At 35.1% G+C, this 71,012-nt stretch overlaps 7 protein-coding genes and 1 long non-coding RNA gene across 12 annotated transcripts; 4 read left to right on the top strand and 4 right to left on the bottom strand.

Annotated features, from left to right (window-relative positions):
• Positions 1 to 21,081: 21,081 nt before the first annotated feature.
• On the bottom strand, positions 21,082 to 21,608 carry LOC133815416 (uncharacterized). Its single transcript, XR_009884824.1, has 2 exons — positions 21,538 to 21,608; positions 21,082 to 21,424 (listed from the first exon to the last, which is right to left on the bottom strand). It is a non-coding gene; the product is annotated as an uncharacterized LOC133815416 (long non-coding RNA).
• Positions 21,609 to 38,689: 17,081 nt separating this feature from the next.
• Positions 38,690 to 41,252, top strand: LOC133786063 (protein FAR1-RELATED SEQUENCE 5-like). The gene is made up of 3 exons (XM_062225281.1): positions 38,690 to 38,844; positions 39,530 to 39,951; positions 40,861 to 41,252. Coding segments are annotated over exons 1-3 (627 nt in total). The 5' UTR covers positions 38,690 to 38,843; the 3' UTR covers positions 41,065 to 41,252.
• Positions 41,253 to 41,379: 127 nt separating this feature from the next.
• On the bottom strand, positions 41,380 to 43,590 carry LOC133786054 (protein FAR1-RELATED SEQUENCE 5-like). The gene is made up of 3 exons (XM_062225271.1): positions 43,444 to 43,590; positions 42,540 to 42,964; positions 41,380 to 41,822 (listed from the first exon to the last, which is right to left on the bottom strand). The coding sequence occupies exons 1-3, from the start codon at positions 43,445 to 43,447 to the stop codon at positions 41,619 to 41,621; spliced, it is 633 nt and encodes a 210-aa protein (XP_062081255.1). The 5' UTR covers positions 43,448 to 43,590; the 3' UTR covers positions 41,380 to 41,618.
• Positions 43,591 to 44,399: 809 nt separating this feature from the next.
• LOC133786036 (protein FAR1-RELATED SEQUENCE 5-like) lies at positions 44,400 to 46,707 on the top strand. 3 transcript variants are annotated; one of them, XM_062225251.1, is made up of 3 exons: positions 44,400 to 44,791; positions 45,465 to 46,065; positions 46,332 to 46,707. In XM_062225251.1, the coding sequence occupies exons 2-3, from the start codon at positions 45,505 to 45,507 to the stop codon at positions 46,533 to 46,535; spliced, it is 765 nt and encodes a 254-aa protein (XP_062081235.1). In that variant the 5' UTR covers positions 44,400 to 44,791; positions 45,465 to 45,504; the 3' UTR covers positions 46,536 to 46,707. The 3 variants fall into 3 exon arrangements, with proteins under 3 accessions (XP_062081235.1, XP_062081247.1, XP_062081241.1); XM_062225263.1 differs by having other exon boundaries at positions 45,429 to 46,065; XM_062225257.1 differs by having other exon boundaries at positions 45,426 to 46,065.
• A 184-nt stretch (positions 46,708 to 46,891) lies between these two features.
• Positions 46,892 to 49,206, bottom strand: LOC133786018 (uncharacterized CRM domain-containing protein At3g25440, chloroplastic). 3 transcript variants are annotated; one of them, XM_062225232.1, is made up of 4 exons: positions 48,990 to 49,206; positions 48,312 to 48,636; positions 47,804 to 48,211; positions 46,892 to 47,491 (listed from the first exon to the last, which is right to left on the bottom strand). In XM_062225232.1, exons 1-4 carry the CDS (start codon positions 49,154 to 49,156, stop codon positions 46,964 to 46,966), a joined length of 1,428 nt encoding a protein of 475 aa, XP_062081216.1. In that variant the 5' UTR covers positions 49,157 to 49,206; the 3' UTR covers positions 46,892 to 46,963. The 3 variants fall into 3 exon arrangements, with proteins under 3 accessions (XP_062081216.1, XP_062081227.1, XP_062081222.1); XM_062225243.1 differs by having other exon boundaries at positions 48,312 to 48,665; positions 48,990 to 49,204; XM_062225238.1 differs by having other exon boundaries at positions 48,312 to 48,614; positions 48,990 to 49,204.
• A 2,561-nt stretch (positions 49,207 to 51,767) lies between these two features.
• On the bottom strand, positions 51,768 to 53,185 carry LOC133786010 (calmodulin-like protein 3). The gene has a single exon (XM_062225223.1). It carries the CDS (start codon positions 52,675 to 52,677, stop codon positions 52,225 to 52,227), a length of 453 nt encoding a protein of 150 aa, XP_062081207.1. The 5' UTR covers positions 52,678 to 53,185; the 3' UTR covers positions 51,768 to 52,224.
• Positions 53,186 to 54,359: 1,174 nt separating this feature from the next.
• Positions 54,360 to 58,153, top strand: LOC133786001 (poly(A)-specific ribonuclease PARN-like). The gene is made up of 8 exons (XM_062225216.1): positions 54,360 to 55,281; positions 55,587 to 55,717; positions 55,899 to 56,087; positions 56,182 to 56,294; positions 56,422 to 56,538; positions 56,630 to 56,744; positions 56,857 to 57,072; positions 57,231 to 58,153. Exons 1-8 carry the CDS (start codon positions 54,977 to 54,979, stop codon positions 57,884 to 57,886), a joined length of 1,842 nt encoding a protein of 613 aa, XP_062081200.1. The 5' UTR covers positions 54,360 to 54,976; the 3' UTR covers positions 57,887 to 58,153.
• A 4,640-nt stretch (positions 58,154 to 62,793) lies between these two features.
• Positions 62,794 to 67,268, top strand: LOC133785994 (uncharacterized). Its single transcript, XM_062225207.1, has 9 exons — positions 62,794 to 63,259; positions 63,428 to 63,577; positions 64,840 to 65,054; positions 65,168 to 65,238; positions 65,358 to 65,520; positions 65,869 to 66,058; positions 66,252 to 66,410; positions 66,500 to 66,588; positions 66,871 to 67,268. The coding sequence occupies exons 1-9, from the start codon at positions 62,809 to 62,811 to the stop codon at positions 66,964 to 66,966; spliced, it is 1,584 nt and encodes a 527-aa protein (XP_062081191.1). The 5' UTR covers positions 62,794 to 62,808; the 3' UTR covers positions 66,967 to 67,268.
• Positions 67,269 to 71,012: the final 3,744 nt, after the last annotated feature.

Here is a 71,012-nt window from a genome sequence, read left to right as displayed (position 1 = left end):
AAAAAAAAAAAAAAAGTTTCAGCCTTATTTTCCTGTAGCCTCTCTTTTTCTCCTAAAAAATTTCATTTTCTTTCTCTCTCCCTCTCTTCCTCTTTCTTTCTTTCTCTTTTTCCTATTTGTGTGCTACTATGTCCGACGACAAACGACCACTTTTCGGCCGCCACATATAGCCACGCGTCAGACCGTTGGATTCAGAAGCCTCCAAACTATCGACCACGCGGGAATTTTGATGGCATTCGCTGCTTAAACACCTCAATCGGTCGATTTAAATTCGGCCACTGCACGACTTCAAAGTTGCGATTCGGCCACCTCGGGAATCCTTTTGCCGATTCGTCACCACCATCGTGTTCCTCATGTTGTGGGCTTCAAAACCCAATAAATTGTTCCTACATCTACCATAGTTGGGTGGTGAGCCCACCACGAGCCATCGTGATCCACCGTAGATCGACGGTCAAAACTTAGTTTCGAGGTTTCGAAGTTCGTTTTGAGCTTCATAAATCATCATTTAACTTGTTTTGAAACCCCGATCATTGTGGTATAATTTCTTTGACCTACATGTTGTGATTGATTAGAGTAATTGTTATTAAGTATACTTGTAGAATATATTTATATATTCTTGATATATTGAATATTTTTCTATAATTATATTGGCTGTCTGAGATTATAAGTATTTCTGATACAGGTTTTGATTTTGGGATTGTCCATTTTATAGCTGTAACGCCCTAATTTCTCATAGATTACCGAGAACACAGTGTTAGATCATAATTCATAAATATTGCTCCTTTATTGAATAAAAACTTGAAAATAAATACATGGATCCATGGTTTTACAAAAATAAAATAATTGTCTTTGACATAAAAATGAGCAACATTTAAGTAAAACTTTCAAATAATATGCTTTTAAAAAATAGGCCCACTTGATCTTCCTCGACTATATGGTCCCCACGAGTACATCACGAAGCTCTTAGGTCCCCACTCGCCACCGGCCTTTCTATCATCAATTTCCTGAAATAACAACATCATAAGAGGTGAGCTTCTAAGCCCAGTAAGGAAAATACAAAAAAAAAAAAAAAAAGTTAGTCATATAATCAAACATAACATAAATTCACAAGAATCATACAAACACAAACCTCTAGGTCATATCATAGCTTAAGTCATAATTCTACATCATAAGCTAAGTCATAAATCATAAATCATACTCTAAGTCATACGTCATAGATCATAAGTTATAAGTCATAATCATAATTATGGGTCATAGGTCATAAATCATAATCATAACTATAGGTCATAATAACAAGTAAAATATAATAAAAAGATAAGTATTTATACAGGGGTGGCAATTAAGCCCCGGACATCACTTAGGTCTGTCATAAAGTTTTGGCAATCGAGCCTACCGGGCATAAGTCCGTCATACATCATTGGACACCTTAGGTCCAGACACACTTACCCCTTTATTGTACCTGAAATGTTAGGTCATACACACATAAACTATATCATAAACTACATAAACTAGATCATAATACCAAACTACCTAATTTTCCTTACCAAAAACCAGAATATTGGAACAAGAGCGGGATTGAAACTCCTAAAACCAAACATAAAGAAACCATAAGTTTCTAAAGAAAATAAGATGAAGAGAAGATCTAGACCATTGAGATAAGAACTTACTGAAAACCTTATGTTTCAAAGAAATTGAACACCTAACCAAAAGTCACTATCACAAGTTAGGATTTGAAGAAAAATGAAAGAATAATAGAAACTATAGTGAACTAAACCTGAAGATAATTAATACCTTGGATAGCTTAGAACCTCGATCTATACCTCGAACACTGAAATCACACAAAAACTTACTTCCCAAGTGTTTATAAAAGCTTTCGATTTGAAAGCTTTAACCCCATAGCCCTAGTGTTTCTCTCTAGAACAATCTTAGGAGCTTTGAGGCTCTGAATTGTGCTTGAAGATGAATGAAATGGCTGAGTGAAGGGTCCTATTTATAGAGTTCAAGGAGTGAAACTAACTCCCATTTCAATGAATAAATAAATGATTAAAAATGAATAAATTTGAATTATCTGCTCAACAGATGCCCATAACTCGGTCAAAAACGATCAGGATCGAGTCAAGGTTGTTGAGGGTTGTTTCTAGTTTAGAATTTTACGAACAACTCAAATATGGCCACTGGAGCTGATATATCGCCTAGGGTAGGCGATATATCGCCCCTACCATGATCACGAGGGTCTGTGGTTTCGTTCGTGCGAAGTTGACATGTTTTTCGTATCAATTATAGGCGATATATCGGCCCTTATAACTGCGATATATCGGCATACGCTGATATTTTAAACACATTTTTGCACACTTGAATTTGTTTAAACCATTTTGACTAAGTAAAACGTAATCCTAACAGATAATGGAAGGTTCTAGAGCTTCCAGATCTTTTTTTTTAATTATACTACTCATCAAAAATACTTAAATCCTTAATAAACATGCTTGTGACAAGTGTCACATCCTTATTTAATCTATCTAAACCATAGGTTATACTAAATAATATTCGTAGGACCAGCTATATTAATCAAACCTTATGATAAAATTAATATTTCTAAATCATAGGTTAAACTTCTAAAATCCATAATTATTTCTACGAGTTTTCAACTAAATCCCGGCTTTGACCAATATACACTAAAACTAAAATTCTACAGGACGCTACAATGGACGTTGTGCTGTCCAATTTTCTAGAAAATATTAGACATTAAATAAATTATAAAAAGACATATTTAATTGATTTTCTATTAATATGGAAATTATTATGAATAGTTATGTACGCCCTGAATATCCGCACGTACTTTGTCGAGCTAAAAAATGGTCGTAATCGATCTGCCACGTGTCCACCGTTCATCTGGAGCTGTTTGTTACGGTCCCCTAAACAAATAGCTCGAGCTGATGGATCATTTAGTTGCTCATCACTTGGAGCCATTGTGTCGACATTGTAGAAGCCACGAGCTAGCGCCACATTAAGCTCATGGTGCATCAAAGGCCTGACATACCCCTGGATCTTTATAAAGTCAACCACGTAATATAAACATGCATATACCAGACATCACGTGTATATTTTATTCCTGAATTCCCAGATACGCAATAGAAACGTGCGTGATCAGGCATCCCACACCTGATTTGGGCCATGCGGCCCATTACCCATCTTTACCTATTGATTAGACCACACTTCACTGTAAGGTTTAGATATTAATCATCGGTGTCGCGTAAATGACATGATGGATGAAGAGATCACGGGATGACCCCAATACCTACTCAGAGATCAATCTCCTATAAATACCAAGGCCCTGGATGATGCAAGGGGTTGGATTCTTCTTGTAATAAAAATACTCTGTAAGAAATGGTGAAGATAGATCAATAATATTGACTTGTGGACTAGGGGGATTTTAACCTCCAAACCACGTAAAAAAGGAGTGACCATCTTTCTCTACAATTAGTTTCCACATTCTCGATTATTATCATTTTCTGATTACGGTTTATCATCCAACACTAATCCATCCTATTTATTCATATAATTCATAGTTAGTGAAAAACCGCGTCAACAAGTTAATTTTTATTATTTTGTTTGGTAAATCAAGAATATAATTTTTATATGTAAAGTGTGATTGTGGTTAAACTATTATTTAACACTTATTATGGTGTATTAATATTTGAATACTAAGATATAAAAAAAAATATTCATACAGTTATTGATATTTGTAAGAACATTGAATTTTGTAGAAATTATATTTATTTTATTAATGTGATCGATTTTATGGCTGATTAATAGTAATATAATATTTATATTTATATTATTATCATTATATCGATAATTACAACTTTATGTTAAAAATATGATTTCTTTTATAAAATGATTATTCGAATATATACATCCACACACATATTGTTATTCATGTATTTTGTTATTAATATTATCAGTATGTTTAAAAGTCTTTTAATATTGAAATAAGTTTATTTATAGACGAAAATTATTATTATTATTATTATTATTATTATTAATGTATCATAAATGTACATTATATTATGAGCAAGGTTTAAAGCAGTGTTTCGTAAAGAGGATTGTGATGCATGAAGAGTATTAGCATTATGATGATAATAAATATTATTATCATTTATGTGGTTTCTGGTATTGTTTATATACACCATCAGTAATGTATATTTACGATTTTGATAGAATTTAATAAATGAAGTACTTTGAATAAGATATGTATGGATTGGATTGATTGACTCTTGGTGAGCAGTTTTAAAATAAGCTAAGGACCTAAGGTAAGTAAATTTCACATTTTGTACTTAAATGTGATATGCATGACTACATTGATTGTGTATGTCAGTTGTGTTAAGTATGAGATGAAGATGCATATGATGAGTATGTGATGAATTGTTATATGAGTTATGTGTGGTATGTATATCATAATGGATTATATAACATATAATAGATGAATTTCATGATATGTGAAAGTTGTCTTAGTTGGTTAAGTTTGATCTGAGTTATGTGCAACTATGTGTTCTCATGTTGATGAATATGTGGATTACCTTCTATGTTCATTATTTTGTTACATATTATCATATAGGAAGCCTTTAAGTTATTAGGCTGGAAACCTTAGACCTGAGCCATAGCTCTACGTTAAGGGATAACAACGCCACCAACCCAAAACTTCATGTATTATGACTAAAGATGTTTTGAGTTATATGAGATGCGATACAATGCCTTGATTGAATACCATCAAATATGAATCATGAACATGAACATTGGCATTTCAGCGTACGCATGTATGCATGTCATGTACAGTTATGTGATAAATTATTATGTGAAATAAGACCATGCATAAGAATATGAGAAAAGTTATGAAATGCCTTATGTAAAGTTAAACATTTTAATAACACAAGACTTAAGCAAAATGATAATAAGATGTTTAAAAATGGTGTCACTGTATTGATGAAGCAATTAAGTAAGTTCAATAAAGAAGACAGAGGTCTATAAGGCTTATAGTGGCTGCTCACTAGTGTGGGCTAGGTCAGAGTTGACCATTCAGATATGTTTGCCATGTTCCCGCCTTTCTCCTCCATTTATATGTGTAATAAGTATGGCAGCTATGGAAACAATGAAATGAGTAATATGATGAGCTCAGTTGCGTTGATGGCTAGCCGGAGGAGAACTCATAGGATTTCATATTATATATGTAACAAGCCTTGCAGGCAATGGCTAAATTGAATAGTGTGCACATAAGGTAATGGGCCCATAACAATGTGAAAGTAAAAAGAGAAAAATCATAAAAGTAAAGTTTGAAAGTGCTAAATCAATAAATGAAATGCATAAGTATTAAAAGTAAGCATATGAGTATATGTGCACTTCAAACTCACGACATTCATGTGTATGTGTATGCATGAGATTTACTTACTAAATGTTAGCTCATTATGTTATTTTCCAATATTTTTCCAGGTGTGGCTTTAGATGTTGAGTAACTTGTGGAGCACGGACTCAGTAGCAATGCAATAGTGGTTTAGGGTTTTTCATATTGCTACATTTAAACTTAAAGTATTCATACGTGTAATAATTTCTATTAATAAGTTTATATAAAAGTTTTAAATTTTTCTGTATTTCTTAGTATCATTTTATTTATTTCTTTTGGTCAAGTGTGTAACATGCTCGTAAACCTTGGAATTACGAGTATGTGGCAGACGTACCTTACCTTAGGGTCGTCACACATGGACTAGGCAGATTTTAACTGCTGAACCACATAAAAATCGTGTCTATTATTGTTTGATTCCTCTGGTATTTTGTTTAATTGCTCTACATTTCTAAGTTGACGAAAAATGACGTCAACAGTTTGGTGCTTTCATTGAGAGCCATTAAACAAGACGTGAGCCTGTTTAATCAGATAACCTCCTGAATCATCAATGGCTGCTCCAAGCAACCCCAGTACTGGTGTGCGACCATTGCCCCAGATACCCGAGGAACAGACCCCTTGTACCGAGGAATATCCCTAACGACCTGGAAAGCAGCCTATGGTGGATTCGGACCTTGGGGAGAGGAGTGATTCATCCAACTCTCGGAGGCCGCCTGCGCTCAGGCCTGACAAGGATTTGTATTACAATCCTGAGAGATATGTTCCTATCGTGGAACTTGAAAATTGTCAATTGCGCAAACAATTGGCAGAGGCGACAAAACGCAATGAAGAATTAGCCAGACAGGCAGCTAACACCCAGGCACCTCCCCGGAGGCCTAGAGGACGCCCCCATGGGAGCACGGCCAACAGAAGGGCGGAACAAGCATCACAGCCAAGGCCCCGGAGAAGTACCCGGGCTGAGGCCACTACTAACCTTACTACAGACTTGCCTACAGGAATGGGTAATAACTGAGCCGCTCTAGTGGCTCGGAACCCGAATCCTAATATTGCGAGAAACAACCCAGAGCCTGTCCGGGCAAACTCTAGGCCATCTAGGCCCGCCAATGGGAGATATCCACCGTCACCCATAAGGAACCCACCATCACCAATAAGGCACCCCTCGTTAGTCCAAGAGGTCCCATGAATTGCACCACGGAGGCCATTTCGCAGCGACAGTCGAGATGGAAACCGATAGGCTAGACCTGGATAGGGGAACGAAAGAGAGGCTACCCGAGGTCGCAGGGCTCCTCAGCCATCGGGAAGCCAAATGTCAAGATCACAAACTGCTGGAACAAGAAGGCCAGCAGGGTACCCACCTTGTGATCACCAAGCCACACATCCAGAGAGGGCTACAAGTTACATAAATGAAATCTCAGACTACACTCAGTCTGTAAGTGTTTATAACACCGAGCCAAGGCATACAGGGAATCGAGGGAATCACCCTGATTTGTGGGATCATCTAAACCATAATCAAGGGCAAGATAATCCCCCGAACCCTGATCTGTGCGACCATCTGAACGGCCGTAAACAGCCAGCATATAACCTTATACCAAGACAGGGAGCCAGAGTTTTTATTAACGATAACCAGCCCCCTCAGGTCCAGGCTCGGCCCCCAGTTGACTTAGTCCAAGAAAGGATTGACCAGTTAGAAATAACATTTAGACTCCTGCAAGATGAGAGTAACAAGAATAAAGCTGAAGAGTCCGATGAAGAACTCGAGCCATTTTCCCTGCATATCTCCAGCACTCCATTTCCCCAGGGATTCAGAATACCCCATATCCCGCCATTTGATGGAAACTCAAACCCATATAGTCATCTAAGTACCTTCAACACCATCATGCAAGCCAACAATGTTGGCTACGAGCTCAGATGTATGTTGTTCCCAGCCACACTTACAGGACCAACAAAAAATTGGTTTGAGAAGTTTAGAAGACATTCAATCTCTTCCTAGGATCAATTTTCTAGAGACTTTAAGAAGCAGTTTAAGCCTATGATTGGCATCAGGCCTGAGGCCTCGGCCTTAATCAATGTCCGATAACAACAAAATGAGTCATTAAAGAGTTACCTCACGAGGTTTAACCTAGATTTATCCCGAGCTCGGGATGTCGATGATAGCGGTCACTTGATGGCCATTAGAGCGGGTATTCTGCCATGAAGTCCCCTTCGGGATGATTTACAAAGGAAACCTATTAGGTCGCAAACCGAGTTCAATCGAAGGGCCAAGAGGTTTGTCAATGTAGAAGAGGCGAGGTTAGCACTGAACATGACCTCTCAGCCCATAACTACAACGACAAATGTGAACTCTGCCTCGACCTCGGCGGCCCCATCAACTTCAAAACCCCCCGGGATAACCCTCCTAAAAGAAAGAAGAATGAATGGAATAACCCCGAGGCTGATGGAGGTAAAAAGAAGAAAGGGGATAAATACTTCTCCATATACAAGGTGTATACCAAGCTCGATGATTCTCGGGAGAATATATACCTGTCCAATGAAAACCAGCTCCCGTTTAGACGACCTGATCCCATGAGGAATCAAAAGGCAAAAAGGGACTCAAATAAATAATGTAGATTCCATTGAGATATCGGACACACAACCGATGAATGTCGACAATTGAAAGACGAGATCGAAGGTTTGATCTCAAGGGGATATTTCGAATAGTACGTCAGAAACCAAAATCCCAATCAAGCATCAACAAATTAGAGGGCAGCAGCCACGCAGCCTGCCCAACACAATAACTCCCGAGCTTGGGAGGACGGGAGCTGATTAGAGGGCCTCAGCCGCGCAGCGTGCCAGTTTGCAAGAGCTGGCTGTGGAATCTGTCCCTGGTCATTCTCTTGACCCTGGTTATTGTTATTCTGGCCTTGATCACTCTGGCCAGCTGAAGTATATGTCTGTCTTGGATTCATTCTTATCACGTATACCTTGTTGAAACAATAGTCAATACAGCCAGTCAGGTAGTGATAACTAAACCTCTTGCCGCCTTATGGTCCAAGAACAAGCAGATGATTATCATATTCCACAGTCATGCAAATATACAAATGGATACATGATTATAGCATTTAGCATTTAACATGTATCAGATAATAATTCACAATGAACAATACTAATGAGTATGTTCCATCAATTTCAATACTATTTAGCACACAATTGCTAAAGATGCACTATTCAGGGCACATGTTTAACATGGTGTCTCATGTATACAGGTAAAGCATTTATAATATATTTAAGCAGTTAAACATATAACCACATAAATAGTTACCAAACCATGAGTTGAGCTTGACTTTAGTGATGAGTGTACATGCCCAGCCAGTCTATAGGAACCCTAACCTTGGCACGCTCTAATACCAAGTTGTAATGCCCTGGTTACCCCAAGATCGTTACGGTGAACGATGAACCGTGAATTTAACTCGCTACCTGAGTTCTTTGGTTAAAAACGTGCTTCTAGGTGTTATTAATAGGTTAAGGTGGAAAACCAATAAAAAAGAAAGGATATATTTTATTTAAAACATAAAACTATTCATGGGCCCATCAAAACGTTTACAAGTTATTTACATCTCAAAATGGTCATTATAGTTTCAAATTTACAAACCCGCCGACCTAAGCGGCAAAAATAGGGTAAACCCCTTAGTTCCCCTGAGAACTCCTTGGCCGTGGTGGTCAAGCGACCGCATATGTACACATCACCACCTAAGCTCTCCACTCAAGGTTGGGTGAACTTTTCCTTCCCTTTACTTGCACCACATAGCACCCATGAGCCAAAGCCCAGCAAGAAAACACAATAATGCAGGCATATAATATCAAATGATGATCATGATAATCATACAGAGCTTATAGCTCTAAACAGATGAGTGAATATCACTTTGTGTGTACAATAACCATGAACGAGCTTATAGCTCTTAATCAAATTAGTGGTTTAACACTTAAGGTTCTGGTAAACCATAATGAGTGACTGACGAGCAAGTCACTAGCTTAAACAGATGAGTGATTGCTGCGTAAGTCACTAGCTTAAACGGATGAGTGACTGCTGTGTAAGTCACTTGCTTAGACAGATGAGTGACTGATGGGTAAGTCACACGGGGCTCGGCACCCACAGCCATGTGACTAAATAGTCATTGTGGCTCTAAATAACTAGCCTTTGGCTAGACAAGTGCATATAGTATTCATCAAACTTGAGGTCGGTCCAGCATTAACGCTCTTCTAAGTCATTTAATGCAGATGTCGATTAGATCTAATCTTTATTGGCTTGCATTGAACATGCTAACGCCGTTCCCGACTTATGAGTCAACACTATGTGACCAGTGCCCAGTACCACTGCCGAACTTGACTAATGAGTCACAACTTCACAGTTGATACTGACACCTTTGCCAATTCTGACTATTCAGTCAGTACCACGCACAAGTGAGCAAGATTTGCTAAGCATTCAATAGTCAATCCATGTCCACATTTAAACATTCAACATGCCTCATGAATAACCATGCATGTCACACATGGGGTGCAGTTTTCTTACCTCTGATTCGAGCGAGAATTAGTATAAGAACAACCCTTGAGAACGATCAACCTTTAAGTTCCTTAGCGGTCACCTAGTCATAACCAAATATGGGATACCATCAATAAAATGAATAACAAAGGTTCCCGAACCAAGATCTAGCCTGCGGTACATCGAATCGCACTAATCCGGGTAGTAGGAACGATCCCAAGGCCTAAAACTGAGTTCCCATGATCAAAACACCCAAATGGCCTCAAATCCCTTCATGAGCCACGACCCTAGAAGCTTGAGCCGCAGCCCCCAGCCTCACCAGGAGCAAGCGCCGCGGCCCCCAGCACACCCAAAACCTCACCTCTTGCTTCTTCGAGCTTGGGCCGCGGCCCCCACCTGGGAACCTACCATAACCTCGTTTTTCTTCATTTTAAACCTTCCAAAAACATACCTAAACACTTCCAAATCCAAAAATCAGAGTTCCCAAACATCCCAATGATCCAAAATCATCAAATCCCGAGGCTCAAATGAACCAAAAACTTATCGATACACGAAATCCAATTCAAAGCTTAGAAACTCTAAAAACTCAAAACTTAAAACTTAGATTACCTTTGATTGGGTTGTTTCTTGTTAAATCCTTCGGTCAAGAAGCTTCTAATCTTTCCTAGGATCGCTATGCCTCGATCCTCGCTTGATTCCGACTCCTAGAACTCAAGATCTCTTTGAAATTGCCACGAACGTCACAAAGGTTAACGGGAGAGAGAGAAAGTGTTTTTAAACGTATAGTTTCTATCTGAAAAACTACTTCAGGCTTAAGTAACCTCAAATAAAACCTAATGCTCGGGGTCCCAAAAACTCCCCTGGGGACATAATAGTCAAAACTCCCAGAATTTCCTCCTGATCTCAATAACTCCCAATTTATCATCAAATAATCACTTTCATTATCCAATATCCCAATAATTGACCTCGTAATGACAAAACCGCTAATTTGTAAAATAAGACCGTCTCATGCCGAATAGCTCGAATATATCCTCATAATAATGGGTTCTCATCCATAAATGACAATATGCACCAAAATACACAAATATGCCCTCAACAGGCCAAATTACCAAAATGTTCTAATAATAAAATGTGGACCCACATGCATGCATTTAACATCATATTATAATATAATTCACATAAACATGCATATAACAGTTTAATGGCATAATAAATCAATTATGGCCATCCTGACCTACTAATCTAGCCATTAAACCGCATTAGGGATTTCGGGGCATTACACCTGTCACGGGAGAGATTTTGTATATATACCTCGCTACAATCGAGCACGCCATTAGTGCGGTGCTTGTCCGAGAAGAGAAAAAAGTACAAAATCCTGTGTACTATGTCAGCAAAAGTCATCTCGAAAGCTCCAACCCTACTTCCAAGCACATCCTATTCATGTGCTAATTGACCAACCACTATGACAAGTTTTGTCCAAACCAGAGGCATCCGGAAGATTTTTAAAGTGGGTTGTCGAACTTAGAAAATTCGAGATCACATACCACCCGAGAATGACCATCAAGGGACAAGCCCTGGTGGATTTCATTGTCGAGTGTACTGGAATGTCAAATGATGAAGTTGTAAACCCAGTCCACGAGCTGTGGAAACTTTATGTCGACGGATCCTCCAACGAAAACGGATCGGGGGCAGGCATTATATTGATTACCCCAACAGGAAATCGATTCCACTTAGCCTTAGGTTCAACTTCGAGGCATCGAATAACGAGGTTTAATACGAAACATTACTAGCAGAACTTCGAATAGCCAAAGAACTCAAAGCAAAGGCTATACACTGCTACAGTGACTCACAGCTGGTGATCAACCAAATTTTGGGGGAATATCAGGCTCGGGACATAAGAATGGTCGCGTACCTAGAAAAAGCAAAAACTGTGCTCGGACAGTTCAAATTCTACGCTATAGAGCAAGTCCCCGGAGAGCAAAATTCAAATGCAGATGCCTTGGCCAGGCTCGCTACAACGAGCGAGGCTGATACATTGAACGTGGTCCCGGTAGAGTTTCTATCGACCCCGAGTATTAGCGAGCCTGACGAAGAGGACGTATGCATGATCGATTCACAACCTACCTAGATGACCCCAATAATAGATTACCTCGAAACCGGAAGTCTCCTAGCAGAATGAAACGAAGCTTGAAAACTGATGTATTAGATCCCGAGGTACACTATTGTGGAAGGAAGGTTGTATCGTAGAAGGTATTCAATGCCATTACTCTGATGTGTAACTCCACCCGAGGCGAAGAAAATTTTGGAAGAAATTCATGAAGGATTTTGTGGAGATCACACCGGGGGGCATAGTCTATCCAAAAAGGTGATAAGACATGGGTGTTTCTGGCCCACAATCAAGGAAGATGCGTTCGAGTATGTCAAACGATGTGATAAATGCCAGCGGTTTGCTTCAATTTCGCGAACTCCACCTACCGAGCTTACCATGTTTACCTCCCCATGGCCATTTGCAGTGTGGGGAATCGACCTTATAGGCTCGTTGCCAACTAGCAAATGTGGAGTAAGGTACGTTGTGGTCGCGGTCGATTATTTCACGAAATGGACCGAGCCTGAACCCCTGGCCACTATTACCTCGAATTTTTTTTTAGACTTTGTGGTAAAAAATATCATCTGCCGATATGGCATGCCCAGAAAGATAGTGTCAGAAAACGGTACCCAGTTCAACAATGACCTGTTTACCTATTTCTGCGAAAAAAATGGGATAATAAAAAACTTCTCTTCCGTCGCCCATCTCCAGTCAAATGGTCAGGTCGAAGCAGTTAACAAGACCCTAAAAAGCTCCATAAAGAAAAGGTTAGAAGAGGCTAAGGGAAGGTGGCCTGAGGAGTTACCTCAGGTCTTGTGGGCTTATTGAACCACAGCTCGAACTTCAAAAGGGCATACTCCCTTCTCCTTAGCATATGGGTGCGAGGGCATGTTGCCTATTGAAGTCGAAATACCTACAATACAAAGCCATGCGTACAATCAGGCCTCGAACCAATCCTAGCTCGAAGAAAGTCTAGACCTCATTGAAGAGAGACGAGATAAAGCTCAATTGAAAAATGATGCATACCAGCAACAAGATACTAGGTATTTCAATAATTGGGTTCGAGATAAAAAAAATTCAGATTGGGAGACCTGGTCCTACGACGTGTGTTTCTGGCTACACGAGACCCGTCTGCTGGGGTACTTAGACCTAACTGGGAAGGACCTTACCAGATCGAGTCTATCATCCGCCCTGTGGTGTACAAATTGGCGAGATTGAACGGAGAGTTGGTTCCACGAGCTTGGAATTGTGAACATCTACGACCTTATTATCAATAGGAAGGGTGTTTTGTTGTAACCAAGCTTGTTTATTTTTTAGACTCTTGTTAATAAAATGTTAAATTTTGCTCAAAAGTTGTTTTCTTTATTAAATGTTGTATTTTTTGCAAACTCTCTAAGTTCAATAACCTATGGTCGCACTCATATGATATTAAGGGGGCATCAGTGGTATACAATCATACCATAAGTTTGAAAAAACAAATAACATAGAATAAAAATGTCTGGATCATTAACCCGACATGAAAGTTTTAAGTATACACGTAAACTAATAAAAATGTCTGGATCATTAACCCGACATAGAAGTTATAAGTGTATACGCGAGCTAAGATGGTTTGGAGATAACTAGGCTAAAAGTTATAAGTATGTGGATTAATAACCAAACACACGAGCTAAGACGGTCTGGACATAACCAGGCTAAAATTATAAGTGTATGGATTAATAGCCAAACACGCGAGCTAAGATTGTCTGGACATAACCAGATTATAAAAATTATAAGTGTATGGATTACAAACCAGACACGAGCTAAATAAGTTTGGAATAAACCAGCTAAAACTAATCGACATAAAGTTGGTGTAAATAAACCCAATGCGAATTAAGTCGATTCCGAGGTTGGAAAATTTTGCAAAAATAAGTTTTGACCTTACAACCTCGAGAACCTACTCAAGGATGAGAAAAAATGACTAGAAAAGCAAGATATAACTAAACTACTAAGATTACATGCCATATAAATACTTTCGAGTACATGGTAAAAGTAAGGTTCGACCTTGACAATAACGAGGTCGAACATGGATATATGGAGTAAACCGTGCATGAATGCATTGAAACTCGAGCTTAAATCCAACAAATGTGTTTGTACGAATAAACAAACATAAAAGCAAGCCTTTAGTATAACATGCTTGAAATATTTCGACCTAGAAATGTAAAGTAAAAATATTAAAGCAAAATCTGAATGTAAAGTCGAATGCATGAAGGTTTTCGAGCAAGAAAATCGTGTGTATAAAGATTAAAATTATTGTCTAAATAATAATGAAATAGCTCTAAAGCGAGCTATGTATTGTCTTTTCCCCAAGGGCATATATATAAAATGAGTTACAAAAAAATAATGGGACACAACCATGATTCCACACTTATGGAGTCGGCACCTTCTCCCCAGTCGTTCCTGATGCTCCCACGGTCTCTTCGGCCTCGAGCCTGGCGTCTTCCTCATTAAGGCGAGTCTGCCATCTATCAACGAACTCGGCCTCCAAGGTGTCTGTTGGACCCAAAACGGGTATGTTTAAAAATACCCAAAATGGGTATGTTTAAAAATTTATAAATCGCAAGCGCACGAATCGTTCATATAGAATAGTGATCGTGTAAGCAAGGATGTCGAACCCAAATGAGTTGTCTAAAATCGAAAAGAGAAAACTATTTTAAATCAAAAGTAATAAATTCTAACCTAGTTCCAAAGATTGATGAGTTTTAATATTATGAACATAAAATAAAAGATTGTAAAATAAAGCTATTTAAGAGAATGAAAATAAACCAATAATGATTTGACAATAAGTGTTAAAAGAAAGATTATTAAGATACTAGAATCCACAAAATGTAAGTTTAATAATATTTATTAGTATATTGATTCCCAAGTTTTAGTGATAGTTAAAATAATTCAAACTATCATTTTCCAAAAAGATTTATAATTTTAAGCACAATTTACTTATAAAAAGATAGGATTTTTCTTCACTTTTCGAAATTATAATTTCAAAGCATTTAGTGTAAATCAATCTAATGAAATAACAAATAAATCAATGAACATTATTTATAAGGCAAAACATAATATTTTTGTTCTAAGCATGGATGTGTACAATTTAATGACACATCTTACACAAAGAATATTATGTTTATGCACTAATGAAGAACAAAGTGTAAATATGTTCTAACAATCTAAAATACAAGATATTTAAGATGAAAGAAATATATGAAGAAGAAAAATCCATAAACTTTGTTGCATTACAAGGGAAATCAACATACAAAATAAATATTACCTAGTTACAAGTTGCTTCATCATGATCTTAATAATCTTATGAAAAAGATTAGAAGCACATAACTAGAGTAGAACTTACAAAATAAATGACATACATACTTGCAAAATGCTCTTGAAAAATCCAAATGGTAGAGAGAAAATGGGAGAAAAAAGATGGTAACCAAAAATTAAGCACCCAAAAATGGTCTTCAAAGTCCATATTTATAGCCAAAGTGAGATTATTAAAATAATCAATTTAAATTAATTAAATTGATTAGATTAATTAAATAAAATAAATATGGTATGTAGAGGTAAATTATAGGGTGTAATGATGATGTTGTGGTGAAAATGTGTAGACAAAAGGGTAAAAAGTTGGCATTTTTTGTCATAGGGGACAAGTGGTACACTTGAGTAATTTGTGGGCTCAAGAAGGGAAATGGCAGCAATGTGGTGGCTGGGCAGGAGGCTATTCAGCCTTGGGCCTGGTAATTGGGCCGAAATGATGGAAGTGGTGCTGATGAGTTTTGGGCTTGAAGGGGTTCGGCTGGGCTTGGAAGAGCTTGCTGTGCACTGGCGCATGTGAAGGCTGAATGAAACATTTTGATGCACCTAAGGGATCAAGAGGCATGGTTGTGCTGGCAAGGAGGATGGCAGGCGTGGATGGCTGAGTGTTGGCATTGTTGGTGGTGTGAGCTTATTGTGAGCCTGAGGCAGGCGTGGGTCTGAGTGACAGCTGGGCTAGGACTTGAAAAATGCCCAACTTCCTTGCTAATCTCTTCAAAAATGCCATTTTTTTTTCTTTCTTTTCCTTCTTTTTCAAGCATACAACATAATTCCTACAAGATGAAAATAAATTAAATAAGAATCAAATATTTTCAATTATAAATAAATCATATTAATTATTTGAAAATATTGATTATAACTTAATTTAATATAGCATTTAAGTTCAAAAGAATTACACTTTTAACTTCTAACTTAACAATACAAATTTCATATAATTAAATTACAACATATTATAATAAAATATCTATAAAAACATATAAAAATATATAAAATCAAAATAAACCTAATAAATTCAAAATTACTTAAAAACTTAATAAATCAATTAAAAACTTAAGAATTAAGCAACAATTAGTACATAAAAAAATGGTAAAATAACTCTATTTTGTAGAGTTATCAGTGTCTAGGAAACTTGTATCGAGCTCGAGGTTGTGATAACTCTACAAAATAGAGTTATTCTACCACTTTTTATGTACTAATTGTTGCTTAATTCTTGAGTTTTTAATTGATTTATTAAGTTTTTAAGTAATTTTGAATTTATTAGTCTTATCATGATTTTATATACTTTTGTGTGTTTTTATAGTTAATTTGTTGTAAAATGTTGTAGTTAATTATTTGAATTATTATTGTTAAGTTAATGGAAAAAATGTTGTGTAATTGAACTTAAATATTAAATATAAATTAAGTTATAATTAATATTTTCAAAGAATTAAATTGATTTATTTTATAGTTGAAAATATTTCATTATGATTTATTTTATATTTATTTTGAAAGAAAATTATTGATTTTAAGGTGCTTGAAGTAGACAAATAAAGAAAAGAAATTAAAGTTGTGAAGATGGGAGAACTATGGCATTTTTGAAGAGATTATAAGTAACTTGGCATTTTTTTTCAAGCTCCAAGGCCCAAGGCCCAATACCAAGCCCAGGCGCCAGAAGCTCTCACGTTCAACACTCTCCAGCCATTCAAGCTCAATCAACCTCCCAAATAAACCCTCCTTCAGCAGCTGCCAAAGCATATGATGCTTCCCCAAGCTGCCTCCCACGCCTGGCTTCTTCTTCCAAACATCACCAGCCCAAGACTGCCAGCAGCCTCCAACAACCAGCCCCCATGCAACTGCATCAAGCTTATTTTTCCAATTGTCTTGAGCCCATAAATTGTCCAAAAGCAATCTTGTCCCCTATGTTCAAAAATGCCAATTTTTACCCAACTTTCTACACATTTTACCCAAAAATATCATTATTACACCCTATAATTTACCCCTATTTACCATATTATAATTAATTAAATTAATTTAATCAATTTAATTAATTTAAATTGATTATTTTAATACCTCATTTTTGGCTATAAATAAGGGATTTGGGGTGTCCATTTTTTGGAGAGGGAGGTTACTATACCAAAATTTCTACACATTCAAAACCTCTTAATTCTCTTCATCTTCTTCTTCTTTTTGGTTATTTTCTATGTATTTTTAGAGGAAAAATTTGGGGGTTTCTCCTCCAAATTTTCCTATTTATGTTTGTAATTTTTAGTGTGTATTGGCTATTCTAGTTATGAGTTTCTAATCTTTTTAAGATTATTAAGGTGATGATGAAACATTATGTAACTAGATAGTATTTATTTTGTATGTTGATTTCCCATTTTGTGCAACAAAGTTTATGGAATTTTCTTCTTCAAATATCTTCTTTCATCTTAAATATCATGTATTTTGGATTGTTAGCACATATTTACACTTTGTTCTTCATTAGTGCATAAACATAATATTCTTTGTGTAAGATGTGTCATTAAATTGTACACATCCATGCTTAGAACAAAAATATTATGTTTTGCCTTATAAATAATGTTCATTGATTTATTTGTTATTTCATTAGATTGATTTACACTAAATGCTTTGAAATTATAATTTTGAAAAGTGAAGAAAAATCCTATCTTTTTATAAGAAATTTGTGCTTAAAATTATAAATCTTTTTTGGAAAATGATTGTTTAAATTATTTTAACTATCACTAAAACTTGGGAATCAATATACTAATAAATATTATTAAACTAACATTTTGTGGATTCTAGTATCTTAATAATATTTTCTTTTAACACTTATTTTCAACTCATTATTGCTTTATTTTTATTCTCTTAAATAGCTTTATTTTTCAATCTTTTATTTTATGTTCATAATATTAAAACTCATCAATCTTTGGAACTAGGTTAGAATTTATTAATTTTGATTTAAAATAGTTTTATTTTCGATTTTAGACAACTCCTTTGGGTTCGACCTCGTGCTTACACGAACACTATTCTATAAATACGATTCGTGCGCTTGCGAGTTATAAATATTTAAAACATACCCGTTTTGGGTCCATCAGGTTGTTCACCCAGATTTGATACATTGCCATGTCAATGACATGATCCTTCTTAGCCTTGAACTCCTCCAGGAGGCGAGCCTTCTCACCTTCGATGATGTCGAAAGTGGCGGCCTTTTCTCCCTCCAGCTTGGCATTCAGCTCCTGAAGTTCCTTGATTCTGGAGTCCTTCTCCTTGATATCAGAGTCCTTGGCCTCCAGCTTTGATTCGAGTTCGGATATCTTCAACGTCGCAGCCTTGAGCTCGTCTGCGAGCTTTAATTAGAGGTTCTTCGCCTCCTGAGCGTAGGCCTGGCTCACGTAAATGCCATTGTTATTTGAAGTTAAGCTGAGCAAGCGCGGCAAAATCCTGTACACATAAACAAAAATAGGTTATTAAACATACAAGATAAGTCCGTATAAGTAACGTTACAGAATATAAGGACTTACCGAGGTGAAGAGCTCACTACCCTTGTCAAAGAGGGTGTTGTTGTCACAGCAGGAGGTGAGGAATTTCCATTGAGGAGCGCCAAGGTTGCTGAGACTTTGGCCGACTCGAGACAATATATCCGAGCCCAAACTGAATCCATGTGTCCCCGTAGCATTATCGATCACATATTCAGGGACATGGGTTGAGACCGACAATAGACGTTCCCAGGTGGGAACCTGTTTCCTTGGAGCCGGAGTAGTTTGTTGGGAAACCTAGACTTAAGGAGGAGGCGGGGGGTGTGAGACCTCGACAGATACCCTGACCTCGGGGTCTGCAGCAGCAGCTTGGCTCGGGCCTTGGGAGTCCGGGGCTGGAGGAATCACCTCGGCTCTCTTTGGGGTCTTCGAGGAGTGCTCTCCTTTCTTTGATGCCCTCTAGCGCTTACTCGCCTTCGCCCCCGTAGGATGACTCAGTACGTTGTCCAAGTCAGAGTCCATGTCGTCAACAAATACACAATTTACACATTAGTGATTGAGCCTAAACTACAAAAATAAGCAAGACTAAGGTCAAAATAAACCTAACTGGTACTCTCTACCGAGCTTGTGCTTGGCGACCAAGAAATTCCCTTATCTTCAGAAGATGCTAGGTGTAACGCCCCAACTCCAGGGACCGTTACAGTGTACCTTGTAAACAGTGCTAAACTCGCTAATCGAGTTATTTGGCCAAAATCGTGTAACTAAGTATGATTAGCGGTTTAGGGATTAAATTTTTTGGTTAAGATGTAACGTTTAATTAGAACGCTTAATATATACATTGGGATCCCAAAATTATAATTTCAGAGTCTACTACAAGAAAATATTTACAACAGGCCATTCTACGTGGCAAAACAGGGTTTAACCCTAGTTCCCCTTTAAACCTCGGCCGTGGCGGACGAGCAGCTGCATATGTACACGTCATCACCTAAGCTCTCCAACTCAAGGATGGTCCAGCTTTCTTTTGCCTTTACCTGCACCACATAGCACCCGTGAGCCGAAGCCCATCAAGAAAACACAATATAACATGATATAATACCAACAATGATTGTATTAACTATTCAGGACCAACAGTCCAAACAAATAGGTGACTATCACAAAAGTCTCAAATATGGGGACAGCACCCTTAGCCTTGTGATGATAGGATCACCAAGGCTTAACAGATAACAAATGTCTCTAATATGGGGACAACACCCTTTAGCCACGTGACGGTAGGGTCACCAGGGCTTAACAGATAAGTGAACCTTTCATAAGTCTGAACAGGATAGGTGTATGGTGAATAGTCACCAACATAACCTTTCCCCATGACCATAGAGTCATAACCTTGGAACAACGTTCCCTAGCCATGTGACAAACAGTCACCGGGCCATATGCCCTGGCTCTGAATAACTAGTCTCAGACTAGCCAAGCGCTTATAAGTTCATTGACCTTAGAGTCGGTCCAGCGTTAATACCCCATATGAGTCATTCATTGCTGATATCGATTAGATCTAATCTTCATTTGGCTCGGCATTCATGACGCTATGCCATTTCTAACTCTCTTAGGTCAGTAAAACACGACCAGTGTTCAACCCATTGTGAACTTGACTAGTAAATCACAACTTCACACATGGATCTAACACCATTGCCGATTCTGGCTAATAAGTCAGTGCCACACACAAGTAAGCCATGCCACCAAACATATATCACATATCCAATATCCATAAACAAGGTATTCAACATGCTTACTTAACATGTACTAGCACTACAAGAAAATGGTGTCTTTACCTACCAATTGTAAGTGTAGGTAAAACTAGCCTAATGGTGGGTAATATGGTTTACCTACAAATATTGAATTGGTAGAGATTGGTAGGTAAAAGTTAGTGGGGAAAGAGTCTTTACCTACACTTATTAACACTGGTAGGTAAAAGAATCAGTGGACCCCACTAAGTTATAAATCAATTGATGAGTCATCAGATGACGTGTTTGATGACATGGCATCCTACGTGTATGCTGACATGGTTTTTATAGTTTTACGTGTCTGATGACGTGGCATCATATGTGGCATCCTACGTGGCATCATATGTGGCATCCTACGTGGTATCATTTTATTAGCCCACATAGCATTATTTTATTGGTTTTTTACACAATTTATATTTTGTTCAAATTTAATAGTTATGTGTAGGTAAAAGATAATAACAGTTATTTGTAAATGTTCTATATTAGAAATAAAGTAGAAAAAAACCATTCAATAATAAAATGTTTAATGCTAAAATTCTTTATAATGTTCAATACTAAAATAAGTCATAAAGTTATCATTTTAAGGTTACCCCTACCAAAATAAAAAAAAAACTTCATAAAGTTCATTCCTAAGTAAATTAATGTAAATAAACTAAGAATCATCTTGTGACTCCCGAATTGATATAGATGGCGACTCTCTTAAATTTGCATCTGAAGCTTGGTCTGTTGGAGGTGGTGGAGGCGGTGCCATCAAATTGTTAATATCGATGGATCAGCATCTGGAGTTAAATCAGTCCACCCTGCCTTTTCATTTTCTTCTGCAGCATATATCTTCAAGAATTCTCCCTTGAGCCCAACCTAGAACCATGTTAAACAATACGAAAACAAAAATATATTAAAGGGAGCCAACAACTTTTACTTTCACAGCCAACACAAACACAAAGGAAATGAAACCTTGAAATTGAACACACCTGGTAGGTCCATAAAGACTTTGAGAGGTCTATATCCCCATTTTGAAATCCAGTAAGTTTAACTTGCCCTCCGCCTTTCTCCAAGAATGCACCATAATTCTGTATCATAGATTAGATGCACCATATAAATATAAGATAACAAGTGACAATAAAACATAAAATGTCATATGTACTTGGAACTTCTATAAAGAGTACCATTAGGCAGTATATGATTAGAAAGAAATAAAATTTTCAATGAAGGAGAAGAGGACACGAGAGTTATCTGGGAAAAAGTTAAGCCTCGGTTGGCTGTATGGATTTTCAACTGTAAGCATTTTAAGGCATAATCGTTCTCAATGCTTCTTGTTCATTGGTATTTGTGGTTGTAATGAGTTAGTTTTTATGTTTTACGTCTTACTGGATGTTTTAGATTGAAGCAGTCTTTCAGAGGTTGTCTACAGTAATACACAGCATATCATCCATTATTAATACAAATTTGTTTCACATAAAAATTATTAATAATAATAATGATGATAACAATAACTTATACATAATGTACCATTAAATCTGATAAGAAAACTATGAAAAAGATTAAGAAAGAAATTAAAACATTGGCTTGGAACTTGTATCTTAGTGATCGGGAAAGGTAAGTGCTAAATTCCATGTAAGGAAGTAGGGATACAAGAAGGGGTGTCACACAGTTTTAACAGCCATAAAAGGAAAAAATAGTAATGACATTTTATAAGATATTAGCTTACCATCCATCCCAATTTTCAGTCCAAAGCGTGGGTTTGTTATAGGAATTTGGCCTATAACCGCACAGTAGTATCCATTGCATGCATCTATCTGTAAATGAAGAAAGTAATTTATGAAAAACAGCATATTAAGATACCACACTTGATAAAATTTAACCGCCACTACTCTGAAAGTTTCACCTGTCCCTATACATTCTTACAACCATAATATATAAGTTCAGAAAATTTAAAGCATTGGCTAAGACCTTACAACTTCATCCGGAGCATCAATTTGCTTGAACATAGAAATATTACAAAAATGTTTACAAATACTCATAGGTCATAATCCCGACCTCAATTATACCCAAGAATTTTGTTCTCACCAATGACAGATTAAGATTATATAGTAAATTGGAAAGTACCTTAATGAAATCATCCAACATCAGATGAGATTGCCTTGTGTAACCTACCTGTCTCTTGCAAAACTGGGATCAAGACTTTCTGCAAGTTTGAACAACATAGTTTAAGTGAACTAAACCTTATCCTCGTATGTTTGTTTCTAAGTTTTTCACGATTAATTTTTGCAAAGGTGTGTGTGTTGGGTTGGGGTTCGAACCCCAAGTGTAACAACTAAAAAAAAGTGTAAGGGCTAGTAAATGTTTAGTGACAGAGCTAGTAAATGGTTAGCATAAGTTACATCGACTTCTCTTAGTGCTCATCATAAGAACATAGCCATATTAGATGCAAAATATTCAAGGAAATACGGAAAGCGTCAAATTTTAATAAACTACAGAAATGGAAAAAAGTTGGTAAATTTTGTCTCAGGTCTATCTACTCATTTAAACCACTTCAGAATTCAAAACCAGATAGGAATGCGTCATATTAAAAAGACAGTAAGGCCTATCTTTGCAAGGCTAGCTGAGGATGTCACAGACAAGAGACCATGATTACGCTGATGTCGTTCAAGAAAATGACAATTTTTTATTTATTTATTTATAAATATACTGAAGCTCATGCATTTTAGTCAAGGCACAAAGGTCACTAGGGGCACTTGAAATTCAATACTCAATATTAAATTTATAATAAACCTATATATATATTCAAAGTTTAAGCTCATTTTGACTAAACAGAGTAATCACAAAACAAAGCTTGGTATCATTTGCTCTAACCCCAACAATATGTTTCCGGAAATAATCACAGCAGCTCTATAACCTACTACTTACCAATTTGTTCAAAAAATTTAAGAAAACTGATGTCAAAAGTCCAGTCAATTATGAGACGTAATGAGAATTCAATATTAAAATTTTAAAATATTAAAAGTAAAAGGAATACAACAAGTAGACAAATAAAAAAAATTCAATAATCAGCAATAACAAGAAAGCTACATACGTAATTTGTGAACTTTATGTGACTTCAAAATAGTTAACAAGTCTTACAGTCTTTCTTGACTAAGTAAAGACAAAAAAAAAGTGAACAGAAACAACAATGATAGAAGTCTCAGTTTAAGACAGGACACTAATCATCCAAAGCCAAATATGCAACAGATCCTAGATCCTAACTGACATGAATACCCAATTATATAATGGTATTGAAAACAACAATTGTTAAATTGGAAAAAAATGGTCATGAAGCAGCAAGGAAACAACGACTTTGGTAAGAAATTAACTGTCAAAAAGACTAAAGGAAATATGTTCAATAACTACACAATACAAATTGAAGAGTCATACCTGAAACTTATATAAAGAGGTAGTAATATTCTATATACTTCTCATATACACTTCTCTTCAAATAGATGAGCATAGCCTTCTTCCAAAGCTATCCATTAACAAGAAAGCACACACAATTATGGAGACAATTAGAACAAATCTCGAAAAATACCAGCTACAATATTTCATCTTAACATTATGATAAAAAATCATAAAGCATAAGCTATTGCAGCAGCTAGGTTGTGCTATGCCTTTGCAAAACTATCACTGCCTCATTATATGGACATAGATAGATAGACCATCAGGAAACTTTACTTCAATTATAGCAAGATCTTGTTTGTAAAATGAAGAATCATAATATATATGTATATATAACTTCATTCTTCATATATTATGTTATATAGCATTTATATAACTTCATATATCTATAGCATGAAGACAAAAGCATCTTGAATAAAATCTAAAAAAATCCATTTTATTCTTGTAGTGTCTCGATCAAATAAGGTACCATGATTTGAAGTTCCTCTCCTTGCAAATTAAAAACACATCCCACCCTTTTTATCATACTAAAAAAGAAGCACCCTAAACATAGAACTTCATTAAGAACAAGTGTTTTTCATCCTAATTGCAACTCTCACAATTTGAACAATGCTCAGATCTCCATTTATATAACAAAATCGATATCCCTAAAATAGGTAATGCTCAAATTTAAATCCATCCAACCTGCAGCATAATGATTGGACCACCTTGCCATGAAAACAGCATTTCCTCTCGCATCAAATCCACAATTTTCTTAACAAAACGTTGCATTTCCTCCTAGCAAAAAAAAAAGTAACATCAAAATATTAGTACGGGTGCTATTTTATAAGTATAAACAAAAATATCTACTCAATCTAGCTATGATGCAACAAAACCCACCCAAAGAAAAAGAAAAGAAAAAAATCCAAAGAGGATAAGAATACTTGCAATATTGTGAGGAAAACTTGATTAATAAGAACTAGTTCAAGTGAGAAATTAAGAGAGAACTAGTTTAAGCGAGAAAGTTAACAACATATAAAGTTTTAGAAGAGAAGAGAAATTAAGAGTAAAACTCAATACCCACAGACAAAGGATTTGTCTGACTTCCCCCCTTCTTATTTCAATGTATTGGAACAAGATTTAATTTCCTTTTCACCAAATAACTTTGGGGTTTACTTCAAGCTGCCCTAACCCAACACAAAAAATGATAACCCCATAAAATTTGTGAATTTCTCTCCTTTTAATTATTCTAAATTGACATTTTTGATCAGTAGTACACTCATTATTGATCAAAATCAATGTGAACTTATCTATATAAACTAATTACCTCATACAAAATTTTGACAGCAATGGAATTTACCAACCTCCTTTGTAACAGAAATCAATGTGAACTTGAACAAAATGGTTCTAAATTTGAACAATCACACATGAAAAGGCAACGTTAGAGACAAACAAGAACTCACCTTGAGAAGAAGACTACGAGCAGCAAATGGAGAGTTGATTCCGTCTCCTCCGGTCACTTAAAAGCTCGATCCTTGGCTGGGCTTTGTTCGTCTTGATACCCTGAGTTCACCCATGCTACCCTTCGCCTGAGACGATGTCAGAGGAAGCCAGAAATTGGCCTTGAAGCCACAGTGGCGACGTACGAGCCTGGAGGCTTCTGCTCACGGCGGAGAACGGCAATGAAGGGCTCACGAGGCTGGAGTTTCGGCGGTGTCTGGTACTCTTGATCCGGTGTCTACATGGCGGCGACCATCGGAAGGCAGCCGTTCGGGCTAGCATAGAGCATGTGAGAGAGAGAGGGAGAAAGGAAAGTGGATCGGGTAGGGAGGGAGGAAGAAAAGGATTTTTCACTTATATGCCTGAAAGGTTAAATGATAAAATAAATATTATTATGATTTTGTTTTGACTAATACTTAGAATTAATTTAATTTTAATTTTTGTAACACATCATCACACAACTCAGCATCATTTTTATTAAAAATTAAAATAATAAGAGGGAAATATTGGCGCCAAATGCAAAAAAAATTCCCTCCAGTATATGTGTAGGGTAACACTTTTTACTTACCCATATTATTAGTAGATAATCATCCTTCTAAAATATTATAATATTGGCAATATTTACCTACCAATAAATCTTACGAATAAATATTGGTGGGTAAATGTTCTCTTTACCTACCAATATATATTGGTAGGTAAAATATTGGTAGGTAAAGATCAGATTTCTTGTAGTGTAGAACAATTAGGACTATGCACGAACACAAAGGCTCAAGCTCTGAACGATATCATACTCAGTATATAAAGTATGTCCTAATCACATGTTTCTCGTGCATCATATGCATTACATTTAATAATCCAACATGCACCAATAATAGCCATGCATGTCATATTTAATAATCAACCAAAATGCATGTAATGACCCACTACTCTAGACTTTTGGACCATTAACGAAATTATACATACAAATCCTTAATAAAACTTACATTTGCGAAAATACCATAACTTTATTAGAAACTTGTAGAAATAAGAGTTACTTTCATAAAATATCAAGTAGGATATGGGATCCCATTGTCTTAAAAACAAAACATAATTTAAAATAAAAGGAGTTACATAGCAAGTGCGGAAAAATACATGTAAAACCATAAAACAAGACTACATCCTCGAAAATCGAACTCTCGACTCCTTGACTCCATTCACCACCGATACACATTCCCCAAGCATCCACGAATCTTACCCGCCACTATAGCTATTTTCCTGCACATATAAACAAAAAGGAATGAGCCTAATGCCCAGCAAGGAAAATCTACCACATAGTTCATATACATAAATTTATAAGAAACATAAAAACATAACATTACACTTATTTCATATACATACTATAATGGCCATTATTACTTGGGGTCCCATAGACTAAACAAGTCATATGCCCATGAGATTAGTGGGGTCCTACTAGCTAAGCAGGTCATATGCCCATAATCTATTTGGGGTCTTGTTAGTCATATGGGTCATATGCCCAAGCCTACAAACATACATATCATAACACTTATCATAACATAAGAAACATAAGATAACATGTAGAACATATAACATATGAATTTCTATCCTATTTTCCTTACCAAAATACCGGGATAAGAGGACAGCGCTGGGACTTTGGAACACCCCTAAAACCATTATGAAAGGGTGAGTTTAATGAAGAAAAGGAAATGAAGGAATGGAAGGACTAAACCATTGAGAAACATACTTACCAAAAACTTATGTGCAAGTTCTTAGATTTCCTAACCAAAATAAAGATTAAGGTTAGAGGCTGAGTAGAAGACTATGAAAACTTAAAATAAAATAATACCAAAGAACTAAGGTGTAGAAATACCTTGAAGACTTGTAGACCAATCTAAACCTCGAACCGAAATACTATAGAACCTTATTTCCCAAGTGTTTGATAAGCTTATGATGATCAAGCTTATGAGTTTTCCCACCCAAGTGTTTAACTCTCACACTCACCTAGCAACTTGCAGCCTCTGAACTTAGAGTAAAAGGTGAATAATGGCTGGGTACTAGGTCCTATTTATAGAGTTTAGGAATGAAAGGATCTTAATTTCACTTGAATAAAAATAATGGCTTTTTAGGTGAAAATAATTTGAATAATCGTTCAGCAAAGGCTGAAGACTCGTTCAAAAAGGTGCTGGACTTATCAAGAGGTTGAATGGCTGAATGGAAAAAGAATTCAAAAACTTTCAAAATAATCTGAGAGGGGAGATATATCGCCCCCTGTAGGCGATATATCGCCTGGGCCAGTATGCCCGAGGCAGTCGTGCATCGTTTCGTGTTTTCCGTATCTACGTGCTGCGATATATCGCCCCCTATAGCTGCGATATATCGGCACACGCTGATTATTTAAACACGAAATTACACATTTTTAGCTAAGTTTGAATGGAGTAAACAGCCTTGACTAAGCCCTTAAACGTATTCAAAGCTGCTGACTGACCTTAGAGCATTCAAACTTTACCCTTATTAAATTTAATCCTCAAAATACTTAATCCTTAATCACCCATTCATAACATGTGCTTAAAATCCTATTGGTTGTTATCTAAACCTTATAGTATAATAAATATTATCCTTAATATCAGTCATATTAATCAAACCTTAGGTTAAAATTAATATTCTTAAACTATAGGTTAAACTTAGAAATTCTACAAGTACTACTATGAGTGTCCAAATAATTCCCGGTCTGAACCAAAAATCCACAGTCATAAAGATAATACTATAAATACTATAATATTACTATCTAACTAGCTAAGTAAAGTTCTTGGACTCTACAATTCTCCCCTACTAAAAAGAATTTCGTCCTCGAAATTTACTTACCAAATAACTCCGGATACCGGCCTTGCATGTCCTCCTCCAACTCCCACATTGCCTCTCGTTCAGAACTGTTACTCCATAGGACTTTGACTATAGGAAAGCTCTTGGACTGCAACTGCTTCATCCCTCTATCTAGGATTCTAACCGGTCGTTCCTCGTAACTTAAGTCTTTCTTGAGCGCTATTTTATCGTACTTGAGGACGTGAGTTGGGTCTGACACATATTTGCGTAACATCGAGATGTGGAAGACGTTGTGACTATCGGCTAGTGCTGGCGGTAGGGCTAGTCTATACGCAACTGGTCCCACTTTGTCCAATATCTCAAAAGGACCTATGAATCGAGGGCTAATCTTGCCTTTCTTCCCGAACCGCTTGACACCTTTCATAGGAGATATCTTCAGGAAGACTTGATCTCCAACTTGGAATTCCACATCGCGTCGCTTGGCATCCGCATAGCTTTTCTGACGGCTTTGAGCAGCAAGCATACGCTGTCTAATAAGCGCTACTGCTTCTTGAGCTTGTCTAACAGCTTCGGGGCCTAGAAGCTGCCTTTCTCCTACTTCGTCCCAGTGCAACGGTGATCGGCACCTTCTTCCATAAAGCAACTCATAAGGTGTCATCCCGATCGTTGACTGGTAGCTGTTATTGTACGAGAACTCGATTAGCGGCAGGTACTTATTCCATGATCCTCCAAAATCAAGTACACACGCGCGTAGCATATCCTCTAAAATCTGAATCGTACGCTCAGACTGCCCATCTGTTTGAGGATGAAAAGCTGTACTAAGACTTAACTTAGTACCCATAGCTTGCTGTAAACTTACACACAAAAGCTTGCGGATATAGCAATGTTATCAACTGAAGGATCGGTTGCAAGTGTAATGCCCTGGTTACTCCAAGATCGTTACTGTGAGCTTTGAACCGTGCTTAACTCGCTAATCGAATTCTTTGGTTATAAACGTGCATCCAAGTGTTATTAACAGGTTAAGGTGAAAAAAACCCAATCCAAAAGGAAATGATATATTTTATTTAAACATAAAACTGTTAATGGGCCCATAAAAGCGTTTACAAGTTATTTACAATTCAAAATGGTCATTACAATATAAAATTACAACCCGCCGAGCTAAGCGGCAGAAATAGGGTTAACCCCCTAGTTCCTTGAGAAACTCATTGGCCGTGGTGGTCAAGTGGCCGCATATGTACACATCACCACCTAAGCTCTCCACTCAAGGCTGGGTGAGCTTTTATTTCCCTTTATCTGCACCACTGCATGTAAATAGTATCAAATGATTATCATGATAATCATACAGAGCTTATAGCCCTGAACAGATTAGTGATTAACACTTTGAGGTTCTGTTTAACCGTGATGGGGCTTATAACCCTAATCACATGAGTGACTGACGAGCAAGTCACTAACGTAAACCAGATGAGTGACTGATGGGTAGTCACTAGCTTAAACAGATGAGTGACTGATGAGTGAGTCACTACGGGCTCAACACCCATAGCCATGTGACAAAGCAGTCACCTGGGCCTTCTAGCCCTGGCTCAAAGCGACTAGCAATAGGCTAGACAAGCGCTTTTAGTTTTCATCGAACTTGAGGTTGGTCCAGCATTAATGCTCATGAAGAGTAATTCAATGAAGATGTCAATTAGATCTAATCTTTGTCAGCTTGTGTTAAACACGCTAAGACCATTCTTGACTTATTAGTCAATACCATGTGACCAGTGCTCAGTACTACTGCTGAACTTGACTAGTGAGTCACAGCTTCACAGTTAATACTGACACCATTGCCAATTATGACTAATCAGTCAGTGCCATGATCAAGTGAGCAATATTTGTTAAGCATTTGATATGGAATCAATGTCCACATTTAAACACTCAACATGCCTCATGAAGAACCATGCATGTCACATATGGGGTGCAGTTTTCTTACCTCTGGTTCGAGCGAGAAATAGTAAAAGAACGACCCTTGAGAATGATCGACCTTTTGATTACTTAGCGGTCACCTAGTAATAATAACCTCCATTAATGAAAATCAACAATAAAATGGTCTTAACCTAAACCTCACTCCCGGGACCCCGAATTGTATCCAAACGGTGAGTAGATTCGATCCCGAGCGTTAGGAATGGAAACCCTAAGCCAAATACCCTTAAAAATGCCAAACATAGGGATCTGGAAAAACAGGGTAGCGTTACCCCCCTAGCGCCCAAGCGCTCTAAGCAGAAAAGAATCACACTGGCTAGCGCAGTAGCGCCCCCTTGTGGGCGCTATAGCGCTACAACCAGGCAGAAATGCCCTGGTTCCTTCCCCCCTTCGACACCACCATTTCCAACCTGAACCAAAAGCTTCCAAACCTCATTTTATGTCCTAAATGAACCCAAAAACCATCTACACATGTCCTAGGCATCATAACCTAAGTAACCCTAGCCAAAAACTCCCATCAATTCCCTTTAACCAACCTAGAAATCCAAGCTAAAATCCAAAACAAAAACAGAGCAAAGCTAGAGTTTTAATGGCTAGAAACTTACCTCAAGCTCAGTTTAGGATCCTCTTCAATGGTGGAACACAATCCTAAGCCCTCAAGATCCACTTCCCTAACTTGAATCCTCAAAAGAAGCTCAAAAATCAAAAGGAAAAAGAGGTACGGGAGAGAAGTTCTATGCTCTATTTTTGGCCAGCTTCTACAGCCTTCAATGGCTTAATTATAACTTAAGGTGAAAAGACCTTTGTGCCCCTAGGTCATTTAAAGTCTCTTAAAGGCTCCCAAGGGTAAAATCGTCATTTCCCGCCTATTTTGTTAATCATAATTAACACCCTCCAATTCTCGTTATTCCCAAAATTCTCAAATACCAATAATTCATTTCCCGTTACCCTTTAATTCCCAGCAACACTCTAATCACCAAATTACCCCGAGACTCACCCCGAGCCCCGAACTTAATCCCGTTATGACCAAACCGCTAACTTGTACTCAAAGCTCGTCTCATGCCGAATGGCTCGAACAAATCCACATTATTATGTGGCCTCAACAATAGTTCACCAACATGCATGAAAATACACAATTACGCCATCAACGGGCCAAATTACCAAAATGCCCATAAAATGAAATGTGGACCCACATGCATGCATTTAACATCATATATTAATATAATTCACATAAACATGCATATAATAATTTAATGGCATAATAAATCAGTTATGGCCCTTCCGGCCTCCAAATCCAACCATTAAACCGCATTAGGGATTTTGGGGCATTACAACAATAATGACTTCACGGAGTCGAAAATGCTGGAATTATTTTGTTTCTGTGGCTTGGAAAACATGCAAAAAGTCTTTGGTTTTTCTTTTCTCTTTCTCTGGTGTGAAAGTGAAATGAAGAAGATGGATTAGATATATTTATAGACCCCAGAGGATGTCAAGGGTTGGACTAATCTGGGTGGTTGGTTTGATTTGGAGACTGATTTAACGATTGGGGTGTAAATATGGCAATGGCGGAAAAAAGCTGAAACGTGAAAAGACGTGGGCATGTTGAAAAAGTACTCAAGTACTCTGACTGCGCAATCCGAGGCTGACGCGTGTCCACACTCAAGTGTGGTAGGTGGCTCGATTTTCGAAAGTAACAGTTCAAAAGTTTCCTTCTCATAGGATTCAAACTGATACTTTGAGGAGGCAAAATGTTACACCCAAATTTCGAGAATAGAAATTTTGATCTTGGAAGTCAGGCTCGTGAAATATAAGCTCGGAATAAGTGGGTTCGTCATAATCAGCTTTAATGAAAATATCAAGGACAGTCTCACTGAGTAGTAAATGCGACAACATCGGAATTGGTGAGCTCGGAAACTGCGTGGTCTCGGAGGCGTTTCGAGGTTATATGTCAAGCTAGAGCTACAATGACAGTGATTCAACACTTGTTTGAATTCCCTGATTCCTTTCCTGCCACCAGACAAGACGGTTCGAGCTCGAGCATTGTGAGTTCGAAAAGGATGATCTGAACAATGTTACTTGTTAAAAGTCGAGGCGAACTGAGGTAGCGAGCTCGTTTTGAAGACGTGTGAGTTGAATGTTCAAGATCACGAGCTGAGTGTGAACATCTTTATTGTTGTAAAATCCCTATGTTTAAGGGATTTGTTGTAATCTATTATAAAATCTCAAATATCATGGGATTTATACGTGTACGTAGTAACTGTATGCATTTATTTAATTGATTTGTATAATAACTCCCCGAAATATGAGGGGAGATATTCGGTAAAGTACTGTATAAATAGTGTGGAACAATTCATTTGTAAGGACTAATAAATTTGGATGGGGAAGACTCTGTAAAATTGCTTCCAGAAAACTTTGAGAGAAATCCATAAAGTGAATAACACTGACTCGTGGACTAGGCAGATTTTAACTGCTGAACCACGTAAAAATCGTGTCTATTATTGTTTGATTCCTCTAGTATTATGTTTAATTGCTCTACATTTCTAAGTTGACAAAAAACGACGCCAGCAAGTGTACGATAAAGTCTCCTTAGCACTGTTCTTTACGTGGACTAGGCTAATGATGAGCTTGTGTATTTGGATAAGAAATTTAAATTACGTCAGAGAGATATAAAATATAATAAATAAGTTAGAACATCTATATCTATATCTTTATATAAATGAGAGTCTCAATAAAATGATGTGGTACTCTTATATCTCTCCAAACTACTTTATCTATTTTTTAATTTTTTCACTTTTTTTTATTATATTCTTTCTAAATTTATGATTATTAATTAACTAAAAAAATATCTAAAATATTTAATAATAATTATAATAATGATATCTATAATAGTCTATATATTTGTATCTACATATTTATATAATGGAGAGCCCCAAAGAGATGATATGACACTCTTAAATTTTTCTAAACCACTTTATCTATTTTCTATTTTTTTCACATTTTTTATTCTATTATTTTAAATTTATGATTATTAATCTTTTTTCTTTTGGCTTTATCTTCTTATTGTTTTGAAAATGGGTATGTGTTTATCTAAATTGGATTGTTATTCTTATGTGAACTCAATTAAAGGTGAGTAGTTATTGTTTCTTCTACGTTGGCTTTTCTGTTCCCTTATTTATATTTCAAATTCACAAGTTCAAACGAATTGGATAACTGTAACGCCCTAAACTTCAGGGACCATTACGGTGTGCCTTATAAACAGTGCTAAACTCGCTAATTGAGTCATTCAATGGCCAAAATCGTGTAACTAAGTATGATTAACGGTTTAGGGATTAAAAATTTCGATTAAGATATAACGTTTCATTAAAACATTTAATGTATATATTGGGATCCCAAAAATATAATATAAAGGTCTATTACAAGAAAATATTTACAACCAGCCGTTCTAAGCGGCAAAATAGGGTTTACCCCTAGTTCCTCTTTCAACCCTCGGCCGTGGCAGTCGAGCAGCCGCATATGTACACATCGCCACCTAAGCTCTCCAACTCAAGGATGGTCCAGCTTTCTTTTGCCTTTACTTGCACCACATAGCACCCGTGAGCCAAAGCCCAGCAAGAAAACTCAATATGCTCATAAACAATAATAACATGTCATCAAATCATAAGGCGCATGCCTAGCAAATACAACCCTATTCAAGTTGGAAAATAAGTTCAAACAATGAACGAGTGACTGATCAACAAGCCACTTACCTTTAAACGAGTGACTAACTATCAAGTCACTAACAGGGGGTCTGTACCTTTAAACGGGTGACTAATCATCAAGTCACTATCAGGGGGTCTGTACCTTTAAACGAGTGACTAATCATCAAGTCACTATCAGGGGGTTAGTACCTTTAAACGAGTGACTAATCATCAAGTGACTCTGCTCCCTCAGCCATGTGACAAAACAGTCATCTAGACCTTTGGCCTTGGCTCTGAGTAACTAGTCCTAGACTAGTCAAGCGCTTATAATTTTCATCAAACTTAGGGTCAGTCCAGCATTAATACCCCATATGAGTCATTCAATGTTGATGTCGATTAGATCTAATCTTTTATCGGCTCTGTGTTCTTCACGCTTATGCCATTTCTGACTCTCAGGTCAGTAATACGCGACTAGTGCCGAATCTGAATAGTCAGTGCCATACGCAAGTAAGCAATGCTACCAAACATATATCATACGTCAAATATCTGAATATAGGGCATTCAGTATGCTTACCTAACAATTGCTAGCATTATTAGGATCATGCATAAACATAGAGGCTCAAGCTCTGAACAATCTCATATTCAACACTCATAGCATGCCCTAATCACATGTTTCTCGTGCAACACATGCATCACATTTAATCACTTGACATGCCTCAACAATAACTACGCATGCCACATTTATACATCCAACATGCATCAAGAACAACCATGCATGTCATACATATAGGGTGCAGTTTTCTTACCTTTGGTCCAAGCATAGGTTACCAATAAATGAGCCACAAGCACGATCCTGATTCCAAGCCCCTAATGATAACCTAGTCACAACCATGATATAAAACCTCATCAAAATGAGTAAATAAATACTTCCAAACCCAATCCAAGCCTTCGGGACATCAAATCCCACTCAACTAGGTAGTAGGATCGATCACAGGCCCTTAGAGTTAAGTTCCCATCACAAAAACTCATTTCTGGCAATTTTTCCCTTAAGGATCGCAGCCCTCCATGGACCATGTCGCGGCCCGCCCCCCATGGCAGAGCCTCCTCCACCTTCAGCAAGCTAGGGCCGTGGCCCAACCTCGCACCAGCCACTTTTCCTCGTTTTTCCACCTTTAAAACCTTCCAAAAACCTATCCAAACATCTCCAAATCCCAAAATCAAAGTTCCCAAACATCCCCATAATCCAAAACCCATAAAACCCAAGTCTCAAATCTAACAAAAACTTATCAAAACACAAAGTCCAATTCAAGCTTAAAAACTTTAAAAAACTTAGAACTTAAAACTTGAATTACCTCTGATTGAGTTGTTTTCCAACTAAATCCTCCGGCTAATAAGCTTCTAATCTTTCCTAGGATCGCTATGCCTCAATCCTCTCTTGAATCCGAGTCCTAAAACTTAAGTTACCTTCGAAAATGCAATCGGGAGACGAAAATGGAACTTTGAGAGAGAGAGAACGTACATAACGTTATTTTTATTTCTTAAAATGTTACTTCAAGCTTAAGTAGCTTCAAACAAACCCTAACGCTCGGGGTCCCGAAAACACTCCCGGGGGGAAAATAGTCAAAACCTCCAAAATTTCCCCTGATCTTATTAACTCCTAATTTATCATCAAATTCTTATTCCCATTACCCAATAACCCGGTAATGCTCTAAATACCCATTGACTTACTCCGAGTCAAGAACAAATCCCGTTGTGACTTTCCCACTAGTTTACCTCCTAGGATCGTCTCATGCTGGGTAACCCTGGCATAACCAAATAATAATAAAGCATCACACACATATCACATGTATGCCAAATATGTCCGAAATTGCCAAAATATGAAAATCACCAAATTACTCAAAAATGGGTTCACATGCATATTTAATACACCTAAACATGCATATAATCATTTAATAACTTAATAAATCAATTATGGCTCTCCCGGCCTCCTAATCAAGGTCTTAAACCTTATTAGGAAATTTGGGGCATTACAATAACTTAGCGGATACATTTACAAAACATCTTTTGAGAAGTTTAATATGTTATTCATCAGGATGGATGAGAGTGTAACTCCTAAAATGGTGTGAACTCTTATACAAAACATAAACTATATATATAATTTATTTTTTATAAAGAATATTTAACATTTTGAATAATGGTCTGAATTTTAATTTAATTTTTTTTGGTCAAAACGGATAATTAGTCAAATATAGTGTTCAAATAATTGATTTATTTATTTTTATTTTTAAATTTTGACAAAATACGAGGTCTAAAATTTAATTTTTAAAAATAATGGATCCAAACGGGTAATCGACCAAAATAACCCTTCCACAAAACATAAATTTATTTATACATAATTTATATTTTTTATAAAAAAAACTACACAAAGTGTATAATAATAAACAAATAAATAAAAAAAAGCATGCGTATAACAAATTATTTGAATTTTGTTTTCGACACTTTAATTATTCGTTATACAATGAACACTATCATAAAAAAACAATTGCATGAATAGGTTGAAAATGACTTCCGACTTCATAATTTCCCAAAAAAATAATTTTTTTTTTAATCATTAGAAAATAAGCTCTTACGTTGTATAGTATATATATAAAATTAAACTATTAATTTAATAAGAAATTATAAATTAATGTATTTCGATTTTATTTTTCTAAGATGTCTCTCCACTCGTTATATTGCGGCTTAGCCCCTGCTTAATGGTAGGTACAGGGAGAGAGCCAGCTCTTGTATTTTGGGGGCTTATTTGTTATTTTTTTTCAAAATTTTCACATTCTAAAAAAATCACTAAATTATAAGATTTTTTCAAAATAAAACAAAATTGAGGGCTTTTACTACTTCCACGCATAACTTTGACAAACAATATTCTTGCTTTAAATATATATATTATAAATATTTAAGGGCAGACAATTTTTATAACTTTAGGGCATGTTATCAATATCCAGTCCAGTGCCATGTTCAGGTCTATTCTAGTCTTTTGTCTAGTCCTCCAAAATGTTCTTCTAGTTTTTTTTTTTTTTGACAAAATAGTCCCTTAATTGGGGACTATGTTAAACTTTTTTGAGGGGACTCTTTTTTTTTTATATATATTTATATATACGGGGAGATTTTATAGTGCACTCATATATTTCAATTCTTTTTATTGGGCAACATACGTATTTATTTATTATATCCTACAATTTTTTTAATTTTTTAAAAATAATTTATAATGTCGAAAATAAAATTTAAATAGTCTATTTTTACACACATGTATAAATTTTAATAAATTTTTAAAAATAATAAACTATGCCTATCATAATTTTTTAAATATTATTTTATTTTCAAAATTGTTCTTTTGTTTCTTTTTGAATTATTAGTTTTTAATATTATATATGAATTCTAATTCAAGTTTAAAAATAATAATTATATATCATAATTTTTTAAAAGTATTATTTATTTTTTTGATAATATATTTTATGTTAAATATTAGCATAATTTATTTTTAATTATAAATATTAAAATATGATTTATTTAATAAAATTATGATTATATTAAAAAAATTATACTAATACTATACTATATATATATATACTAGGTAAAAGCAACGTGCAATGCACGTTTGCTTAGTTTTAAAGTTGTAAATATTGTCTATAATTTTAATGAAAATTGGTATACTGTTTTAAAAATATATATATACAATAGAATGAATTATAACTCTATAGGATATATAAATATTTATATCAATAATCTCTACATATATGACATCTAAAAGTTGACATAGATATATATTTACATGGCTATATGACATATATATATAAAATGCAATAATATTTAAAAATAAATTAATAATAGAAATAAAATAAAATAAAAATTCATAGTGTAGACAGTAATATATATGCATCAACTATTTTTAGTTTCTAATATATCTCACAATGTCTTTTGGTGAATTTGACGAAAAAAAAGAGCTCCAATCACTTGATTAAAAACAAACTATTACACAAATTTATAAGATAAAAAAAAAATAATGTATGCCTTTATTATTTTTCAATAAATATGATTTAATTATTTAAATTATCATAAAATATCTTAAAAATATCATATTTTAATTAATTAAGTTTTGTTTAAGTTTGTGTTTGTTCTAGTTTTTGAATTTGACAATAACAACAAAAAATTATATATTATATGTTTAAGGTAATATTAAGTTTAAGTTTAATTAAGTTATAAAATATATAATTTTATTATTTTAAATAATTATCATAGTACAATATCTTAAAAATATTATATTTTAATTTATTTATTTATTTAAATTTAAATCAAATTTATAATCTATCCTTAAATATAAAAATATTCTATTAAATATATAAAAACCATCAAAATAATTTTTTTTACTTTATCTCTACACACTTTTTATATAGAAGAGATATACAAATCAATCCAGTACAATCCATTTCTAACTAATAATTCAATGTAATCCAATCTTGTCAAGAGCGTGCCAAATAAACCCTAATTATTATCACAAATATCATTTATCATTATTGTTTTTATCGTTATCAGTGATTTAATTGTCACATTTATGGATTCAGATGACAATTTGTGAAATTGAGAATAAACCAGGGCTGCCAGGTTAAAATATAAGAATATTAAATAGAAACGAAAAATCCATTTTACAAAAATGTTTACCCAATTTTTCGTCCAAGTATTTACACGCAATGAGTTCCACTAAATAATATAACCCCGAATTTGTGCCTGAGAGGATGACCTCAAAAATAAAAAAATAAAATATATATTTTTGGTTTCATTTCTGTTTCGAGCCTTCGACTTCGTCTTCTATCGTCTTCTTCTTCGTCTTTTTATTATTTGATTTTCTTCTCCGATTTCCATTCAGTAAGTTTCTCTTTCTAATCCATTTCTTTCAATAAAGTAAGAAAATCTCTGTAATTTAATGCAATGTTATGGAACTCTTGAACTCGAACTGCCTCAAGTAGGTGTTAACTGTACTTGTCTTAAGCTATTTAATTTTCCGGGTAAAAATGAAAACTTCTTCGAGATTCTCTTCAATGTCAACTGTACGAGTTTTGTTTTTTCTTTCAGTCTTGGATCTTTTATCACAATCACAACTATAGAATTCGGAGTTCATTTTCTTTTTCATGGTCAAATCACTCCTGTGCATATCACAATATAATATTTTTTGTTTGTTTGCTAATTATGGTGTTTATAAGATGCAAATTATGGCACTATGTTGGATAATTGCTGAAATTAACATTTTGGGTGTAAAGTAAACATCTTTTTGGAATTATTTCAATACTACTTCGGTTTGGATTCTAAGCTTTGATATGAGTTGTGGGGGCACTTTAAACAGGTGAATAGTAGTATAGAAACTTGACAATGCTTTGTATTATACGGTTTAGAAAGGCTTTTCTTGAAAATGTAGCAGAGAAACTATAGTTTAAAATTAGATTTCAGATATTTGAAGAAGAGATTTCCTTTTTCTATATGTCTTCTCTTCTGTTTTTCATTAAATCTGAGTAACATAATTGGGGAAACTCTTATAGTTTTGATATTGTAACAGTGGATTTGGAGAAAGAAAGTGGAGCTTTAGATAGCTCTGTCGAAGTGGATGTGGGTTCTTCAGGAGGAGGTCCAATTTTGCAACCATATGTTGGTATGGAATTTGATTCTGAAGATGATGCCAAGAAATTCTATATTGAGTATGCTAGACGAGTAGGATTTGTAGTGCGTGTTATGCAGCGTCGTCGTTCGGGTATTGATGGGAGAACTCTTGCTCGTCGTCTTGGATGTAATAAACAAGGTTTCTCTCCTAATCAAAGGGCTGCATTTGGGCCCGAAAAAAAGCCACGACCCAGTGCACGAGAAGGTTGTAATGCAACAATATTGGTGAAGATGGAAAAATCGGGAAAATGGGTGGTGACAAGATTCATAAAGGACCATAATCATCCTTTAGTCATCACAGCCAATGGCTTCAGCACAGAGGTGAGTCTTTAAAAGTTTAATTACCTTTTGTGCCTGTTCATTTGATATTACCACGGCCTATAAAAGGAATGATGCATCTTAGACTTACATACAAAACGTTGTTATATGCATTTATTAAAGTAAGCTCTGAAATAAGTATAAGGAAAGTGATTTATATGACTAAGCAACAAAAAAGTCATGTTGATGATCCTTGGTCCTTCATTGAATCTGTATTTTGGTCCAGCCTGCTAATTCAGCTCGATGCCCCTGTTATTTTCAATTGCACTCCTTCAGCACTCTACATCTATTGGTCTTATCCTATCTATATCTACTGCCTGTTTGGTACTTTTGTTGTTCTTGCTTTATCACTTCCTCTGTCCTTGTGTACACAGTATGTGACATTCTTTGTTTATTTACAAATTGTGTGGCAAGGCTGGTTCAAATAAAAGATAACCGAAGGTTTACTGGCTGTGCTACACAATAAGAGAGTAAGATCCTGCTAAATATGCTATCTTGTAAACCAGATAGAGGAACTTCAGGGACTATGATTGCCAAATAGTTTAGTAGTCAATTTTTTCCCCAAAGCATGAGTCCCCGGAACCTGGTAGCTAGTTATCTTTATTTTTGATCATTGACTAACAGGTGAACAGGGAGAACTTTTGTGAAATCACTATCATTACCCTATTTCATTAGATTCAAATTTTAATCTCTAGATGATTGCCTATTTACCTGTGAGCAAATGCTCTCTCCCATTTTATGGTACTTTGATCTGTGTATAGGGTACAATTACAACTATCTACTCTGTAGAGTCTCTACCAAATCTAATTTGAATTAGTTTATTTCATAGTGTTCTATTACTGTGTAGATGCTTTTGTTCTTTTCTTTTTCATTCATCGAAAGTTCATGTCTCATAATCATTTTGATTTGCAGGGTGATAAAGATAAGAAAATTGAAGAACTTACAGTGGAGTTGGAACATCAGGAGCATCTATGCGCGACGTATCGAGAAAAGCTTCTGAGTTTCATGAAAAATGTTGAAGAGCAAACAGAAGAACTCTCTGGGAAGATCCAAGTTATAGTTGAAAATGTGAGAAAAGTAGAATCCAAATTGCAAAAACATTCCCGTCGTAGATAACTTTTCACTTAGAATTTGATAACCTTGTAATTAAGTTCAATATCTCTAGTGATGTGCCATATTTTAGCTAGATTACTGTATTATTCAAATTCAGCTCCACTAACATTTTAGTTATGTACAGTTCCTTTTTTAAATTAGCTTCTCCTACTTCAATCGTGAATTGAAAACAACAGAGATCACCTTGTCCTTGTTTTGCTCTTTTTTTTGGGAGGGTTTTGAGTCTTAATCGTATGATCGGCTCTTTGTTAAGATTAGTTGCCAAAATATGAGGTGCTACTCACTTTTTATAATAGTGTCATAACCAATGAAGACTGCTAAAGCCAAATGCAAATATATATTAACTTGTTTATGGGATGTGTTCCAAATTAAGTTATGTAAAAGATAATTATTCAGTCGCTGTACATCGTTTTAATCAAATACATTTCTGAGAATGGCTTAAAGGATTAAAACAGCCAAGCTCAATTCTCAAACTTGTTTTGTTACCTTTCAAACACGTTAAACTGAGTTTCTCAAGGAGTGTTGACCAAAATCTCATACAAAAAGAAATGCAGAAGTTATCTTTTTTGTGGACGCTTTTGACCTTCAGTTTCAACCTCTCTAATGTTGTTAACAACATGTCTTATTTTAGTTGATAGCATTTCTGTCTGTTCCTCGATATTCTTCAAAAATGTAAGCAGTAGCTCACGATATGATTCGCATAGTTGATCTTGATGCTCCAGTTCCATTGTGAGTTCCTCAATCTTTCTATCTTTTGAATCCTGCAAATGTAATTTGTGAACAAGTTGGTTTCAAAATGTCATAACTCATAACCAATTTACTCAAACTCAATCTAAACATGAAAGTTTGATTTCGTAGGCCCATACTTTATGTTAACAACGGTAGGCAGATATATGTTATAGAATATGAATCTTCTACCAAGCTAAAAATCGAACTCCAGCTCAAGGAGATATGGCATTGTCAGTAGAAGCACCAGGTTGTAAAAGACATAAAATTCAAAAACAAAACTAGTTTTCAATTGACAAAATAGAGAGAGACGAATTAAATCAATTTTTTATGCAAGAAAAGAAAGACAACCATTATGCTCATACATCTTCCAAAATTATTCCATAATCTTATTTGCATAAAACAGTGACCACAGTAACTCTTGGCCTCTACTTGAAGCATAGAAGTTCTATTGACTCGGAAGCTACTAACAAACATAAGAGAATGTGCTACAAATGCAGAGTGAGCATTCTATAGTAGTTCTTTTGTATGCCAACATATAACTACAACATTTGATACCAAAGATATAATTTCAAAGTGCAATGAATAAGCTAAACTAGTAGTCATGTTTCTCCAAATCAATTTCTATTTGGATTGAATGCAGTAACAGCTAACAAGCATGAATTGAACGCCACTCTATAAACTAACTAATAAAAAGGCCGTAAAAATTAGAGATAAATAAGCTAGTCGTTTCTGAAATGAGATTAACTTACAAAAGGACTCCAAGAAGGTCGATCAGAAACAACAAGCGGATGAGTATGATCCTTCTCAAACCTTGTGACTGCCCATTTTCCAGACTTATTAACCTTGACCAACATCATTGCTTTGCAACCTTCTCTTGACCTCGATCGTTGTTTTCGAACATGACCAACTTCATCTCTAGCTTTAATAGAAAAACCTTGCTTATTGCACGAAAGTCGGCGAGATAGAATGCGTTTATCAACCTCTGATCGACGGCACTGATCAATACGCATTACAAATCCTACACGCCTTGAATATTCATCATAAAACTCCTTGGCAGCCTCTTCAGACTCAAACTCCATACCAATACATGGTTCTAAAGCTGGAACTTCTTCATGGGCATTCAAAACCCTTTCAGCTTTAGTTTCAGCTGTTCCAGTTTCCACATCCAAATTCACTATCACAAAAATACCATTTAGCATAAGTGACAACTCTTTCTCCATACAGATTAATATTATACACACAAATATGAACAAGAAAATCCAAGTTCAGTCTAGACACAATGTAGAAATTTAATTAGATAAGTTTCATACCATTAACGATTTCAGAGTTTAAACAAACTCTAAAATAAGGTAAATTAGTTGCAAATCATGTTTCAAACATAGTAAACAGCAAAATTTGTTGATTTGGGATAGTTTTGTTATAAATAAACTGTGCGCATACATAACTAATCACTGATTTCAAACTGGGCATAAACTTTGAGATACAAACTTTCCATCTCTCCCTCTCCAATTTTCTCGGCAACCAAACAACGTATTTTTTTTTTCAACTTCATTAATTTCAATCTAACAATTTACTTCAGTCAAAGGCTAATAAAACTTTATCACAAAATAAATCAACTGTACAAGTTTATTCAAGAGGAAGTATAGAGCTTACTCATTGAAACTGAGCTCCGTTGATAATCAATTCAACATATACAAAGCCTCAATCTCCATTCCAGAAAGAAAGAAAGCGGTTTTCGATTTCTAGTGCATTGAAGGTTTTTTGGCGCACTTAACAAAGACCATCACTCGTGAATTTCTCGAGGCTTATTGAAAGCAAGCGGTTGACTAAAAACGACACCGTTTCGGTCTGCTTAAGGATATGAAAACGCCATCGTTTTGAGTCTTGACAAAAGGACACAGGCAGTTTAAGTCAAAGTTAACTCTTTTCAATGGAAATTTTTTTCTTAGCCCCCTCCCCTGCCCTTATGTCCAAAAATCCATTTTCAATTATTTCAATTTTTTAGCTTATGTAAGATTAAATTTTCCATTTAAAAAAAAGTAATAATTAAATTTTCTACTTTAACTCTCATAAGGATTCGGTTGAACAAAAATATTATTTTTAACACAAATATACGTTCAAATGAGATTTAACATTATAAGAACATTTTTTTAGAAAATACATTTCAAAATATTTGCAATTTTTTTATTTAAGTGCTAGTAAATTATTGTTAGGATGTAATAAAAAATCAAATTGATTTTTTTTAATAAAACTTTGGAAAAATTACCCCACTACAAATTTCAAATTTTTTTTTTTAAATGTGAAATTTTATAAAAATTATAAAAATATAAATAATAGTTTGTTATAATTTTGTAATTATCTGTTATAATTTTTTATTTAATATATAAATATTATTTATAAAATTGTAACATATAATTACAAACGGTAAATTTTAATTATAAATTTATAAATTTTGATTAAAAAAATGTAAACTTTATTTAAAAAACAAAAACCATATATCTAATTATGTCACTCGATATTTTTATAACTTTTTACCTATTTCTTATTTTTATTTTAAAATCTGATGCATTTTTGTGAATTTCCTTAAAACTGAGCCTAATTTAATTTAAATGATTTTTTTTTTTTTGAATAAGAAGCAGAAGTTCTAAACCTAGGTCCACATGGGCCCCTCTGACAGATTTGACGTCTCCGTCAGTCTTCTTCTTCTCCGGACTGTGCTGTAATCCTACGCCCATCACTTCTTCTTCAAGCTTTTTAGGTCAGGTTAGGGTTAGGGTTTCTCAACAAGTCAAACTATTTTCTGACAGTTTGATTTGAATCGGGGTAGGCAGGAAAATCAATGAAAGATAGATTTTTTGTTTATAATCCTGAAAATGGATTAGAAGCATTCGTTTTTAACAATCGGATCGCTTTTGGGGAGGGGCGAGCTTCCAGTTTAAAGCTGTAGCTGTTTAAGTACCATCTTTTCAGCTGCATTGATTTTTATTGCCAAATCTGTCAGGTATGGAGTATTGTATTGTCATTTGGGTTTAGGATTCTAGTAGCAAGAAGATATTTCTGTGTACATATTTTTGAACTGGATAAAATGACTTATTGGATAATTATGGATGTTAAAAAGAATGAAACAGGATATTGATCATTTCTTTGTTTTCCATGTGATTACATGGGGCACTTTCGTTTTCCATCTTAAAGATGTTGTTTTTTTGTTTAATTATTTTAAATAATAATAATTATTATAATTTGATCTTTGGGGTTTCAGCAAGCTGAAGTTCATGAAGCCTCATTATGAATTTTTTGGTGATTTGAGTCTAAAAATATTTCCTTTGTTCCTCCAATGAGTTGCTTTCTTTTGTTATTTGATATGTAGGCAAAGAATGATCCATATTTCTTTTTTAGTCATGTATACTATTCCTTAATAAAGGTTAGAGAAGAATGATGGATGAGAATGAATAAAAAATTGAATGGTAAAACCAATTTCCCAAATGTGCAAATAAACACATGAATGGTAAAAAAAGGGTCCACTTCCCTTATTTTTTTCCTCTTTGGTGATTCCCAAATGTGTAAGTAAACATGACATGTTTTATTGGTATTGCTTTTAATATTGATTCGTTTGAATGTCGTATGGAACTTCCTAGAAGATGAAGAAATCTGAAGTACCCTTTCATGCATTGCAGACTTGTAATGGATATACAGCTTGTTTAAATCAATTTCAGAATGTTTATGGAAAGTGCATCTAGCCAGTCATTTGATTCGGAAGAAGGCGAACAGTGTTTGCAAATCGAAAGCTACTGTGGACACATACTGGCCGATGATGAGATTGCAGAACATGTTGAGTTATGTGCAAATGGAGTTAAAAGAAGTGTTGACCAGTCTGAAGAAAGTTTGCCAATGACAGGCAATGCTGTAGAGCCATACGTTGACATGGAGTTCAAATCAAGGGATGATGCTCGAGAATTTTTTATTGTTTATGGAAGGCATACTGGATTTACTGTACGCATTCACCATAACAGGCGGTCACGGATAAATAACATGGTGATAGGTCAGGATTTTGTTTGTTCGAAAGAAGGTTTTCGTGAAAAGAAATATGCATGCAGGAATGATAGAGTTCTTCCTCCACCACCTATTACCAGAGAAGGATGTCCTGTGATGCTGAGGGTGGCTTTAAGAGATGGAGATAAGTGGGTTGTTACCAAATTTATAAAAAAGCACAATCACACATTAATGTCTCCAAGTAAAGTTCCATGGCGAGGGTCTAACAAACATATGATCACTGAGGTTTGTTTTCTTTTCTGTTACTTCATGATTCCTTTATGGTATAATTAGGCTATTCAAGGCTTGTTTTCTGTTGATTGGGAAAGGAAAACTTTTAACTAAGGACAGGTAGAATCAGTTTATAGGTTAGTGTTATTGTACTTGATCTTCATTCCTCCAAATCAGTCACTCCAAATAGAGCAAGAAAGTAAAGACTAGGTACTTTCTTCCTACAAAAACAATAGTCCTGATCTGTGTCTAATATTGTTGAACTTTTAACCTGATTGCAGGATGAAAAGGATCGGAGAATACGTGAACTGACACTTGAACTAAGCAATGAAAGACAGCGATGTAAACGAAGATGTGCAGTTTACAAAGAACAATTGCATATGATTTTGAAAGACATAGAGCAGCATACTGATCACTTGTCCAAAAGAGTTCAAGATATTGTTCAAAACATAAAGGAGCTTGAGAATGAAGATTCAGAATTTTAGTTTTCTGTCTACATTTTTTATTTGACTTTTGATTCTATATTAAAAGTTCGCGATACTAATTTAGTCAGGCGAAGACTCCAAGACTGAGGGTTCCATGTTCTCTGGTATCATATGAGCTATACATGTTAATTGTTAGGTGTTATGAGCTCTCAACCAAGAATATAAATCTAATGTTCAAATTGCTTGACTCTTCTATGTTCCACTACTCAAAATTGTAGTGGAATAAATATAAATTTAGTGGGAAAACAAGAAGCCATGCAATTTGAGATCTGAAGATGCACACGGGTTCTTTCCCTGTGGTCGTTTTAGTTATTATGTGCAAGGTAGTTTAAGCAAGAATTGAAAGAAAATACCGGTTGAAACCAAAACAGAACCTTTGTCGAAAAAATATCAATTAAATCAACTATGGCAGCCAATATTTTACAAAACTATTTTCTGTTCTTTAAACGAGAAGCAGCACGAAGAAACAACCGATCAACCTCGTCGAAATTCTGTAAATCCACATCTTCACAGGATGATTTAGCCTTCTTTGAATCTAGTGATATTTGACGTAAGTGATCCTGAAAATCTTCATGTTCTTCATAGTTTTTCACTGGAAACTTTTCAAACTCTTCCAAATAAAGTGGTCGTTCTCCATTCTCCTCAGCTTCCCTGTCAGAGTCGGTTTCAAAAATGTCTGAAAGATCTTCAGAATCGGAAGCCAATGCAGCTTTCATCACAAGATCATCCTCAGAACATTGAGTGCTCCCATCTGCCATTTTCTCCCTCTGGAGTTTTGAATAACTTTCAGGATCTATACTATTTATATCAGTTTCTTGAGTTTCTTCAACAACATCAGTGATACTTGCAGGATTGCTTTTGGCCCGAGACTGCAGCAATACAAGATCCTGCTGAAGTTTGGGAAGATATTTCCTCACAGCACGAAGGCCATCTCTATACTTGGATTTATCCAAAGCCTGAACAGATGAGATAACAACCAATGAAAATTGACCATGAAAAAAGTATTGGCCGGGCAAGTTCGAAGTCCGACATATATGACATGGTGCAATCCAACTAGTGGTAGTAATATTTACGAAACTAAATCTCAGCCTATTCAGCAAAGCTAAACATTAACACCATGTTGCATTCAGAGCAAGAGCTTTATCCAAAGGCAGACAGTTAAAGAAAACAAAGGTTTTTTTTATCCCAAGATTTGATTTGGGGCTTAAAATCCCTTGAGAAAGCTTAGCTTAATGTAACAATGTGGACAAAGAGAAACAAGAAGGTACCTTCCTCCTAGAAAGAGTGACCCTGGGTGACATTATTTCAGTTGGTGGCTGAGAATAGTTCTTCCCTCTGTACATAATTATTGTGTTTTCTTCAAGAATATCAAGCACAATCCCTCCAGTTAATCTTGCCAGTTCGGTAGCAATCTCTCTCACCTCCTCAGGTGTAAATGTCTTCACCACCACCTGCAGAGTTTGATGTTTCTTCCAATGCAAGTGCATGTTCAGAATAACACCCTGGTAGATTCCCCTTCTACCAACTGGAACATAATTCTTGCACTTCAGACCCATCTTCAAAAAGAAAAAATGCTCTTCTGGTGTCAAAATTTCCGGGTCATGGGTTGTCTCAGATGTTTCACTAGGTTCAATCTTTTTAAGTGCTTCAACATATCTTGCCTCCTTCTTTTGAGCCTGGGGACCAACAAGAAAGAAGAAAAAGAAAAATTATATTATAAGCTAAATTGGCATAAATGAAACTAAACCAATCTAAACACTAAAAAGCTCAGGTGACCTTTCTCAATTTGTAGAGTATTTTTTCTTCTGCTGTCATTCTCTCATACTCTTTCTTCTTCTTCCACCTAAAGAACTTTAGCCACCTCACCACTGCTCTTTTCCCTTTGAGCTTCATCCTCTTCACCTTAGCAGTAGCATTACCAACTCCATCAACAGCAGCATTACTTTCAGAATCATTTGTTGGCTCCACGACCTTGTCAACCATGCGCAGGCATGGAGCCGAGTGAAACCATTGTTGCCCATCTAAGAGAAACCTTTTGTTACCATGGAGGTAACCAAAAGCAGGCTCCTGAACAGTAACCTTGCATATAAAACCGCCCAAACTATTCTGCCGTGAGTAAGACTTAAATATCTGTTGTTGTAATGAAATTCTATATATTCATTCACTTCAAGCTAACATGAAATTAAATTCCCTATCTTCAAATGCATTAAAAAAATGTAAGCAGTTCAAGCTTTTCTAGTTTCTACAGAAAAGTACCATCATTTTATTTCTTCAACTTCAAAACCAACAAATAATTCATTGAAATATCAAGCAATTAAAAAAATTTAATGGTGAAAAAGAAAATCTCAATTCATAATGAACCATGCATATATATAAAATGAGCCTTCGATAAGATATAGATAAAAGAAAACTGCAGGATTATTGTACTAAATTTAGCAGAGAAGAAAGAGGTACCTGCTTCTGTCAAAGATGGGTTTGGACAAGAGAATCTTAAGCTGTTTATGAGATCTCCGGAGTGAGAGCGAAGCCAAAACCCTCATCGCCATAGCTCCAACTTTACTGTAGATCCAACCCTTGGTACAAAAATGAAAATTTTGGTAAGAACACGCCTGTGACTCCATCGCCCATGGCCAGTGAATATAGGCCAAGGCCAGGGCCAGGGCCAGGGCCAAGGAGCATGGGCCTAATTCATAGATTTTAATAGAAATATTACATATATAAACACCTATTAACATTTCAAAAAAAAAAGGAAAAAATTAAAAAATAATCATATAACTTATTGATTACAAATCTACAATTTTATTTGATTTAAAATAAAATATTCGCTTGCTGCAAAAATAAATAAATAAATAAATATTTGCTAACACTATTTTATATGACATTTTCTGAACTCACATAGCTCACATAAGTATTGTTGGTCGAATGAAAGAATAATTGTATATTGGTATGAATGTTTATATTGTTTAATTAAGATCATAATGTATGTAAAAGAAAATTTTGTAACCATAATGGGATAGTCAATTTAACTAACTATTCTTGAAGCATATGATACACCTACCTTGATCACTAACCAAGCCATTGAATTAGGATTCACACTTAGACCAAAATACTCTTGGGGTCACTATCTAAGCTAGTTAGTGAGTTTAGGGGCTCAAGTCCCCCAAAAAAATTTGTTTCCTTTGTATCTTTTATATTAGATCAGTAGAAAAAATGACTTTAATGTAAAATTAAAATAATAATAAAACCCCCTTAATTTTTGTTTATATGCAATTAACCCCCTAAAATGTTTTTTTTCGGGCTCCATTAGTGCTTGGTTGGAAGGCCTATTTGTGTTATGTTGGCTATAAGAATTTATGTGGTAAGAAGAGTCTGAGAGTGTGATTGTATTTGTAGGCCCAAAAAACATATATCATATTCGTGTTTAAGATGTATGTTTCCATTGTAAAAACTCTATAGATATACCTTAATGTTCTATAAGATAAAATTGCAATATTTTATATCTAATAAATGGTATCATAGCTAACTCATGAGGATTAGATTATCAAACATGAGTTTTTTTAATTTTTGGGTTTTTTTATGGGTTTGATTATTCCAAAATAAAAAATTCGTAATTTTAGCTCAAATAAATATTATATTGAGTATATATATCATGAATATGATTTGCGGATGATGGCTTGGGCGGTTATTGGATGCATATTTAGCCATTTTGGATGAGTTTTTCAAACTTTTTTTTGGCTAAAAATGGGTTGATTATTACCAGTTTTTCAAGTAATGTTTTGCCCAAATGATAATTATGGTTCAATAAAAAAAAAATTGGAGCAAGTCCCCTCAAACGACATGAAAAACGAATAACTGGGGGCCAAAATTCGACCATGTTGGCGTTAGGGTCCGAACTGGGTTCTGAGGTCATGTATGACTCCAAACAACATGTCATTTGGCTATGCAGAGAGCCAAAAAAAAACCATTAGCTTTTATGAGGTGTTTTATTGCCTTCAAAGCGACATTTCGTATCTTGGACTAATTCTTCCAAAAATAAATAAATAAACAAATAATATGAAGCAATTTTGAGCATGTGGGGATAGGTCAAAGCAATTTTCGACATTTTACTCTATTTTTCATTTTCCTCAAGTCATCCTTAAGAGGCTTTTGAGAAGGTATCCAAATTCGTCTATGATAAGACAAATGCCTCTTTTTGTGAGAAAACACTCAACAAGAATAACATTTGTCTCCAATAAAAACACAATATGATAGTTGGCTAATTCCTTAGATCACGCTAATATTGTGCAGATTGTACAACCACTACTACCACAACGTCATCTTACATAACGGTAACACTACCTGTGCAAATATGCTACAAATCGCGGTGTCAGTTAAAATGAATGATATTTGTTTCCTACTACTTACTTGTGTAAAAAATAATAGTATTTTTGTAATCTTACATACACTAAAAAAACCTTATAAAAAGAGGTACATTACCCTTAAAAAGAGGTTCAATTTTGATGAATTCATACCAACACAGTGTATGAAAAATCCCTATTCCTCTTTAATAACTTTATTGTTCCATTGCTCTTAGTTTACATTCTTATTTTTTAATTCAAGTTTCATTTATCTTTCTTTTCTTTTTTTTACTACAAGTCAAGTCATGTAATATTTTTTTCATACATAAATTTTTGTTAACGATTTCTTGATGTTAACACATGGCTAAATTAATGAGTTATAATATCTTCAATTGATCATAAAAACAATTATTAAAATACTAGACACTTCAAAATCAGTATAGTTGCTTTAATCCACCCACAATACATGCAGTATACAAATAATGTAGTCATATTCCTTAAGCTCTCTATATATTGATTAGTATTCAAATATATGATATAAATACTAAAATATACATTATATATATCGAAAATATATATATTTTTAAAAAATATATATCTTTAAATGTCATTCATAGATACTATTAAGTATTCAAAATTACTGTTCATTGTTTTTTTTATAAAAAACAAATAAACAAGCAATATCCCATTAATTATTAATAATTAAAAAATGGGTAAATATGTTCAATCATTTGTAATTTTAAATATTCAAATAGTAATTATAAAAGAGAGCTAAACTTTACTTCTGTTTTTCTACTACTTAAAAATAAGACAAACAACTGTAGAATGTTGATTTTGTAACAATATCTGTAAAGCTGTGATCCCTATTTTATTGTCGTTTTTAGATATTGTGTCGTACACCAGATCTTGTCATTGCCTCGTATTCTCTAATTCTGAGCCAGAATTCAATACAATATCGAAAGAGTCCATGAACAGAGAGTCCCTAAAGCAAAGTTTCACGTCGGCTAAACAATAGCTGAATTCAGAGAAAAAAAAACTCATTCGAGAGCCATTGTCTCTCTATATATATACACAATCTAACACATGAAGAAAATCCAAACATCTCTAAAAGAAAAAACACACACAGACTCTGTGGGAATAAACTTGTTGTAAACAAGTAAATTTTCCTCATGGTTGATATAAGATAACACAACTTTTTCTTCTTCTTATCAATAATCATAACCTATCCTCTCATAAATCAAACAAGGTAGTTCTATATATGTGTATGTGTATGTATATATATAAATAGACATAGAGTTAAAAACCAGAAATCAATGAAGGGTTTCTCATACCCTTTTGTTTGGTTCTTCTTTTTAAGTTAAGGCAGCAAAACCACCACCTTTCATCATTTGTTTAAACTCTTTAAAGTTTACTTTGCCATCGCCATCAACGTCCACTTTCTTTATCATTCTCTTACAATCTTCTATTGTCCTCCCTTGCTTGAGCCCCAAGGAAGACAAAACCGACCTCAACTCCTCCACCGTTATGAACCCATCTCCGTTTTGATCAAACACGTTGAAAGCTTCCCTCATGTCCTCCTCCTCGTCTCTCTCGTCCATTATCGTCCGATACAACGCCCCGAACTCGTCGATATCCACGTAGCCGTCGCCGTTCACATCGATCTTATCGATCATTTGGATCAAGTCCTTATCAGGGATGAAGATTCCCAAGTTTTCTAACGAGTCACTCAACTCCTTTTTGGTGATTCGGCCATCGCCATTTCTGTCGAACATTTGAAACACCCGTTTTAGCTCCGCAGGATCCATATATCAAACACTTGGCGTGCGTGATTGAAAAAAAAAAAGAAGAACACGGGCTATAGCTGTAGATTTAGTAGGGTTTTATAATTAAAGAAATATAAAAAAGAATTGAACTTTGTGGAGTGAGGAAGAGAAAGGTGGGGAAATGAAATGAGGTTTAAATTTAAAGAAGAGACAAAAAAAAAATGAATGGGAAGTGAGGGAATGGTTGGAGAAAAAGAGGTTGTTAAGAACAAGATATAATGAAAATATGTGGTGAGTATTGTTCGGTTCGGATTGGTTGAGGATAAGAGCAATTGATATTTGTCTCTTTTAAAAGTATCGTAAAAAACGTTGGATCGTTTGTTTATGTAGTTATAAAAAGTTTGTTAAGAAACACGCCTTGAGAGTTGTTTGAATTAGGTATATTAAATATAACGCGTTTTCGCAGTCTTGTTAGATTGTCTCTTAAAAAAGAGAGAATGACCGTTGATGGTTGAAAATCTTAGTGCCGTCGCACACATAAAAATGCCATCTAGAGAACCATTTTTAAGGGCAGTCAATGAGTTTGACATTTTCAAGTGTTTTTTCTCAAAATTGTTAGTTATTGTAATATACATATACACATATGTTATTTTCAGCCATTGTAGAATATTTAAGCGATCTTTTAATTATACACTCTAGAAGGGTGACAAAAGTAAGAAATGTTCAATTAGATGACGACATGAAAACAGTGACCAATTCTCACGAGGAGTGACTTTTTATTTAGTTTCCTCTAGAGTCAAAAGACTTGTACCCAACTCATACGGCAATGACGAACCAAACCATACACTTATTCATTGGTTAATTATGTTTTATATGCATGATGAGGTACAAGACCAAAAAAATTGCCCACATTTTAAACAACCACGCCTAAAGACAATTTTGTGTACTTAAACAACTAATGTTAATTCGATCGACTTAAACGACCAAATGTTAATTCAATCGACTTAAACGACTTGGAAACACAATCCTGGTGAGGATTTCATCGTAAGCTGAAACAGTTTATCTTAGTAAATAACTCCAATTGATTGATATATATATGGTGATTCATATTTTGAGAAATTTTTTAATTTGAAAAATCATATATAAATTCTAAATCAACCAAGCCCCTAACATCGGATACTCCACTTAGAATAACCTTTCCATTCCATTTCAAACCGCCTTTGTAAAATCACGTTTCTAACAGTTCACAACGCTTTTCAGATATTTTTATAGTTTAATAGTGTTTAATATATTATAATTTGATTAAACAGACAAAAAAAATGTTCACAGGACTTTCGAGATGTTTTTAGGGTTTAGTAGCGTGTTGAATATTTGACATTTTTCATTTGCAATTAAATAAATTTAAACCTGAACTTGTTGTAGGATGTAATAATAAGAGCTTACCACTTATACAACTGAAACCCATTAAAGTCCCACAGTCAACAGGAAAACTTAGAAGTAAATTTAATGTATGTAGTCTAACCATGTGCCCAAAAAGGTCATGAAAATTAAAGACCTTATGGGCGAGTGAGCTAGACATTCTACAGCTTCTAGAATATCATTTCACTATCGCAAACGAAGAAATTGCCTCAAAACATTCGATACACGGTTTTGGGACAGAGTGCGTTTGCTTATCTTTCTTTCTTTTTTCTGAGCATTGAATTTGAAAACATTGAAGAAATATCAATTGAAATAAGAAAAATGATATCGAGTTGTTGAGATTTGCCAGTAGTACAAGGGCCTGAATAATCAGTAGTGAGAAATCAAATTCAGGCGAGTGATACTGGCGATTTTCATTTCGCAAGATTTCGAATGAAATTGTTGGCTGGATCGTTGTCGATTCAAGATCCAGACAAGAAGCTGTTCTTGCTTTTAAATTCTAAACTATTTTCTTTGATTTGAAATAAGAAAAAACTGAAAATGAAACAAAATTGAACATGATATAAGTTTACCGTAGCTAACGATGAGCAAAATCGCCGTGGAAGAGTAGCAGTAGGACTAGGTCCACTGTGAGTGTAGGTTATATTGGGAGTATTTATAGCGATAAACTAACTGATTAGGGTTTTGTTTAGGTTTTGGAGAGGAGAAGGAAGGGTGCCGAAGACTAATGGGCCTCAGCCACTTCTATGAGCTCTGTTAGGCCTCGAATAATGGGCCTTGAATAATGGGCCTCCGCCACTTCTATGAGCTCTATTGGGCCTCGACTAATGGGCCTCAATTAGAAGTAGTGGACGATATGTCGTTTCATGTATAACTTGCTTTTCTGATTTTATTTTCAAGAACGAGCACCAGCTGCGCAACGATGGCGCTGTTACAGAAACGTTTCTTCTGTAGCGAGGTCCCAAAGAAATGGGCGGTGAAGCAAGTGACAAAGTCTAATTTCGCCGAGTCCTTGGAGGAAATCAAGCACCACATCTCCAGCTCCGACTTCGTGGCCGTATCCCTGCAAAAGACAGGCTCTTTCTCCGCCCCATGGCACTGTGCCCACCCCTTTGATACGGCCGAAACTTCTTATAACAAGGCCAAGTACGCCGCCGAGCGCTTCCAGATTTTTCAGTTTGCCGTTTGCCCCTTTTCTGTAAATGGCTCTAAGCTCGTAGCTCACCCGTGAGTATTCATTTATGCCTTGTTTTAGCTTTTAATGGTGAAAAATATTCAAGCTTCAACGCCAGTTTTATATGAAGTATATGAACAACCGTTACCCGGTATAAGTATGTATGTAAAATGTTATTTTTGCTTTAAGTGGTCTGATATTTAGTGTTTTTGTCAATGGTATTTTAGCTGAACCTAGTCTGTTAATAGTTTCCATGGATGTTCTTGCTCAATGTTCCTTCAGACCAGGGGATTATTTTGTTATGAAACAGGGTTAAAGAATTACTAAGTATAAGGTTATCTTCTGGTTTTTGTTGCAGGTATAACTATCTCTTATTCCCCAGAGATGAACTAAAAGTAGGGATGCCATCTTACAGTTTTTCATGCCAAACTTCATATTTGACATCCATGGCTCGAGAAGGTTTCGACTTTAATGCGTGCATTTATGATGGTAAGTCTTTTTTTTTTCATCAGGATTTATGATGGTAAGTCTTATTGTGTATAGTTTAACTCTGTATAGATGATGATGAACGGTGAATTCACATGTCTCTTTTTTACATATTCAAGTTTAAAAACATAAGCATGCTTGATTTGTTTACTTGATTGTTGTTCTATGTTTTTCAATTTGATAGGTATATCCTACTTGTCTAGAGCACAGGAAGATAAAGCGAAAATTCGGATAGGGAATCCAAGACCCAGCCCTCTTATACTTGATTCTACTGCTACCCCTACTGTTGCTGATGCCTTATTTATTGAAAGAATTAAATCAAGAGTTATTCATTGGAAAAAGACATGTAAAAAAACGAAGGAGAGCACACATGGTCAGGAAGATGCTGCATTAGTTATTTTTTCATATGTAATGTATCTTTAGTTCTTTTGTTTCATTTTAAAAGTATTCTCTGATTTAATTTACAGATGCTCTGATGAATTCGTTAAGAAAACTTATATTGGGAAGTGAATTTTATGGGTCTAGACCATGCATCACTATAGATGTCTGCACCGAACGACAAGTGAAGCTTGCACTAGAGGTATAGATTAGTGAAATTTTGGACTTTTCTTGAAGCAGTTGTCTCCCTTGATTGTAGCATACAGAAACTTGAGTTTGATAGTGTTTAACGTCAATTAATCATATTGCTTACTTGACTGGTGATGTAGATGTTAAGAGACTTCGCTGATGAACTTGTTCCTGTACTAATTCCAGGAAGGAGTGGAGGAACCCAGGCAGTTCGTGTGGTTTTAACAAGCTCAAAAGAAGATAAGGACTTGTTTGAGGTAGTGATCAGCTTTTAATTCTTGGTGACAAGGTTTGGTTGAGTTGCATGCATAAAACCATCTAATCACCATGTTTGATTTCAATTGACAGAGTGAGCTTCAACGCTTTGAAGAGGAAGAAAATAAGAAAGTTCGGGGATTTCGAGAGGTGATCGATTTGATTTCTGCTTCGCAGAAACCTGTTGTCTCCTACAATTCCCTTACTGGTGTATATCTAATTAATCAATTCCTAATTTCTTTTATGCCTGAATCGCTCCAAATCTCTGCTTCTTTTCAGTTGCTCAATATTTCATCTTATATTGCAATTTTTCAGTGCAGACCTTACATTTATTCACTCAAAATTCATTGCACCCCTACCTCCTACCATAGATGAGTTCACAAGCTCCTTGAGTAAGGTTTTCCCCTGTGTCCTTGATGTCAGCCATCTGATGAAGTTTATTGGTCCTTTGAGGAAAGTGACCAATATACCTGTGGCTATTTCCCTCCTGAATAATCACGTCTTTGCACCAATTGATATTGAAATCCTGAACAAAGGTCAGTTATTTTTCCTAGTTTTCATTTGATGCATATAATTGTATGAAAGTAGAAACACATGCTTGCTTAAATTGCCGGATCTTTATTGTTTTACATTACCACGGCATTGATTGAGAGTGTACTTGATTTGCTTGTAATGCCATGTTTGGGATTCACAGCAACTGAAAATGAAGGCAAGATTCATGGGCACAACGTTGTAAGGATAAGTCATCTGTTTGCCAAGCTATGCTCTATTCTGAAAATTGGCCTCAATTCTACCACATCTGATAGTAAAGTACTTTCAGCTCCAGCTCTTATAGAGTCTACAAATATTTTCAATGCATTATCTACCTGTTCTGAAGAGTCAATCAATGAGGAAATCAGTGTCTGGAGAAAGAGTACAAGAAAAGTTAGCTGTGAGCAATTAGTATACCTGTGGGGATTCAGAAGTGAGAAGACTGCTGGAAAGCTGAAGACCTTGCTGCAGAACTCACATTCCATATTCTCCGAAGAATTCGATATTCGTTTAGTGGATAAGAGCTGTGCTGTCATTGTTTTCTGGCAGCCTGGTTTGGCTGAAAATTTTCTGGATGTTATGAACAACATTGAAAAGATTAGTGGATCTTTAAGGGAGATGGTCTCCGAGGGTCTGAGGGCAGCGTCTTATGAGACTTACAAGAGAGTTTGTAAGTTAGATATGTGGGAAACAAACCTGGGAGAATCTTTGGACAGAGCCTTGGAAGATCCTGAGTACCTCGCTGAAGCTACTCCTGAAGCAACTCCCAGAGAAATATCCTGGTCTAATGATTCTGTGATTAATTACAATGACCTTTAATGAGTATATTCATTTTCTGAATATCAGACACTTTCAACCAACTAGTGCAGAGAATAGTAGTTTTGAAGCTACAATCATGAAGGAGGCCCTTTTTTTGTATGTGATTCAATGAGTTTTTCACTCTTCTTCAGAAGATATTATGAGTTGTATTCCATTTATTATTTTTTCAAAAGGGTCTTTTGTTGAATTACGATTTGAAATTGTACATGATAATCAGCAGCAATTGATTTAAAAGAAATAGGAGAATTCATTAACTTGTTTGTAATATTTGAAGTTTTGTTTTTAATAAAAGGGATGCTTCATGCTTGGCAATAACAAGGAAGAAAGTCTCTTAGTAATCAAAATATTGCAGATGTTTATGTATAGAAGAAAAAAATAACTTTATAAATTTTATACAAATAAAGAACATAGTTGATAGGGGTCACTAATACAAAAAATGGCAATTGTGTTTGCAGTTGACTGACGCTGTTGACCAAGAATTAGCATTTGTGGCAGTTGGGCACTGTCACAAATGAGGGTCCAATTGTGTCATAACGTACATGGATGCTATTTAATGACACCGTTTGTGTTAGTGTCTCACTGACGCAAACGGGCCGTTAACGGCGTCAGTGGGCCACTGACGATAACGGAGCATTTGCGTCAGTGCGGCACTGACGCAAACGGCAAAGTAAACCATCTTTTCACCAAAACCCTCATCGTCCCAATCGAGACCCCATTTCCCTCAAAAAATTTCAGAAACGATTATTTCACAAACTAGCGGTGCCCCAACCAACTTTTACTCATTTAGGTACGTTTTTATCTTCTTTTTTTTTTTCAATTTTAATGTCAAAATAATGATTTATATATGTTTATGAAACTTATATATAGTTTTTTTTTTATTTTTTGTATAGATTTTGTTTTCTGAAGATTATAGTTTGAAAACTCATAATCTTTATTGGTTTTTTGGGATTCAAGAATCCACATTGCTCAATTACCACAAGTAAGTGTAATTTTATTAATTTTTATGATTTAAATTTAATTTTTGTGATTTTTTTTTATAAATTTACTATATTTTGGATTTTTAATTTTTAGATAGTTTTATATTAATGATTATGAAATTGTTTTAAGTTTAAACTTTGCTTTTTAATATTTTATTTTTTTAGAATTTTTTTATTATAATTTATTAACTTTTTTTTTAAATTTAATTTAATTTCAAATTTACTTATGTAAATGAGAATATATATATTAATGTATATATTTTGTATAAGTTTCGTTTTATTAATTGTTTAGTTTGATTATTATTAGTCAATTTTTGTTTATATTTTGTTAACTTTTTTAATTTATTTTTAAATTTTGGGTTTAATTGGTTAAATATGTATATATTAAAATTGTTTGTTTTTTTAAGTTATATGTTATTATTGATTTAGTTAGGATATTTATAGTTGATTTTTATTTATGTGATTTGTTAATTTTTTTTAAAAAAATATATATTTCGGGTTTAAGTATATAAATGAGTACATATAACAAATTATTTGTTTTCTTTAAGCACTTTATTGTTTATTTAGTTACAATATAGCTTTAATATATTTTTCTTTATATTTTGTTAACTTTTTTATTATTTTTTTGTTTATTGTTATATTTGAGTAGGTATTTTGTTAACAACTTTGTTGGTGAGATCAAACTTTGGAGGATTTTATATTAAAGATAATATTTTAAACCTTAATGTATGCTTAATATATTGAACTTAATAGCATGTACGAATTATAAAATAGTGGAGATAGGATATAAGACTGTGTGCTGCGGTGATATAAGGCTGCAATTGTGCATGTTTGATTGATTACTTGATTTGTTGTATTTATGTGATGAATATACGTTTATTTAAATTTTGGAAAATATGATAGAAATAGGGGAAATACTGCCCAATTTTTTGTAAGATTTAGTAATTTGAGAATTATGCATGTTTGATTGATTAATTGGTTTGTTGTATTTATGTTATGAATATAAGTTTATTTAAATTTTGGGAAATATGATAGAAATAGGGGAAATGCTGTCCAATTTTTTTTTTAAGATTTAGTAATTTGAGAATTATGCATGTTTGATTGATTAATTGATTTGTTGTGTTTATGTGATGAATATAAGTTTATTTAAACTTTGGGAAATATGATAGAAATAGGGAGAAGGCTGACCAATTTTTTTTCGGATTTAGTAATTTGAGAATTATGCATGTTTGATTGATTAGTTGGATATTTTTGTGTATACCATGTGCTGTATAAATGCACATTTTAAATTTAGGAAATGTGATAAAAATAGGGAAAGTACTGCCCAATTTTTTTTGGACATATTATTTCATTTATTTACTTGTCAATTAAGTAATCCATGAACTTAATTGCTAATGTTTGTTACTTTGTTTGTTTGTTTTTTTTTTTTTTTTTGTGAAGTTTGACAATTAATGGAGATTGGATGTCAGCGGATATGTTATCCATGAAATATAAGAATGGAGTTGAGTTTTTATTAGAGCGAATCCACATTGAGACAAGGATGGGCGGCATCGGGTGAAAAAAAAATATATGCATTTTAATTAATTGATATATATATTTTTAATTGAAGCTAATATTTAACAATTAGCACAACTATAGCCAGAATCTTTGTTGTTGTTAATATGTTAGCTTTAAATAATATTTAATACTACATAAATATAAGTTTCTATACTCGAAAATAGAAATACAAAGTCTGACATTGTTTAGATATTAAACTTTATTCTACATAATCTTTATGAACATTTTCGTATAAAAAACATAATATATAGCTTTTTTTTTAGACTTATATTGGTAGAGATTTTAGTATTTTTTTTCTTCATAATATGTTTAATTGCATGCATGAATGTCAAAAAGTGTACAATAAAATGATTAATTTTTTTTTATTAAAATATTATTGTATTGTGTATATTTTTTATTATTTAGTGCTCGTTTAAGTGGTTTGATATTCAGTATTTATATATATCATAATTAATAAAATTTGTCCAAATTTCTTAATAATTTTTTGCTTATTACATTGTTGACGCGGTTTTTCGGCAACAGATAATTATACACAGATAATTATACGAATAAATGGGATGGATTAGTGCTAGATAATGAACCGTAATATGTAAATATTTATATTCCAAACTGGCAAAAATAGTATAGGGGGAAGGTTATAACTCATTTCCTTTTAGGTGGTTCGAAGCTTAAAATCCATCTAATCCAACAGTCAATATTATTGATATATCTCTTGTATTCCTTACAGGGTGTTTCTTTACAAACTAGACGCCAACCCCTTGCAACGCCTAGGCTCTCCAAATTTATAGGGAGAGGACACCTGGATGTTGGTAAATGGGGTCATCCCGTGACCTTCTTACCCATCATGTCACATCTGTGACACTTATGATTAATTCCTAAAACCTGACAATGAAGTGTTGTATAATCAATAGGTAAGGGGATAATCGGCCGCATGGCCCAAGCCAGTCTTGGGGTGCCTGAACACGCACGTTTAAGCTGCGTGTCCGAGAATTCTAGAATGGAGTAGACACGTGATGTCTGATATGCGCATGTTTACATTGTGTGGTTGACTTCATAAATGGTCGGGGGTGTCAGTTCTATGCCGCACCTCGAGCTCAATGTAGTTCCAGCTCGTGGTGTCCACTGCTGACCCGATGCCTTCGAGTATTCTTACTAACCCTTTAACTAGCTCGGACTAAAGAGGTGGAGACTCGTAACTGCAGCTCCGAGTAGATGGCTTCCACGTGATGGATAGAATTATGCCATTTTCCAGCTCGCTAATAACCCGTGGATATTTAAGGCGTACCTACATTATTTTGAAAAAAAAAATTATGCAGGCTAAAGTTGAATACTAAGTCGGCCAGTAGACATTTGAAATTTGTAGCGCATTGCATTTATAAATTTCCAGTCTTTTTATTATTTTACGCCGTTTATTCATTATTGTAGTTTTCGTTTTAAAAAAAGTTGTTGTTTTGTCATATTAGTGTTGTCTTTCTTAATAAACATGGTCGTTTTATGTTATTTTTTCGTTTGAAGTATAATTTCGTGCCTGTCTCTGATTTTCTGTAATTTTATTGTGCTCGTGTCTTTCTTATAAACTTTATCGCCCATTATTATATTGTCGTATTATAATAATGTCGTTTTTGTAAGATTGTCGTTTTATAAACATTGTTGTTTTGTAACACTATTGTCATTTGAATTGTTGTTTTCCTGTCGTTTTTTTGTTTACAATCACAAGGTTACCCCTCCCATTTTGATTTCTCTATGTCGTTTATCACACTATTGTCGTTTAAGAAAATTTAAACTTAATCTGGTAATAAAAATTGACTTTTTGTCAGTGTCGTCTTTATCAATAAATATTGTTGTTTTATGTTTTTTTTTGTTCGAAGTATTCCTACCTGTCTCTTTCTGTTTTTTTGTAGTGTTATTGTGCTCCTGTCCTCTTTATAAAAAAATTTCCCGTTAATTAAATTGTCGTATTATAGATGTTGTCGTTTTTTATTAATATTATCGTTTTGAATAACTATTGTTGTTTGAATTGTTGTTTTCCTGCCATTTTTTCTGTTTAGAATCACAAGGTCACCCGCTCCCATTTTGATTTCTCCATGTTGTTTACCACTCTATTGTCGTTTAAGAAACTTTAAAATTAATTTGTAATAAAATTGTCGTTTTTCTTAATAAATATTGTCGTTTTAGGTTATTTTTTCGTTTGAAGTATTCACTGCCTGTCTCTTTCTGGTTTTGTTGGGCAGAGCTCCTGTCCTTTCTATAAATTTTATCACCGCTGATTAAATTGCCGTATTAATAATTTCTGTCGTTTTTATAAAATTGTCGTATGAATTGTTGTTTTCGAGAAAAAATTAAAATGAATTACCGTAAATTTGTGATTTATTTTTTATTTAAGAAAAGATGCCGAGGGCACCGCAAATACTCGTTAACGGGTTTCATAGTACGCATTGTTCTATCCAGCTCGCTCCTTGCAAAAAAGAAGTATTGGATTGGCTTGGAGTAATGGCTATATCGTCAACCTCTTCTTGCTCACATCCTTACTTACTTCAAAACTACGTCGTTTCTTCACCTACAAACCGTCTTTCCAGTTTCGGTTACCAATCAAGTTTGTTCGGCTCCAAACTGACCAAGAAATGCCTCTCGCTGACCGGCAAAGCCCGACCCAACCGACCCGATCCATTCTCTCGCTCGGATCTGAATCCGATATCTGCATCTTCTCAAACTTTCGATGTTGTCATCGTTGGAGCTGGAGTAATCGGGTTGACCATTGCCCGTCAATTCCTTCTCGGGTCGGACCTGTCCGTCGCCGTGGTTGACAAAGCCGTTCCTTGTTCAGGTGCCACTGGTGCTGGTGCGTTTTTTTTTCCTCCTCTCAGTTTTATGTATTTTCTTGTCTGCGTGTTTGGTTTGCGAGAAAATTTTGTAAAGGGTCTGTTTGGTTTCAGTTTTTGTGTCGTTGCTGGGTTTGGTTGGTTGTAGGGACTCTTCAATCTATTGTTTGGCATTTGAATCGTTTTAGGGCAGGGTTACTTATGGATGGCACACAAGACCCCTGGTAGTGATATATGGGAGCTCGCTTTGAGAAGCCATGAGCTGTGGCGTGAGTTGGCTGGGAATCTTCGGGAGCAAGGCATGGATCCTCAAGAGCATATGGGTTGGAAGAACACAGGTATACTCAATAAAAGTCTTTACTTTCATGTTTTGCTCTATATATAAATATATGTACAATTGAATTGCTTTTCATAGCTTCTAGTCTTCATTATGAGGTCTTATAGTTGAATAGCTATAAATAGGATTGATTTCTCAAGGGGCCAACTTAGTTGTTGATGTGTAAAAAATGCTAAAACTCATAATCAAATATCAATTGATAAAAAAAAAAATGGACCCTTTGACCACACATTGAGTTTACTTAATCATCAATGTGTTCTTCCACCAAAAAAGAGAAAAGAACCCTCTCGATTACCAGCAAGAAGAACATCCTATGTTTGAGTCTTTGAATCAGTTGGTGTTAGGAAATAAAATTCATCCTGGAGCTCCACAATACGCAACATAGGCAAGTAGTAGAGGATTTGCTTTTCTGTAATGAGTGGTCCCAAGATTGTAACAAATTCTGTTTTTGTATCTTGTCCTTTTCTCTGTATTTGCCAAACCGTTAGCATTGTACAATTCTAGAACAATGTACAGCCATTATATAATTGAATAGCCAGCCTCACAATCATTGAGCTGAGCATTTTACCAATTCTGCTGCAATATTCTTTTTGTCTGTTTTGTCTATTTTCTCACTGTTGGATTCTCTCTTCAATTCACCAGAATAACTGTAAGTGAAAATATGGAAAAGCAAGATACATACAAACAACTAAACTAGTATTTATAGGCAAAATTAAAAAATAAAATTGAGGCAAGGCAAATGACTTATTCTAATTAGTCCATGTAGCTGTGGAAGTCAATTAACCTCTTTCGCTTTTCCTCAAATTCACTCTTGTAAATTGGTGCAGAAGCCATTTGATGACAAATTACTTCTGCGTCTTCTGATGCGCTTATGCTTTTTCTTCTGCTCCCACTCTTGCTTCCGTGATTCCACTTCAGTAAAATGGGGCATTTTGAACATTTCCTTTAATATCAAAGTATATTAAAGGAAATTCTCATGGCCAAATATTTTGAGCCTAACACCAGTAATATGATCTAGTTTTTATTTCCTAAAAGATTGTAGGATTAATAAGAAGTACTGAAAAGAGGGTTGATGCTTGATGTTGTGTTAAAGAATATTTGTTGGCAATGGACTGATCAGGTTGACTTTTGTAGTACAAAATTCCAGCATAATGTTGTTGATACATGGATAACTGTTGCAAATATACTATACAAGGAAGCGTGATACTTATGGTAAAATCTTTGGGGTTCTTTCTTTATGATTTCATGTATTGTCACATGCAGGAAGTTTGCTAATTGGTAGAACTCCTAAGGAGGTAGATGTTTTAAAAAGGCAAGTGAAGTTACTACAAGATGCTGGGGTAAGATCGGAGTATCTGTCTGCTACTGATTTGCTTTCAAAAGAACCTTTTCTCCTGGTTGAAAATGATGGTGGGGCTGCTTTTCTGCCTGAAGATTGTCAATTGGATGCTCATCGTGCGGTTGACCTTGTTCTAAAGGTTTGTTTTACTCATGAAATAATTTTATATGAATATTATACTATAGCTCTATGTTTTACGTTATCTGCCCTCTGGTCTGGTGTCTTCTCACTATAGTTATAATCCATATTCAGGCTAACAGACATTTTTCATCAAAAGGCAGATATGCAGAGTTCTTTTATGATCCAGTTACAACCCTATTAAGGTTTGTTAATATCTTTTCCTCGTTGTACTTAAAGTTGGAAAGACAGACCAAGAGATAAGAATTGAATTTGCATTTGGTGGGCCTACTTATTGTTTGGATAACTGTTATTCTGTACCCAGAACTGGTAGCAGTGGGGAGGTCATAGGTGTTAAGACTGCGAAGAATACCCTGTTCTGTAACAAGGCAGTTGTAGTTGCGGCTGGTTGTTGGAGTGGATCTTTGGTGCAGGACCTGTTTAGAGATTCAGGAATTGTATTGGATGTCCCAGTAAAACCTCGAAAGGTTTGATTTCTCTATGCATACTGAATTATTTTTGTATTTATTCAGAGATGGTTGAATCTCTTCTACAAATAATCTTTTCCACAGTTTTTTGTTCTGCAGAATTAGGGATAAACAGGATTATTTTGTACCAGGTACAGATAAAATATTTTCGAAGTGTTGCTTTTTTGATGACTAATTAATTGGAACAAGGATTGAAATCTTTGTGTTTAAAGAATTGGTCTCTTGTAAGTCGGGACCATACTTTTTGCTTGAACATGAGATCCACATAAAATCTGGATGACATTGTTATATCTTCTACTTGCACACAGGAAATTAGCTGGAGCTAACCATAATTAATTTATATTTCAGGGTCATCTGCTGGTGCTTAAGAATTTCAGTTTCCTTCAACTGAATCATGGTCTAATGGAGGCTGGGTATCTTGATCATAAAACTGCAACTAAGCTTCCTAGTAGCTCGACTTCAGTCATATCTGATCATGATCAAAACTTGTCAATTTCAATGACTGCCACCATTGATTCAATGGGGAATGTAGTCCTTGGTAAAGTTTTCTTCACTTCTGCTCCCAGTTCTTGAATTCCTCTGTTTGAACCTTCCTTACTATAATTTTAACAGATTTAGTATGAGTTCCCTGTTCTGTAATGCCATATTTTTCTGTATTTCAATGCATTGTGGTTGTTCAGCCTTCAATCTCACCAAGTGCCCTTATCTTCAAATTGGTTATTTGCCTTCAGGGAGTAGCCGCCAGTTTGCAGGTTTCAACACTGAAACAGAAGAATCTGTGATAAATCTCATATGGGAGCGAGCTACGGATTTCTTCCCCAAATTAAGAGAACAATCCCTCTCTGATTTCATTGAAAGAAGTGAAGTTAGAGTAGGATTACGACCTTACAGTGAGTTTCATTATTTATTTAGAGAGCCAGATTTCTGTGATTTAATTTAGAGTTATGTGAAATTAATAAAGTAATCCTTGATGTCTCAGTGCCTGATGGGAAACCAGTAATTGGGTCTGTCCCAGGGTTGTCAAATGTGTTGCTTGCAACAGGACATGAAGGTGGAGGACTTTCTATGGTAATGTTTGTAACCAATAACTTATTATTATTATTATTGATAAGTGTAACTACTAGCTTATACTTTAAACAAAAATGCTTTTTTTTGTTTTTACAAGAATACATTTTCTGGGTTTAGCTAGTTTTAAGTCCATCCATATCATTGCCAGTCTAAGATAGAGGGAAAATGATTTATCATATGATCAAGAAGATTTTGCAAGTATAAAGTAAATGGCATATGTAGTGCTATTTATATTACCTGAAAACTAGAAGAAAGTTCGTAGTTAATCTGTTCAATTTGTAGGCCCTGGGGACTGCTGAAATGGTTGCAGATATGGTGCTGGGCAATCCAGAGAAAGTTAAATCTACACCTTTTGCTGTTCAAGGTCGATGTTGTTGATTAAGTGTCAGCCAATCAACGATGCTTTCATTTTCCTGACCATATGTATGTTTGAAGGTACTCCCATGCGTTTCTCACAAATCTTTTGGTCACGCCTGCCAGAGCAACTCTGTCCTAAGTTTTGTTTGGGAATATTTTGTGCCTTGCTGTTTTACATGCTATTACTTTTTCCCCTACTAAATGCTTTTATTTCATCTTATTGACCATATGTGCACAAGAACAATGTACTGTAAATATTTTCTCAGAATTTTGCTATTTCACAATAATGCTACGGCTTGGGTGCTTGAAATCTTTTGAATCCAGATGTCTTGTTGATTAAGATTGCATAGTCTTAATCTTTAATATTATCAAACTAAACTGTATAATACGGCATCATTATATGCAAAGCACAAGGCATATTGGGCTGTATATTTAGTTCAAGTGTTGAGTTTGAAGCTGTCTTTTGTGTTTATCTATAGCGAAAGAAATGGAAAGTATATAATAGGTTTGTATACCCTCAATTCTTAATAGCTAACAACTTTTGGGCAACTCATTTTAGATGAGCCATTTGGAACCACTAGTCTCTCAAATCTTCCAGGAAACATATAACTAGTTCTCTCATGTTCTCATGAAGCATGGCAATAGAAAATCAGTTCTCATGCTCTTTTCATTCATAGCTAAGTAGCAAAGCATAGAACCTTTTGAGAAGATTTGTTCATCAAATTCTCTCCACTCTCTGATGGATTCTCCACTTATTTGTGTGCATAGTGTCTCCAATCAGGATGTAGCTGTAGCTGTAGCAGCCAATGAACTGGATGATGCATTACACCGCATGAGTTTTAAACCCTTTTTTTTTGCAACAGTAATGATATTGTTTATAAACAAATGTGCCTTGTGCTTCGTATGAATGTAGAGAAAGGCTTATGTGTACTTGAAAGTCCCACTAACTTTTAAGATTCATTGACATAAATATAATTTTTTTTTTAAAAAAAAAAAGATAAATATAAGGGATTGGTCGAAAATATATATACAACATTAGTGCAAATCGTGTTGTAATTGACAACTAAAGTAGCTAAACTAAGGATGCACACAGGGTAGAGAATTGGCGGGGAGTGGAGTGCTCTTTTGTCCTCATTCCCTATAACTATTTTAATTCCCATTTCTGTCTCCTTCTCCACATATTTTTTATTGGAGGTGGGAGTGGGACAGAGAATTTCTATTGGAGTAGGGAATTCGCGTGAAAATACTTATTTTTTAAAAGGAAATATACAAAAAAATTACATAAAAAATAAAATATTATACAATATTTATAATTCAAAATACTAAATAATATTCTAAATACAATTTAAAATCTTTATAAAAAAGTTACTAACATATTACAAAAATACACAAAAGAAAAAGATATAAAATATTTTAAAATAATAAATAGAGCATCGTCGGGACAATGAGCACTATACCTACCCCACCCCTGCACTATTTAACATTTGATGATGAAATGTTATTCCTCTCCCTACTCAATTCTCCATTTAGATGGGAAAATCCAACTCTCATTCATTCTATGAGAAAAATAGGTATTCCTAAACTAAAGGCAATTGACTTATAAATAAGAATTACTAAATACTAAAACATAATCAAAATACTCAAAATAAGAGTTAACTTCATATATATATTTAAGCAAAATTTAGATTACTTCACAATAATTTATTGTCATTGACAGTGAGAACTTGTCAATGACAGTGAGAACTTTTCAATCAAGTTGTGGTCGGAAAATAATCAATTAAGTAAAAAGATGAAGAACTTGAAAGTAAATAATGCAGAGCAACAATGAAAGAAATTTGTACACTTCTCTTATGTGTAATGTTACAATGATTTTCCCACACCCTTTTCTTGATAGAATGAATAACTATTTATAGGTGAGCTCTAATGGCTCTATTACAAGGTGGTTCCAAGGAGGTCAAGATAGTACCTTGAAAAGTTGCAGAAGGTAGTGGCGTTGGAGGAGTGGTCCAGGTGTCAGGCTTGTACTCTTACTTCTTCGTGCTTGTATGTACCTTGCATGCCAACATACCTCGTACCCTAGGCTTATCTTTTGTCTCTATGTTTTACATTAAGCGTTTCTCTATAATATATTAAGTATGGGAGAGGTGGTGGTGTAATGCCCCAAAATCTCTAATGTGGTTTAATGGCGGGATTAGTACGTCGGAAAGGCCATAACTGTTTAATTATGCCATTAAATGATAATATGTGTGTTTATGAGAATTATATTATAATATGATGTTATATGCATGTATGTGGGTCCACATTTGATTATTATGATATTTTGGTAATTTGGCCCGTTGAAGGCATAATTGTATTTTTGTATGCATGTCGGTGACATATTGTTGAGACCACATTATAATGTGGGTTTGTTCGAGCTATTTGGCATGAGACGATCATGGAATATTAGTTAGCGGTCTAGTCATAACAGGTTTGAGTTCGAGGCTCGGGATGAGTCTCGGGGTGATTTAAATGATTAGAGCGTTGTCGGGAATTAAAGGGTAACGGGATATGAATTAATGGTGTTTGAGATTATTGAGAATAGCAAGAATTGGAGAGCGTTAATTATGATTAACGAGATAGGTGGGAAATACCAATTTTGCTCTTGGGAGCCTTTAGAAATATTAATTGACCTAGGGGTATTTTGGTCTTTTCACCCCTAGGATAAATATAAGCCATTTTAGGCTGTGAAAGAAGAGAAAAACAGAGTATCACTTGAAGCTTCTCCCGTACCTTCTTTCCTTCAGCTTTCTTTGTGATTTTTGAGCCATTCTTGAGGATTCAAGCTTGGGAAGTAAGCCTTGGGGGTTTGGGAGAGTGTTCCACCATTGAAGAACATCATAATCTGAGTTTGAGGTAAGTTTCTAGCCATTGAAATCCCTGCTTTGCTCTGTTTTAGTTCTGGTTTGCAGTTGAGATTTCTAAGTTGAATACTTGGTTTTGTTGGGAGTTTTGGCTAGGGTTCTTATGGTTGTGATGTTTGGGGTATGTGAGGATAGTTTTTGGGTTCATTTGGCACCAAAAATGGGATTTGGAAGCATTGGAATCGAGTTAGAACTGAAGGAGTCGAAGAAGAAGGTTTCAGGGGAGTGCTGTTCTGGGGGTAGCGCTACAGCGCCCACCCTAGGGCGCGATAGCGCTACACAGGTTTGTTGATGGGCGATTTGGGGTTCTGAGTATAGCGCTGGGGTGCCATTGAGCAGCGCTGTAGCGCTACTCTGTTCCTCCAGAATCCCGTTTTGAGTGTTGTTTAGGGTTTTTGGCTCGGGGTTTCAATCCTTAAGGCTCAGGATCGAATCTACTCATCGTGTGGGCATGTTTCGAGGTCCCGAGAGTGGGGTTTAGGTTAAGACCCTTTCAATGTTGATTTTCATTAATGAAGGTTATAATTGGTTGTGATTAGGTAACCGCTAAGGAACCAAAAGGTTGATCGTTCTCAGGAGTCGTTCTTATTATATTTCTCGATCGAACTAGAGGTAAGAAAACTGCACCCTGTGTATATGACATGCATGATTGTTGTTGAGGTATGTTGGTTGATAAATGTGGACATTGATTGCATATTAAATGCTAGCGAACATTGTTTACTTGTATATGGCACTGACTAGTCAGGGACACTGACCTAAGAGTCAGAAACGGCATAAACGTCCTGAATGCAGGGCCGAATGAAGATTAGATCTAATTGATATCAGCGTTGAATGACTCTAAGGCATTAATGCTGGACCGACCCTAAGGTTGATGAAACTTATAATCGCTTGGCTAGTCTAAGACTAGTTACTCAAAGCCAGGGCCTAAGGCCTAGGTAACTGCTTGTCACATGGCTAGGGAACAGTGTTCCATAATTATGACTCTAGGGTCATGAGGAATGTTATGTTGGTGACTAGTCATCATGTACCTATCCTGTTTAAGCTAATGAAAGGTTCACTTATCTGTTAAGCCCTGGTGACCCTATCGTCACATGGCTAAAGGGAGTTATACCCAACTTAGTGACTTTTGCAACTGTCACTTACCTGTTTTGGACTGAAAGTCCTGAA

Source organism: Humulus lupulus, chromosome 1 (genome assembly GCF_963169125.1).
Source record: "Humulus lupulus chromosome 1, drHumLupu1.1, whole genome shotgun sequence".
NCBI classification, from domain to species: domain Eukaryota; kingdom Viridiplantae; phylum Streptophyta; class Magnoliopsida; order Rosales; family Cannabaceae; genus Humulus; species Humulus lupulus.
Note: the sequence above shows the minus strand (reverse complement) of the source record. Positions and strands in the feature narration are given on the sequence as shown.

What these genes read in the sequence shown, in the direction of transcription:
- LOC133786054 (XM_062225271.1), bottom strand. An exon ending in GACCTTCTTGGAGTCCTTTT is followed by an intron (nt 41,823 to 42,539) that starts GTAAGTTAATCT and finishes TTACATTTGCAG; the next exon opens with GATTCAAAAGATAGAAAGAT.
- LOC133786010 (XM_062225223.1), bottom strand. Translation starts at nt 52,677, where the DNA reads ATGGATCCTGCGGAGCTAAAACGGGTGTTTCAAATGTTCGACAGAAAT.
- LOC133786018 (XM_062225232.1), bottom strand. Translation starts at nt 49,156, where the DNA reads ATGGAGTCACAGGCGTGTTCTTACCAAAATTTTCATTTTTGTACCAAG. An exon ending in CCCATCTTTGACAGAAGCAG is followed by an intron (nt 48,637 to 48,989) that starts GTACCTCTTTCT and finishes ACGGCAGAATAG; the next exon opens with TTTGGGCGGTTTTATATGCA. An exon ending in TACTCTACAAATTGAGAAAG is followed by an intron (nt 48,212 to 48,311) that starts GTCACCTGAGCT and finishes GTTGGTCCCCAG; the next exon opens with GCTCAAAAGAAGGAGGCAAG.
- LOC133785994 (XM_062225207.1), top strand. Translation starts at nt 62,809, where the DNA reads ATGCCGAGGGCACCGCAAATACTCGTTAACGGGTTTCATAGTACGCAT. An exon ending in TCCCAGTAAAACCTCGAAAG is followed by an intron (nt 65,521 to 65,868) that starts GTTTGATTTCTC and finishes TTTATATTTCAG; the next exon opens with GGTCATCTGCTGGTGCTTAA. An exon ending in AAGGTGGAGGACTTTCTATG is followed by an intron (nt 66,589 to 66,870) that starts GTAATGTTTGTA and finishes TTCAATTTGTAG; the next exon opens with GCCCTGGGGACTGCTGAAAT.
- LOC133786036 (XM_062225251.1), top strand. Translation starts at nt 45,505, where the DNA reads ATGTTTATGGAAAGTGCATCTAGCCAGTCATTTGATTCGGAAGAAGGC. An exon ending in ACAAACATATGATCACTGAG is followed by an intron (nt 46,066 to 46,331) that starts GTTTGTTTTCTT and finishes ACCTGATTGCAG; the next exon opens with GATGAAAAGGATCGGAGAAT.
- LOC133786001 (XM_062225216.1), top strand. Translation starts at nt 54,977, where the DNA reads ATGGCGCTGTTACAGAAACGTTTCTTCTGTAGCGAGGTCCCAAAGAAA. An exon ending in AAGATAAGGACTTGTTTGAG is followed by an intron (nt 56,539 to 56,629) that starts GTAGTGATCAGC and finishes TTCAATTGACAG; the next exon opens with AGTGAGCTTCAACGCTTTGA. An exon ending in CTCCTACAATTCCCTTACTG is followed by an intron (nt 56,745 to 56,856) that starts GTGTATATCTAA and finishes TTTTCAGTGCAG; the next exon opens with ACCTTACATTTATTCACTCA.
- LOC133786063 (XM_062225281.1), top strand. An exon ending in CCAATGGCTTCAGCACAGAG is followed by an intron (nt 39,952 to 40,860) that starts GTGAGTCTTTAA and finishes TTTGATTTGCAG; the next exon opens with GGTGATAAAGATAAGAAAAT.